The following is a 72,089-nucleotide window of genomic DNA, read 5'->3' as shown; positions in this document are numbered from 1 at the left end:
AACCAGCTAGACCAGACTTATTACTTCTAGCCAGGCTCTTGCAATGTTCTCCTAAGGCATCTTCTTCTCAGCATCTCTGTGATCTAAACCACCTTGCTTGTCACTGCCAAGTAGTCTTAAGTAGTCTTTGTCTTCCCTCCTCCAAGTCCCCAGTGCCTACTTGTTACCTACTAATGATGTCTAGTCTCTTTGCCGGGGATTCAAGGCCCTCTATGACCTGGATCTAGCAGATGTCGTCAGGTTCATCTTCTGTCCTATGTTATCCAGCTCTCTGAATGCCAGGCACTGGGCTAGATCTCTCAGGTCCCTCAGGTCGTGGAGGGAAAAGCAGCGTTCATTGAGAACACATGGTGAGGGCCTTTAACCTGACTCATGGTTCTCAGTACGCTGAGCCTTAAAGAACTTTTAGCAATTAGCCAGGAAGAGGAAACAACACATGCTAAGGCCTAGATATGAGAAAGAATGTGATTAATTCCAGGGCCTAACAGAAAAGTACGTGGCCGAACCCACAGACGGCAAGGGCAAGCTCAAAATGATGCCGGAGGGGCATAAGGCAACTATCTTAAGAACGTGGGATTTAATTCTAAGGGCAGTGAGAAACTATGGAGGGATTTTAAGTAAGGATGTGAAATGATCAGATTTGCCTTTTAAAAATTTCACTCTAACTTCTACAGATTTTAACTGTTGCTCACCTCTTTTTTCCCTAAAACTTTCTCTAATTTTTTTTTTTGAAGAAGAGGATTATCCCTGAGCTAACATTTACTGCCAATCCTCCTCTTTTTGCTGAGGAAGACTGGCCCTGAGCTAACATCCGTGCCCATCTTCCTCTACTATATATGTGGGACGCCTACCACAGCATGGTGTGCCAAGCAGTTCCGTGTCTACACCTGGGATCCAAACCAGCGAACCCCAGGCTGCTGAAGCAGAATGTGCACACTTAACTGCTGCACCACCTGGCTGGCTCTTTCTTTAACATTTTTAACCCTTTGTTAATTTTTACCTCCATGTTTAAGTTAAGAATTCCAAAACTTAATTTCTTTCAAAGAATCAATTTCACATAACATCTCTCTTGCACACCCTGTGTTCTTTGGAACACAATTTGAGAAACACTGACTTAAATAATTTCCTCTGCCTGGGAGCCTCCTGGCCCTATTGAAATCCAGCGCATCTCACCAGACCCAGATCCAAGTCATCTTTCCAGTCCTGGCACAAATGTCTGGAGCCTCTCCCAGATCCCACTGTCAGCTCTAAGCCGAGGCCCCTTCCAGAGCTTAAAAGGCTACAATTCTAGGGTATTGGAGACCTCTGTCTTTTCTGACCTCCTGTGCTGGGGAGTTGACACATCTCCTGGGCACTCATCAGTGGAGCTTGCTTTAGAGCAGAATGTGTGTGTCTCAATCCCCCCTTGAAGGCATGGGTCGCGGTTATTAGTTTCTGCATCTCTCTCACTCTCCCACTACCTTGTCCAGAGGAGGAACTTCATTGCTATTTAATTAATTCTCACCCTGTGAGAAGCCACCCTCCCACTACTCTAGGCCACATATAAACACAGCTCCTGCGTAGCTTTGACAGAACTGCTGTCCTCCCAACCTTGCCTGGGTGTCTGTCAGCACCTGTGCCTGCAGGCATGCCAGAGGGGAGAGCTCTACAGAGCTCAGTCCGCTGGGATCTTTAAAGCCCTGGCAAACTCCTGTCACCCACCCGATATTTTTAGCCCCCAGATTAAGGCTCTGGAATGCTTTCCAGAGATCCCCAAGGATCTCTGGAATGCACAGACCCAGATGAGTACGTGAAGGGCAAATTCATCTCTCCACTTAATGCTTTCTCAGTTTCCCAGTCGGTGAACCAGGGAAGAGAAGGTCTGCTTCCTGTTGCGTCTTGGGTGTTTCTCAGCCTGCTCCTAAGAACAGGCTCCCTTTGGTCCAAAGGCTATCACAGCTGCGCTTCCCCTTTTGTGATAGCGTGTGTGTGGTGAAGGCAAGTGGGGAGTAATGGCTTTTGTCAAGGAGTCTGTCCTCTCCCGCGTCAGTGTCGGCTCCCCTTGCAGGGGCTTGTTCCTCCGGCTCCTTGTGGGAAGGACTGTCAAAGGATGTCAGGATAAATTCTCTGCTCTTACTTGTGCCTTTTCTCTCACTCTCTCTCCTCTCCCTCCTCTCTTTTGATTCTGTCTTGATGTCATCTCTTCAAAGTATACTACCTGTAAAATATTGATTCACAGCAGGCTGCATCTGCCAGGATCAGATTTCTCTTCTGCTGGCAGCAGTAATAAACTAGCACAGACACCGCAGACCTGGTGCCAGCTTCATCGCCGCTTCACACACATCCGTCTGTCTGTTCCCTGACTCTACATAATGAACCAGCGTCCGGAGACATTTCAGAGATAGAAAAACCAAGTAACGACCAGTGGGGACATAAAAGCGCCAGGGCGGCCAGCAAACAGAGGGGGGTAACAAGTATCACCCCAAGCAGTAGATGAAACTGAAGCTCCCTGGTTTTCTTATAACAGCTGGAAAAATAGTGGTGGGAGACAAGGCCGCCCAGCTAACCGCCCATGGGAGCATCATGGCGATGGTCCCCCACCTCCTTTCCATCCTTCCTGGGTCATCTTTGGAAGCTTTGTGGAATTGCACCTTGGAGCACTGATAACTTATGCACCTGCTGGGAATATCAAACCTAGAGGAAGATCTTGTCTAACAAAGACGTGAATTTTATTTGTGTAGGAAAAAGAGAATTAATGGCTGGGCAGCAGGGCAGGGTAGTGAAGAGCTGGGACTCTGGAGCCTGAACGTGGGTTGGGTACTTGGCTCTGCTACTTACCGTCCATGTGATTTGGGGCAAGTTACTAAATATATGTCCCCATTTCCTTGTTGGTGTAATGGGATTGTTGTTACGATTAAGCGAATTAACAGTTGTAATGCGTTGAGCATAGTGCCTGGCATGTAGCACTATTGAAATGTTTCTTAAATACGTACATACAATTCCTCTTCCCTTTAGAGGTTATAACTCATCCTCCTGGAAGGTTTCCAGCGCAGCTAGGCGGCTGGCACGACCAAACCCCCAAGGGGAGCCTGAACATTCTCCTCTTGCTTTGTCTGCAGATGTGCACTGGTTCAAAGGTGTCCCACTCTCCGGGAAGGTGACTCTTGATTCAGAAGCCAACAGATGTGGGAAGGGTTTCCTGAACCTCAGTGGCACTTGTCTGTGTCATTCGCATCCTGGCTGGGGGAGGAAAGTATTAAAAAGAGAAGCGGCCATCCGAAGTCAGTAAATCCGTCATCAGACATGACAGCTGTGGGTTTGCATTCTTGTTTTACTGCGACTTTGAGCAAGTTGGTGAAGGTGGCCGTGGCATCCGGCTCCAGCCTGTGAAGAGTTATGATTTTCCACTGTATGAAGCTACTGAAGGGACCCTAGCACTTAGCACCCTCCAGGGAGCCTTCCCTTTTGCAGTGCAGGGAAATTTACCCCTTGTGACCAACTGTTAAGCTTCCTTTGAAGCCCCTTTTAATTCAGATTTGGTTCCAGTCACGATGGCTTCAGAGTCAGTGGGGAAAACGTTTACGATATGACAAACTAGCAACCTGTATTTTTTACGTACTGTTAGAGAAATCATGGGTCTTTTATACTGGCGTTCTTTTACTTTTTGTTAGGAGAGGTGTCCTTTGAGACCCTCAGTTCCTCACTTTATACTCTTTCTCCTCTTCAAGCCTCAAAGCTCTCTGCACAGCAGCAGGTTTCCCTTTGATGAGGTAGGCTGGAGAAAGTTCCACCTGAAGCCTGCCAGAGTCAATGGCTGTGGTCAAAAGGGAGTCTGCCGGGTCCAGAGAAGCAGCCATCCCACAGTGAGGGGTCTACTTCCTTCAGAACGAGGAGGCTTATTTCCATTCCCCAAAGGGTCTTGAAGGGCACTATAATCTCATGGGCTTTGTGTGGGCCCAATGTGCCCACCCTGTCACCCTCACCATGGCATGCTCACAGAACGATCTAGTTCTTAAATTATTGTTTGTGGCCTTTTTCAGATATAGAGCAGAAGATTGGCACTGTGCAAAGCATCCAAAGGTGGGGCTGTGGGAGACAGAATGTCTGAGCATAAAGAGTGGTAAGGGAAGTGCCAGCAGAAAGGCTCGAGGGCTAAATCTTGACCTGAGCCAGGTTTTGTCAAAGATGTGATATGGGGAGTGAATGTCCCGTATAAAAAAGGGAGGTGAAGGGAGGGCTACTCGGAAAGCACAGGAAGGGTTAGCTGCCTGGGTTTGGAGAGCAGTTCTGCAGTTGTATGGCCTTGGGGACAAATGACTTCACCTCTCTGTCTCTAGTTCCTCATCTTAAAAATGGGTTGTTATGAGGCTTGAACGTGGTAATCCACGTAAAGTGCTTAGCGCAGAGACTGGTGCATAGTAAAACTCAGATTAATGTTAACATGTTAGTATAAAGAAGTGTTAAGAGTAAGGAATTCCTCAGGATAAAACCCCTTGGGAACACAATGGGGAAAACCATGGAAAATAGATTTTTTAAAGGCCAGTTAATAAGGAACTTAAAAGTCACCGTGTATTTTATCCACCAGCAAAATTGTTCACACTCTTCCTCCTATTTACCTGCTTACTTCCCTGGTAAGCAGTAGGCACTCAATAAATATTTGTTCAATAAGTGAACAGATGTTCAGTCTTATATTTATATCTGTGAGCTCAGTGGTTAGCAGTAGCCTAAAAAATTTCACCATTGGCTCCACTGATCTGATTATAGTTTTATTGTTCTTTTCAACTAAAAGGAAATCTTTCTGTTGTTTGCTTTGTTCTGGGATCTGAAGCTTAAGAGTCCGTGTTAACTTGCATGACTGAGTTAACCTAAACCATGTTAAGTGTTTCTTATGCATTCATTTAACCAAATTACCAAAGAACAAAATAGACTAAACAATATTCCTTGGTAAATATTAAGACAGAGGTAGATGGAAGATCCTATGGAAACACAAAGAAAGAGAGTTTTACCCACCTTGTGAGTGTGTGCCTGTGGGGAAGGAGGAGCTCAGAAAAGTTTTCAAGAGGTGTTGGCATCTAACATTCTGGTGGTGATGTGTTCCATTTCAGTGAATAGGTGGATACTATGGCAAGAAAAATGTTTGTAGACTAACTAAACATTTGGCGAAATATTCTCTGGTATAAGGGGATGAAAATCCTAGGACGTGGAAGTGTGACTCAACATCTAGCCTTGCAAAGTATAAAACAAAGAAATATCCTGGCTGAACTTCCCTAGTGTGAGTCTCTTTAACTTTTCTTTCTTCTCTTTCTTTTTTTCCCTCCCTCCTTCCTTCCCTCTCCCACTCCCTTTCCTCCTTCATTCCTTCCTTCTTTCCTTGCTTCCTTCCTTCCTTCATCCCCGTTTTCTCTCTCTCTCTTTCTTTATTTTCCAGCTTTATTGAGATATATACTTGACATCTTTAACTTTCAAAAGCAATTTGGTTCTGTGATTATTCTATGGAAGGTCAATGAGAATTTGGAGAGCAGATTGATGGGGAAGATAAGTCATTTATGACTAGCTAAACTACAATTACAGATTCTGGTGGCAGGAATTAACCAAAGACGGCAATGGTGTCACGTAGGGCATTTCTCTCATAGTTTCTGTAAGAGAGAGAATGAGCAAGCTTTATTTTATATTGACTGACTAATATCTGTCATAGAAGAACAATGCCAAGAGTTAAATAGAAATATCAGGAGATCGCTTTTATTAATAACATTGAGACGGGACACACAGTGCCTGCCATATTACTTAAGAAATTGCTTGGATAACAAAAACCCTTTTACTTCATGAGTAAACACAGACAAGGGTATATGAGTCACAGGGAAGCTAGTTCAGGTAATGGCTTGGCATCTGCAATGGTAAAAAGAAATGATGAAGGGTTGGAAAGCAAAGGGAAAACTCATTTGAAGAGGGAGAATCAATAATATTAGCTAGCATGTTTGCTCATCTGTAAAATGAGGAGTTTGGGGCTGGAGTGAGTCCAAACTTCTTGCCGTCCATGACACATCATGGAGCTATGGATCCAATAAGAAGCGGACAGGCAGTAGAGGGAATCGACTGTCTCATTTATTAAAACTTATTATGCTTTTCTTCTCAAGAATGGAAAGTTTTGCAAACAATGTTTAAATCCAGGGCATTATTAAAGATAAAAATGAAAATATAACAAATTACAGGCAAAAATAACAGAGCACAAATAAAAGTAGTGTCACACTGTCAAACTGATGCTTTAATGCATATGCTATTTTCTCTGGGAGTGAGATATTTGCAAAGTTCACTAAATCTTTGGGATATCAAATAACATTTAGTACACCATCTCTTTGTTGTACTAAAAAGTATGCCCAAAGCTCCAAAGAGTGGGGAATTTCAGAAAACTTCAGCAACTTATAGTCATGGTGTAGCTTCATTGAGAGAATCTGCTTCAAAATGAAAAAATGAGATCAGTGCATGTTACAGGTTACTAAAGATTTATATGTTCAGTTGAACACTTTGGAAGAGAGAGATGTTCACCAAAATGTGTGCTCCCCAATCACAGAGTTGTAACTGGAAAGTGGTTGCCCAGTCACGGACATCTTTGCCAAGCTCCTTGCCTCTTGGTGGGATTATGTGACTATTCTTGTCAGTGGGCTATTAGTGGAAGTGATGTACATCATTTTTTGGGCCAGGATGTGAAGAATAGAGCGTGCCTGCATCACAGTCTCTGTTTACCCTTATGATTGGAGGTAGAAGATTCCCCAGTCCTAGGGGATGGCAGAACCCTAGGATGGAAAAAGCCTAGATCCCTGATGCACTGCATGGAAGAAATCTGCCCATCTAGAAACCCCACATAGTGCTGTTAAATGAACAAGAAATAAACTTCTATTGAACTTTTGGGGTTTACTTGTTATAGCAATTACCTGGTTGATATAGGCACCAAATCCCTTGTTCAGTACAGGATGGCAAATTAGTTCATTGGAGAGATACACACATACTCTAATTTATGGGTGATGGAGCCTGGTGGAAATCCTGACATGTCCTGTGGTCTAAAGTCATAAGGAAATAGAAATTAGTATTCCTTTTTTTGTGGTGTTAAGCTCTTGTAAAATAACTGGAATGCTCTGGCTTTCTTCTTGTCTAAGTCAAGGCGGGACATTTTGTTTCACCCATTCAGAAGCATCAAAGAGTTGCTTCTTGATAATTGCCAGCTTGATTTCAGAGAAAAAAACCAAATTTCTGATATTTCCTTGGTCATAATTGATGAAAGGGGACAAGTATGACTGGTATGAAGTGGGCAAAAAAATATGATTAAGACTATAGCAGAAAATGCCATTCATTTTTACCCTTACTCCATGAGTTTAGAAAATGAACCACAGAATCTTCAATAGCCGCATTATATTTCTGCTATTGCTCACATTATAAAAACACAATGGACCGAATAACATGTGCAATAGATACATCTGCTGGTCAAAGGAATTTCCTGTTAAAACCCAAACTTCCCGCTTTTAATGGGCACTCACAGTTTTTGTAGCTGCTTGTGTTCAGTACACTCTTTAAGCCCTGAGCTAAAATAAACCCAAGAGTTAGATAAACAGTCTGATGTAGTCTTAAAGGCAGAACTCTACATACTTGTAAAGTTACAGAAATAGCACAATTGTAGAAATTGATAGAAACTGATCATAACCAAAACCTGGGCAAGGGAAAATTGATCACTATAAAAAAAGTGTGATAAAACAGTTTAATTAGTATGATGACAAGATGAAGGAAACAAGCACAATTATGGCCAGGACTGCTATAGTTATGTCAATATATTAAATACACAAGCTAGTTTGGGCAAAACTAATAAGAACCTCTCTGCTAGGGCAAAGCCGGATGTTTCAAGATACCTTTGTGTTTTGAACACCTTGAAGAGTCCTGCTTTCTCTCTTGCATGTCTTTTTGTGTGTAATTCACGGAAAGGCTTTATCAGTTTATGCTTACCTCACTTAACACCTTTTGTGTGAAGATTAAATGTTAAATCGTTGTTCTTTGAAACTCTCCAAAGCAGCTCAGTTAACATTTTAGTAGACTCCTAAAAATTTTTCATTTTCTTTTTTAATGATTGGGGATTACTTAGAAATAACAAGTTCCACCAGGGCCAGGACTAGGGTGAGGGAGTGAGACGGCTAGGGTGTAAAATTTAAGAAGGCATTCATGTTCACCCTGCACCTGTGTGACCCTGAGAGTGAGTTCCTCCTTAAATTTTGTGCTCTAGGCACTTCACTCACCTCGCCCTAGTCCCATCACTATATGCCACAGATTAACTAGTGTGAAAAGTGTACATCTAATGTGTGTGGATCAAGCTGAGATTGCTTAAACATAGTTTCTATCTGAGTTTGGATATCTGGTAGTAACTTAATGAAAATTGCAGGGAAATCAGCTCCAATGCCAAGGTGAGTTCCTGCTGAGCAAATGACACCAGGAAAGAAAAGCTCCTCTTTTGGTCTTTGCTTGAATAATAATAATAATAAAAAGACCTGTAATTGGATTTCCGTAAAGACTTGGAGAACTCACATCTTTATAACTTTTCAGATTGAAAGGTAGTCCTTTTGAATTCTATTAAATTTGCAGCCTACATTTTTCAGAAAGCAAGATTATGAAGCTTCTGAAGGAAACCAGGAACAATGAAGTGAGCAATATTTGCATTCACAAGTTATTCTGTGTTGGCAGATTGTCATCTTTTGTAGAAATATCACAATTTTTCAAAAAGGCCACTTTGAAGATAAAGAATTATAATTAATCTTTTTTTGTTGTTAATAAAAAAGTCATTTTGAATTCTCACTTTGACAATCAAAGATCCCATTGCCCTTTGCATGGGGCAGCCCGCTCACTTCAGGTAACCACGTTGCAATCAAGGGCACCAGCCCCCTCTCATCTTCAACTCTGCTGGAATAACAGCCCACATTCACACCCCTGCCACTGAAGTGTCTAAAGGTTCCTGTTAGCAGAGGAATGAGAACCCTATTATCTAGGAAATTTTAGTAGCCCAAGAGCTAAAGAAATGGGAGCTAATAGCTTTAGTAAAAAAGAGTAAGTAGCAAATTTCATGGATGGATCAGAAAATCGCATATTTATATTCTTACCCTAGTTTAAAATCCTAAGCCTCAGTGACATGTGAGAGGAAATTGGCTACATTAAGTTCACTGAGGAGAAAACAAGACCTCTGAAAAGGATGCCTTTCTCCCTTGATTACTTACAAGAGTTTCAAGGGATCAAGATTGGTAGATTGAATCTTCTGTCTTAGAAAATTGTAGATTTTCACATCACATGAAAGATGGTGGCAGTTTTTGTACATATGCAACTAGACATAGTGATGTCATAGTTAGAGCTCAGAAGGTGGCCATCAATGTAACTCCTATGTGGAACGCATGGCTTCTAGGATACCATAAAACACTACTCTGGGTTTGCTTCTACTGCCCCGTTAAAATTTAGGCAGTGGGGAGAATCTTCTCTGTCCCTGGATGGAAGATCACATGACTTTCACGCTTATTCTTAGGTGAAAGATTTGTATATGATCCCTTTAAGCCAAAAGCAAAGTCCTAATTCAGAAATTAGATTTTTTTTGGCCCAAATGTTAAACGATTGTTTACATCATCTTTTAAAGGTAAGACTTCTGCCCTGAACGCCTACTGCCATTCTGACACCTGTAGCTGACACTTCATTTTCTGCTTGCTAGCTGCTTTTCATCTCCACCAGCGTCAAAATTGGGGGAAGGAGAAGTGAGGGCATAGGATTCTTCCTTTAGGGTGCTTTCCTCATTCTTTTTTTTTTTTCCCCCCAAAGATTGGCACCTGGGCTAACAACTGTTGCCAATCTTTTTTTTTTTTCCTGCTTTTATCTCCCCAAATCCCCCCTGTACACAGTTGTATATCTTAGTTGCATGTCCTTCTAGCTGTGGGATGTGGAACGCTGCCTCAAGGTGGCCTGACGAGCAGTGCCATGTCCGTGCCCAGGATCAGAACCCTGGGCCGTCGCATTGGAGTGCGCAAGCTTAACCACTAGGCCATGGAGCCGGCCCCTTTCCTCATTCTTAAGAGAGTGCCATCACCAGGGCTTCTCACCTGTAGTTCCCTCAGTGTAGGTGGCGTTGCATGTGACCCATTCCTGGGCTCCAGGGCAGCGGTGGGTCATCTCCTGCCTCCTCCTGTTGGAGTCTAAGACCCAAGATAATCTTGCTCACTTGTGGACTCCTTCTGGTGCAAGAGAAACACTGGTGCTCTAGGTACTGACTGACCCAGGGAGCTGGTCACTCTGCCACCACGGTTCTCAGGTGTGTTGGGCATGACTCTCAATGGCTGTTGCAGAGAATGCTGTCACTAGGCTTGAGCTGAAGGAGTTGCACCCCCACTGAGGATCCTCAAACTGCTAGTAGGTCACAGATAATAACTCCCTCCAAATAAATCTCTTCACAAAGTCCCCTCGCCCTTCTTTCCAGCCTTCACCCTTTTCTATCCTTGTATATAGCGGCTCTCTCATGCTCACGTTAGGGCCTCCTGCATTAGTCAAAATTGAGTCAAAATGTGCTACCTCAATAAAACAGAATAATCAAGAGATTTTCTATTAAACAAACATAACTTAATAAAATGTCTAATGATTTAATGATTTGTGTCTGCTTAATGTGATCTATGTGGTAAAAGTCCTTTGCTGAAGCCCGCTTAGTCCCGGCTGTGGTACAGCTCACACTCAGCTAAATTGTGTGGAGTGTGTCAATCCTCACCAAGTACTTTCACCCAAACCCCTACCTGCTTGGCCTCTCAAGTGCAGAGATGCATGCTCCCTACTCACCTGGGCCCAGCCAGGACATGGGTATCCCCCACCTGTCGTTCATTCCCTGGCTGATTTTAGGCAACTCTGCTTAGTCCCTCAAAAGATGGAGGTGCTTTCTAAATGTCTATTTCTTTTAAAGGGCAATAAATATTTCCCCCTGTTATATACTATATTAAATCTATAACTCACAAAAAAAAATTTCATAACCTATTGACCTAATACCCTTTACACATAATTTAACCTCCTCAAGAAGGTGTCTTGTCGAGCATCAGGGGCATGAATACGATTGCTAGTTCTTCCAAAGCAGCCATACGCATGTTCAGAAAAGTAAACTGGATTCCACCCTGGCCACCTGGGGGGCAGGAGCCAAAAGCTGCTCCCTCTTGAGAACCCAGAATGTCTAGAAGGAACTCAGGTGAGTGACACAAGAGGATTATAATCTAGGGAACTTGGAGGAGCTATATTAATTAGTACCCAACACCTAAAGATCTTTCTTCCTTTGTACTTTCCTTCTTCTTTTTTTCTTAGTTTTAGAACCCTACATTGGCAGGTAGGCCTCAGGAAGTATGTTGAGGCTGAGAGAAGAAGCTGGAAGCTGACTGTTTCAGGAGTGTTCCTGGCTGGAGGACTTTAGGAGGCGGTTGGTGTTTCTTACTAAGTTGTTCCCCTCAGCTCACCAGGGTGGGAAGTTGACATATACTGAAATAACACAGGGAGAGAAGGGAGCCTAGCATAGAATAAAATTTTACAGACAATTGTAATTCACTGCATCAGTATTCAAGCCACATACTTTTTGCTCGTGAAAGCTTTAATGTGGGCAAAATCTTACCTAAGCAAAATATTTTCCTCCAAAGAAAAGTGTGAATGACCAAAATGAAGTAATTCTCTATAATTTTCTGTTCTTTACCATAGATGATTCAATTCAATACATCTTATTGAATATCTTCTCTATGCTTGCAATGGAGACATAAATTTAAAGAGGATGCAGCCCTGCCTTCCAGGAGCTTACCTTGAGGAGGATATCGACTGGTGTTTGATAGTTAACCATCCACTGCTTTAAACCAGAATTGGTTTTCAGAGCAGCAATGAAACTACTAGTTTTCTACTATGTGATGATCATGACGAAGGAGGATGTTTCTAATGTCAAAAATTTCTCCTCCACAGAACCCAGAGGATGTTAATAGCGCAATGACATCTACAACCAAAAGCCATATACTCTATTCTTTTATTCATGAGAGAAGACTGAAAATTTACCTGAGATATCCATGTCCCCTCTTGCCAGCACTCTTTTTTATTATTATTATTTTTTATATGACTGTCTTTTTTTTTTTTAAGATCGGCACCTGAGCTAACAACTGTTGCCAAACTTATTATTTTTTCTGCATTATCTCCCCCAATCCCCTTGGTACATAGTTGTATATCTTAGTTGCAGGTCCTTCTAGTTGTGGTATGTGGGACGCTGCCTCAATGTGGCCTGACGAGTGGTGCCATGTCCGCACCCAGGATCCGAACCAGTGAAACCCGGGGCCACAGCAGTGGAGCGCGCAGACTTAACCACTCAGCCACGGGGCCGGCCCCAACTTTTTTATTATTATCTTTTAATTCCAATAGGATACCTCCTGTTTCGGTGATTTAAGCAAAAATTTATTTCTTAAGTCTCATCCCCAGGGTTTATTCTTTCCTTTACTAGGGAACCCAGTTTCATGGCCTATCGTGCAACCCCACTATCCATTCTATAACTCAGCATATCGTTTTACTTTCAAGCTTATCAATCTTACATGTTTGGTGTAAAGCAAATTCACCTTTTTCTCCAGCATAAAGTTTTTTTAGAATGAACCAGCATCTTGTGTGCCAGTTAAGTGAGATTCTCCTCTATAATATTGCCTAGTGCTTTCCTACCTTCATGCTTTTTTCTTTCTTCCCTCTTTTCTCTCCATCTCCATTCATTAAATCCTTCCTACGTTCTATGGATAATGCAAAGCTGCCTTTCCTGGTTACCCCAAGTAAGTCTCCTCTGATCTCCCAACCAAAAGCAAACTTTTTTGTTGTGAATGCCCATTGTGTTAGTCATTAGTGCTATTCACTGTATTGGGTTCTCTCTCTCATTTGGGGCATGCTGTAAAATTGCTCCTCCCTGGCCCCGAACTCACGCATGGTCGTGGCACATTTTTAGCCAAGAAAATGTGAATGGAAGTAATATGTGTCACCTCTGTGTGGAAGCTTGAAGAGTCACTATATGCTTTGCCATATTCTCTTTTCCTTCTGCCATGGTGATGAGTGATACTCCAGGTAGTGACGGCTCCATCAGCCTGGATGTAGAGTGAGAATGATGATGATGTAGAATTGAGCCCCTAGTCAGTCTGCAATAGACGTGTAATATGAGGAAGAAATAAACCTTTGTTGTTTAGGCCATTGAGATTGTGAGGTTGTTTGTTATTGCAGCAAAACCTAGTTTATTGTGACTGACAATATGGATACAAAATGCTGATATCTTTTTTTACCCAATTCACTTAGAAAATGTGTATTGCTATTCAGTCTCATTGAGCCTTCTGATAGCTAGCTAATACCCCAGCTAATGCCTGACTGTAACCACAAGAGGGACTCCAAGGAAGAACTAAGAAGGAAAGCAGAGTTTTTGGTCACGAATTTTCTCAGTGGCTATAGAGATTCTTTTCAAAGGAGTCTTTTATACATAAGGACTGTGTGCAAGTTAGACGTGAATAAGGCAGACCTTCCTTGGCTGACCCTATAAGGCTGGTGTTTCCAAGCTTCTGCCCTTGGCCCTCTCCTTTTCTATGCATATTTCCCTTGAAAAATCCCATACTCCACCATGATTTCAACAACAAACTTTATGTCTATGACTCCAATGTCTGTTTTTCTAGTTCTAGGAAGACTTGCCTAGCTGAGCCCTTCCTAATTTTCTGACCTACAATGTCATGAGCAAAATAAAATGGTTATTTTAAGCCACTAAGTTATGGAGTAATTTGTTATACAGCAATAGTAATCAGAACTGTGAATTACTTTCAGTGCTCCTTCCCTCACTACTGCTGGTCCTGTAGGGGACCTAGGGTCTGGCAGCCTACTTTGTCCTTATCCCACAGCCCCTTACACAGGACCCATCCTGACCTTGACCCATCCTCACATCCCCACACTTCATCACTTCTGAGATCCTAATTCAGAATAGTCTGGATGGCATGTCAAGTGTGGATGAATCTAACCAGTCCTTTTTGTTCTCAAAGGTGTGTCCAGTAGTAATGTGCAATCTTGCTTTCCCTTTCAGGGTATTGGGATGAAAAGAGAAGAGTGTTGGCATAGGGAAGATTCTATTTATTCTTTGTCTGATTTTCCCTTGATTGTGATGGTAAAAAACTTTTAAAAAGTTTCTAAGAATCCATGTACTGGCTTCTGATGTAGGAACATGGCGGTACACCATTGCTCTGGATAGATTAGCTGGACTTTGCAGAGTATCAATGCTGATGAATAGTGGGAATGATGCTGTCAGGATAGGCTGTGGCCAGGATGTGAAGGACCTTGAAGGCCAGGCTAAAACATTTCAGCTTCCTCCTCTGGGTGCTTGGGAGATATCAACATTTTTTAAGCATAGGAAGGCATGATTATAAGAAAGCAGAATTGGAGTTGGTGTGCAGGGGTGGATTCTAAAGGTATCAAGACGGAGTTCGGGAGACTATAGCAATAGTCCAAGTAGGTATCCAGAGAAAGGAGAAGGGAACTGCAGTAAGACCTGGCAAGAGGATGGAGAAGAAGGCATAGATATGAGAGACATTGAGAAGGAGAATTGAGAGGAACTGGTGGCCACCTAGATTAATATATGCAACAGGCAGTGGTGGAGAAGGAGACAGCATTACATCTCATCAATATATATAGCTATTCCTATAACTAAGCATTTGTACAGTGTATACTATGTGCTCAGAGCTTTATATAGATACTTTTATTAATCTTCACATTAACCTTGTGAACAGGTGTTCTCAATATTACCATTTTACAGAAGAAATATTGGAGGCACAGAAGTTACTGCCTAAAGTTATGCAGCTAATAAGTGGTAGAGCCAGGATTTGAACCCAGGAACTTCACCTTCAAAGCTGATGCTCTTCACCATTGTTCTTTATCCCCTTTATTTATTTTTGGAACTCCCAGCCTTCTTTCTTTTAGTCTGATCACACTTGGAGGGCTTAATAAAACATTATTTGATGCCGAACCTCATTTTTCAATTGCTAATAAATGACCATCCTTCCCTGACCGAGGAAATAAATTAATTATACTCTGGGTCTGTGGATGCATTTTCTGAAATCGGGTTTGTGTGGGTCAGCCAAGAACATATTAAGTGGTATAACAACATCATTACCATTGTTTCACTGCTGTGGTTCTGTGTTGCCAAATATTTGCAGCAATTATTGCTCTACAAATCCATGTGTAAAATCTGCTTTTTTAAAAAAAGAAAGAGATAGAACCTCAAGAAATGTGACTTCCCTAGGGTTCTCCACGGGCAGTGCAAACTTACATTTCAAGGTGACCTACACTGATTATAGAAATATCACTCATGGAAAAGATGATCAAAAGTACGACTACACACAGAAACAACCTGAAAACTACATTGTTAAGTGTCATCTAAAGAAATATATTTCTATTGTTCCCTGAAATTTGTGAGATGTAATCCAATAAACTAAAGCACCTGTGTGATTAAAATGTCTGTTTTTTGGAGGTGGAAACAAGTAAGCAGTGAATTTTGAAAATGATTATAACTACTTTACATATGCATGGTGCCTTTGCTGCAAGGATCTTCACACACCGTAAGAATGACTTGCCACACATGCATTAATCCTCCCAATGTCCTCAGAGAATATACAAGAAGTAAACAGTGTTTATCAATAAGTTTCGTTCTCTTGCAAAAAGAAACCCAACTTTGGCAACCGAAAGGTGACAGAAATTGCTGTGACAATCTCTGTAAGCTCACTGACTGTGGACACAGTTGGAACAGCTGGACTGAACTGCCAGGTTCAGATGGACATTTGAATGAAAAGGACACGGAGGTCTGCTTCCTTCTTCCGTCCTTCCTCCCTCCCCACCCCCCTCTTTTCTTCCCTCTTTTGAAATGGTTTAAATTCTGACTAAGCACTGGAAAGAAATCTAATTCTTGCTTTATGTCTTTTTTCTTCCTTTATACTTAATATGAAAGAGCAATTTCATCATGGTAGTTCCTGATTTACATTTCTGCTCCATTGGTGGATTTCTCCCTTGGTGTTCAGCAACATCTCACTCCTAATGACTATTTATAGCCTCCCAGGGTGTCTGTGGCCCTAAGTATCACCGTTGAATTTATCAGAGTTCTTGCCTGTCCTGATTGCCTAGGCGCACCTGCTGTGGGATTTATAGTCTTGAAAATAAGTACCAAACACCTAGTGGCTTCTAAACTTTTTTTTAAAAAAATCAGTATTTCAAGATAGGTTGCTTCCCACCCTTCCCCTCCTTAGGAGCTCCACAGTAGCTGTTTCTACATGATGTTGAAGCAACTAGATGAAAAGTGAAAATTCTGTCAATCTCCTGTTCTCAGCTGTAGTTGAATGTAAGAGGCATTTTTGTGGTTTTTGCGATACACAGAAGGATGGGAGGGGGAAGGAGCTGTATCTCTGCCTCCTGGGCCTTCACATCTCTCCTCCTGAATTACTGGGCCCCTTTCTTCCACCACTGTCACCTTGAGACCAAAAGAGCTGCTGTCTGCTTTCAAGACCAAATTCTGGGTACCAATGTCTTCTGTCCCAGATCTGCCCCTCCTCACCCTGCCCTGTGTACTTGGTCCTACCACACACCCCCTCTGTAGTCTTTTGCACAAAGCCTGGATATTTGTTACACGAATTTGCTCCTTTTCCTTTCACAGAGAACAAGGATCATTTTCAGCTAAAGATCGTCTGCCTGTATGTGCTCTGCTGCATCTGTCAGTTCAGGGTGGGCAAACGTGAAGGATGAGAGACTTCTGCTGAGAGGTGGATAAAGTGTCTAACCTAGGATTGTCTGCTCCATTTCTAACGTGAAGAAATGGGAGACTGAATGCATAAACCCCCCAGACCAAGCCAGTGAGTGGCCCCGAAGTGGTAACTGGATGGTTTAAGAGACACCAATGAGAGCAACTCTGCTTTTCCCACACAGCCCCCAGGACCAATAACTCTGAGCATGGGCAAGGGGTGTGGCCAGAATGGTCTGAGAAGAACTCACTTCCGTGCATCATCTGTGTTCCCTTTCAAAGCAGCCACAAGCTTGTGATCTTATTGCTAGGACTGAGAGGAAGGCTCTTCCATTTAACTATTGAGCTGATGTATCCCAATAATGGGGCCTCTTTATTATGAGCTGAGGTCTCAAGAATGCTTGATTTGATAGCCCTGCTGTTGGAAGGGGACCCTAAAACAGTGTGACTGTTGAAATCTGAAGGCCCTCTCCTTCTGTAACTCAGACCTTATAGGACCTGCTGTTGCACTCAATTTGACATGACTGTCACCCAGTTTATCTTTGTTTAACTCACCTAGTTTGTCTTAAATAGCTAAATTTTGAGATTCTTTCTGTCCTCATTGGCCTCCCAGTCCTGTAGCTGCAATCATGTTTCTCTGGACAAGTTCTTGCCATCTTGGGTGTGGGCTCATCTATTTGGCTTCAGGTCACCACGTAGTCCAGTGGAGGTCCAGCCTGGTTCCTGGCACCTGGAAAAGAAGACTTGTCAATGCCTCCTGGCTCAACAGTGGCAATGCCCTAACTTCACAGTCCGGGATTTCTTTGTCTCTAGTATCTAGGAAAACTTTGTTCTCTCCACTGTCTACCCTCTCCTGGCCCAATATAGGCTCTGCAGTCTCCCTTAATGTTTCCTGTGAGTTGTGCTTTGCTTTCTGTCATTTGAGCTTTTCTACAACACTCAGTGGAACCGATGTCTGACTCTTGAGAATCCCTTTCACCACCCCAAAACTCTTACCTTCTTCCCCTTTCTCTGCCTGAGCAGTCCTGGCTCATTGCGTGACCCCATGTTCTGCATATAAACCCTTTTGTCCTATTTTGGGAGTCCACACACTTTGATGCTGGTGTACTCTTTGCCATTGGCAGCGACCTGCATAGTATCTGTATCATTTGTTAGTCATCATCAACAAATGGAAATGTAGTAAGCAAAGAAACAGACAGACAAATGTAGCTTGTGATAACTGCTTGCTCTTGTTTCTCAGATCTTTCAGGGAAAGTGTGAAAGACAAAGCCAGGTGGGAGGGGTTTGCAATCTAAAAAAATAAACCGCAGGAATCAATAATTTCAGAAATATAATTAAAACCAAAATAAGAAGCAAAATCACAGTAAATGACTTTTTAATGTGTCCAAAGCATAGCATTTCCTTTTTGTTTGATGATGACTAACAAATTTGTTGTGAGTTGTGCTCACAACAGGAAGGGAAATTTGAAGTGTTTAAGGAAAAAAATATCTAGAAATTTCACTGGATACTCCAAGTGAATATGCACACCCACTTCTGTTCCCTCTGCCTGGAATGAGCTTCCCTCTCCCTGTTACCCTCCAGCTCTCATCTCGATGTCACTTTCTCAAGGAAGCGTCCCTCATGCAGGCCCAATCTCCTGACTTCAGGGTCCATGGCACCACACACCTCTCCTTACTATCACTAGCCACAGCTGCAATCGTACATTTGTCTGTCTGTTTCTTTGCTTACTACATCCTCCTCCCCGCCTCCCCATCACCTACCCCCCGCCAGTAGACTGTAAGCTTCATGAGGCCAGGAATAGAGTAAAACTATCATGGCATCCCCAACCCCTAGCACAGTGCCTGGCACATGGTAGTACTCAGTACATATTTGTTGACAGATTTAATGCAATTGGTTGGGTGTATCTTACCCAAAGAAACCAGACTAGAAACCCTTCTACTGGGCCTTTGTTGGGAATGTTACTGATAAGCAAAATGTGCAGACTATATGGTGGGGTCTGGCTCCATGCAAGACCAACAGACCTTGGATTTTGGGATCTCTTTGTGGAGCTGCTCAGTCCACATGTGACTAAATTGCTAATTTGGGTGATTTGATTGGTTATTTGGGTGAATTGACCAAATGACCATTTTGGCTTCAGATAACCATAGCAAACTTTAACCAGTTCCACATACCAACTAATATACTGTCCAACATTTAAACTTCTGACGTCCCAGTTTTACAGCAAAGTGGTGGAAGTTCTTGACACATGAGGAAAGCTTTGGGTCTCCTGGGATATTTCAACATAATGATTTGGCTGTTTGGAATTACTATCCCACTCTTCACCTTGATTTTGTTTTATAAAGTCAGGCAGGTGGAAATGTTGGGACACTTTTTGATTTGTGTTGAAGACAGATAACATGACACTTTGAACTTTCTGCTCTCCCCAGCAGTTCATTCTTTCTGCTGTTTCTCCCTTTCACTAAACTTTTCTGCCAAACACGTCATACCTTCCTTTGCAAAGCCCGATTCCTGCTCTGTCCTTGAAAGCATTCTTTGATCTTTCTTCTTTTTGTCAGCATTTCATTCTGGTAGAGTTGCTCAATGAATGACTGCATAAATGCTCTTATCAGACTCTAAAATTACATCCCTGGAGATCTTTGTAGTTTTCTGGTTTCAATGAATATTCAAGTACTTGTCCAAGAAGTCTCTTTCCTACTGCTGAGTAGTTTACATTCTTGCCGTATATAACTCAGTTCCAATTATGCACACACATACACACACAGTGTAATTATTAGTGAGAAGAATGCTATTCAGCGGTTAGCTATTGGCTTCATTCACTTATTGACAGAGTCTTAATCCATATGGTCATAATCCAATATAGTGGATGAGCTACTCAAAAGGTAGTTTTAGCATCGTAATCATTCAGTAAATATTTATTGACCAGTCCTTATGTGTCAGGCTCTCATTATTCACTGAGGGTGTAATGTTGATCATACATGACAAATGCCCATACCAAGCTCATAGTATAATAGGAGAGATAGAATTTAATCCAGTAATTACACTGATAAATATAAAGTTGCACTGATCGTAAGAGCTAGAAAGTCGAGGTCAGTGTGATGCTTTGCAAGCCCATGAGAGAAGATTTAATCTAGACAAGGATGTAGGAGAAAGCCTCACTGTAAAATTGATGGTAGAGGCAGTATCTGAAAGAAAAGTAGTTACTAAACAGGTGGACGAGGTGGGATTACGTTGTAAGAGGGGAGAAGAGCATGTGCAAAGGCCCTGGGTTAGGAGGAAGTGTGGCACATTTGAAGCCTGAAAAACTGGATAAAATAAAAGTATTTGAATGTATCAGAGAGCCATCAAGGAAGCCAGAATTTGCAGGACCAAGGTCCAACAGAGAAGGAAAGCATCCTCAGATGAGCCTCACTCTTGCACCTATTCTTATCCTCAGGCATTTACCAATACAAGAAATGGAGAAAATAAACTAGGCAGAAAGTGGTGGACTGAAGCGTTCTGCAGTTTCACTGGACTGAAAGATGAAAAGTGGAGTTTAGAGTGGCCAAGGTAGCCAAGACTGGAGGGGCTAGGAGAGAAGGCCCTAGAGTGACGTGATTCAGAAATTCTCTATACAGTTTCTCATTGAGGCATTTGCTGAATTGTAAGCTGTGAAGATGTAAAGAGAGATGATAAGACACTAGACAAAAAGTGGCATCTAGGAAGATAAAGAGCTGAGGAGAGACGTAAGCAGTCCCCTGAGTCTGGGGAAGCAGAGGGTGAGGCTCAGAGCCCACCAAAATGGAGAGACACCGGTAAACAATCCAAGTTTTCAGTTGAGATCCTAGCAAGGCTATACCCTAAGGGTAAATATATCCTAAGAGCAAGCCTAAACCAGAAACATATCAGCACTAACAAACCTTGAAGCTCCACTTTGGATCAAGGTGGTCTGTCTATACTCTGCCTGCCAGAAGAAAATTAAATAATTTCTGGAAAAAAGATATCATCTAGAAGGTCTGTGATTTTAAAAACATATTGCTCAGGATTTTTACTAGGCATGCCAAGAAACTAGACCAAATGCCCAGAAACAAACAAACAAAAAAACATTAGAAAAAGACTTATTGGTGATCCAGATACTAGAATTATCAGATAAGGACTTTAAAAGAGCTGTGGTTAATATATTCAAGGAAGAAGAGATAGATAATTTCACAAGAGAACTGAAATATGTTTTTAAAACTCAAATGGAAATTTACAACTGAAAAATAAAAGAAGTCAAGAACTCAGTAGATGGGTGTATTAGTTTAGGTCCTCTTAGAGGACGACAAGAAGACTAATAGATGTGCAGGAGGTTTGTTGGAAGAAACACTTGTGCAGGAGGAAAGAGGGAGCAGGAGAAGGTAGAAAGGGGCTTCAAATCACAATGCAGGGTGGATTACTATGGAAGGAGAGAGGAGAATTGAGATAGATAAAGTCACAGAATTCAGAACAGTTCCAAGGTTCATCCAGGCTGATGGGGAGCCCTCAGTCAAAGTTCTCTTTAAAGGAGTCCTGCATTTTGCTGGAATGGGCCTCTTTTAGTGCCCCTCTGCATTCAGTCACTGGGTAAGAGTTCCTTGGGAAAACTTGAAATGGGAATTGGTGGGATAAACTACAGACCTTGTTGCTACAGTTGGTCTGGGGTGTAACTAGTATTTACACTAACCCTTCCACACTATCCATTCTAAATTACCCTCACCCTCAGCTATCACCTCAGTAAGTCCTGGTGGCTAGGTAGCCTCCACCTCTGTCACTTAGTTCACTTCATTTATGCTCACGATGACAGTTTTGGGTTGGCTGATGATGCAGGCTGACTACGGTCATTTTCTCTACTTGGTTGTTCCATGCCTCTTGTGTGGTAGATACTGTCTGGTGGGCATTAATGTGTGATACAACAATTCTCATACTTCATGCCCAGGCCCCTACCTCCACCCACTGCCCTCTGCCCCAGACCTCTCTGTCTCTAAACTTTCAGTCATTCTCCTTCCAGGATCCTACCTGGACATCCAGGCCACCATTCACTGCCCAGATATCTGTGTATATTCTCACCTGGGGCTGCTTCTCCTTTCACACACAGTGAATGACTAGGTACACTGGTCATATCTCCCATTTTGAAGACTTTCTCTCTCCACTGTCTTTCCAAATTACTTCTGAATGTAGCTGTAATGTAGTTGCTATGCACATGTAGCTTGTGTCCACACACAGAGGAGACCCACCCACCAACCAAGTTTGGGCCTTCTCCTCTGTCTTCATCTGGTCACACAGGAACTCTCATATGGCTATGTGTGTGAGCTGGGGGATGGGCTCTGGGGCAACTGTGGTGGGTGACATAAGGGTCTGAGCCATTTGTTCTTGGAGCTCACTCTACTCCTGGGCTTGATCCTGGATGTTCCATTTCCATCTTATGATAGTCTGGTGGTGGGCCCATCCAAAGTTGTGATTTGGTGAGTCTGTCAGAACCCAGCTTATAATTAGCAGTTTAGATACATGGTCATTTGGTGCCTGAATGTTAATCATTCTGTCTCTACAAGACAGGACAAGAGCTACATTCCTAGGTGTGGAGTGTGTTGCCTCCAGAACTCAAAAAGACCCACCGGGTGCTGTGTTTTCTTCTTTGTGGTAGGGAATGCAAGATTCAGCAATTTGTCTTTTATTTTGTAGGGATATTCCAACTTACCCCTGAACCCTTATAAACTTCACCAAAGTGTCAGTTCCCTGAATCTTCATAGAGTTTACTTTCCTACTCTGTGGAGCGCAGGTAACTTACCAAGGCTTCAAGCATACTGGCCATCTCTTTTTCATCCTGTCCCATCAGCATGATGTCATTGATGTAACGGATCAGTGTGGTATTCTATGAGATGTCCAGGCAGTTCAGATCTCCTCAGACAACATGATGCTAGAGAGCAGGAGAATTAACATAGTCCTCAGGCAAAATTGTAAACAAATATTGTCCATCCAATGTTAATGTGAACTGTTTCTGTTCTTCCTTTCTAATTGGCATGCAAAAAGAATACATTTGTCAGATCAGTGGCAGCATTCCATCTCTCTGATACTTTGTTAATCTGCACTACCAAAAGCACTATGGCACAGCAGATAAAGCCAGGAAAACTATTTGGTTGAGCTAGCAGTAGTCTACAGTCATTCTCCAGGATACACTTGGTTTCTGCATCGGCCATACTGGTGAATTAAATGAACATATGATGGGACCATCAGCCTTTCATCCTTTAGGTCTTTAATGGTGACTTTCATCTCCTGCCAACCCTCCTAAGAAGAAAGATTGTTTTTGGCTTCCCATCTTGGCTGGCACGGCTAGCAGTCTCAGATGTTTCTGTGAGAGCTCTTACTACACAAGTCAAAGACCCAGTGTGTGAGGTTACTTCAACTACCAAGTATGTCAATTCCAAGTATACACTTGGGCACTGGGAAATAACCACTGAGTGGGCCTTCAGACTCAATGGGCCCACTGGGAACTGGGTTCAGGCAGGACTTCCTTTATTATCTGGTCCCTATTTTTCCCCAAACTAGCAAGAGGACCATGATAACACTTTAGGTCTCTGGATATCAACATCAATTATGTCTAATAATCCTCAAGATGCCTAGGACAAAACAATAATTTACTACTTAATAATTTACTACTTAACAGTGATACTTTTAATCTATGGACATAGAAGAGTGTAGAAAAGAATGGAGAGTAACAATAGCAAGATGGTCAAATAAGACCTCTTCCACTTGTATCCTCCATCTCAACAACAATACTTTGACATCCATCCACAGAAAAAAGTGCCTTTGTGGGAGTTTTTGGTTCCAGGTAGGAAATCGTGAAACTCTACTGCAGTCCAAGGGTAAGGAGAGCTGTTTCACGAAGGCAGGTTTGCACTCAGGCAACTGATTCACTGACTATAGTCCTGGCTACAAACTCAGAAACAGCTCTGTGCCCCTGAGGACTTGGCTACAGCCTCATTTGGCTCTGGTCCTGCCACCAGCACCATACTCCAAGGGATCTGAGAGGAGTCGCGCCCACCTATGTGTTAGGTAATAGGCATTCAGACCTTGGACCTGGCTGTGGATCCTGAAGTGGACCAGGAACCAGCTCCAGCTCCTCTTGGCTGCAGTCTTGGAGCACCTGGAGGTAAGCATGCTGAACTCATTAAGACTGTGGATTCTGAAAGTGTTCTGTTACTGGGCTTGAGCCTGTCCCAGCCTCAGTCCACGAGCAGACCTGCTGACACAGGGACCTAGCAGGAGACACATCCATCTGCATCACTGAAGATCCTGAAAGGGTCCTCCAGCTCCTTCCTGGTCACAGTCTTCCAGCAGTCCTGAGGGTCCAGAGACCCAGCAGGAGGTAGTCCCGTCGGCAACCTCAGAGATTCTGAAAGAGCCCTATGCTGGGCTCCAGACTCTCCAGCCACAGTCAGGGAGCAGTCCAGTGCACCCAAGGACCTTGCAGAAGATACACACATTCATGCCCCCAGAGACAGGTCTGCAAACCTCAGTCTTGGCTGTGGAACCTGAAAAAGCTCAGGGGTTTGTTCCAGTCGCCTCAGCCATGATCCAGGGCTGGTCTGGCCCACCCAGGAACCATCCAGTGACCAGGCAGAAGCCTTCGTAGGGAACAGTCTTTATAGACTGCTTTCTGTAGGTAAAGACCTTCTCCTGCTGGTTTTCTGGGCTTACCTCTAGAATTGCAGTTATGCTGAGTTGAAGCCAGTTATGAGGTTGTCCCTGGGTCTATAATTGGTAGGCTTGTCACCAGGGGCTTGGGTGGATGTAGAGCCTGTCTGGCCCCTGGTGGATGGGATTGCCTCTAGTACCATATTCAGTATGGTGGTGCTAGGACAAGTTTCCACTTCAGGTTCCACAGCTGGGTCCTCAAACAATGGGCCTTTTACCAGGTCCCTGAGAATGTTCCTGCCTGGCCACTAGATGGTCAAAGTAGAAATCAAAAGGAAAATCAGAAAGTATCTTGAGACAAAGGGGAATGAAAACACATCACACTAAAACTAATGGGATGTAGCAAAAGCAGTTCTAAGAGGGAAGTTTATAGCAATGAATGCCTCTGTTAAGAAAAAAGAATCTCAAATAAACAACCTCACTTTACACCCCAAGGAATTAGGAAAAGAGGAACAAAGCCCAAAGTTAGGAGAAAGAAGGAAATAATAAAAATTAGGGAAGAAATAGAGACTAGAAAGACAACAGAAAAACGAAGAGTTGTTTTTGTTGTTGTTGTTATTGTTGAGGAAGATTCACCCTGAGCTAACATCTGTGCCAGTCTTCCTCTATTTTTTGTATATGGGTCACTGCCACAGCATAGCTGATGATTGGTGTAGGTCCGGGCCCAGGATCCAAACCAATGAACCTGGGCCATAGAAGCAGAGTGCCCTGAACCTGTAACTACTCAGCCACGGGGTTAGCTCCAGAGTTGGCTTTTGAAAAGATAAAAGTGACAAACCTTTAGCTAGACTAACAAGGAAAAAAAGAAAGGGGACTCAAATAACAATATTATAAATGATAGGGAGACATTATAATTGACTCCATAGAAACAAATGATCAAAAGAGGCTACTATGAGCAATTATACATGAACAAGTTGGATAACCCAGAAGAAATGGATAAATTCCTAGAAACATACCACCTACCAAGACTGAGTCATGAATAAATAGAAAATCTGAACCAATAACGACCAAGGAGATTGAAGCAATAATCAAAAACCTCTGAACAAAGAAAAGCCCAGGACCAGATGCTTTCACTGGTGAATTCTACCAAACATCTAAGGAAGAATTAATGCTAATCCTTCTCAAACTATTTCAAAAAAATTGAAGAGTAGGGAACACTCCCAAACTTACTTTATGAGGCCAGTATTACTCTGATAACAAAGCCAAGTAAGAACATTACAAGAAAAGAAAACTACAGACCAATATCTCTGATGAATATAGATGCAAATATTCTCAACAAAATGCTAGGAAACCAAGTTTGACAGCACATTGAAAGGCTCATACGTCATGATCAAGTGAGATTTACCCCTGGGATGCAAGGATGGTTCAATATATGCAAATCAATAAATGTGATACATCACATTAATATAATGAAGGATAAAAATCATATGATCCTCTTAATATATGCAGAAGAAATTTGACAAAATTCAGTATCCTGTCATGATAATAACTCTCAACAAGTTGGGTAGAGAAGGAATATACCTCAACATAATAAAGGCCATAAATGATAAATCCACAGCTAACATCATACTCAATGTTGAAAAGCTGAAAGCTTTTCCTCTAAAATCAGAAACAAGACAAGGATGGCCACTCTCACTACTCATATTCAATATAATACTGAAAGTCCTAACCAGAGCAATTAGGCAAGAAAAAGAAATAAAAGACATTTGAATTGGAAACAGAAATAAAAGCACCTCGGTTTGCAGATGCCATGATCTTATATATAGAAAACCCTGAGGACCCCATCAAAAAACTGTTAGACCTAGAAAACAAATTCAGTAAAGTCACAGGATAAGAAAAATCAACATATAAAAATCAGTTGCATTTCCATACACTACAATGAAATATCGGAAAGAGAAATTTTTTAAAATCTCATTTACAATAGTATCAAAAACAATAAAATGCTTAAGAATAAATTTAACCAAGGAGGTGAAAGATCTGTATACTGAAAACTGTAGGATATTGATGAAAGGAATTGAAAAAGACAAAAATATATGAAAAGATATCCAGTGTTCATTAATCAGAATTAATATTGTGAAAATGTCCATACTATGCAAACCCATGTATAGATTCAATGCAATCCGATAAAAATCCTAATGGCATTTTTTTCACAGAAATAGAAAAAACAATCCTAAAATTCGTATGGAACCACAAAAGATCCCAAATAGCCAAAGTAACCTTGAGAAAGAAAAACAAAGTTGGGGGGATCATACCTCCTGATTTCAAACTATACTATAAAGCTGTAGTAATCAAAATAGAGTTGGCATAAAACAAACATATTGACCTATGGAACAGAATTGAGAGCTCAGAAATAAATCCATGTATACAAGGTCAACTAATAGTTGACAAGGGAGCCAAGAATACTCAATGGGGAAAAGATAGTCTTTTTAATAAATGGTATAGGGAAAACTAGATTGTCACATGCAAAATAATAAAATTGGACCCCTATCTTACACCAGTCAAACATTATCTCAAAAGGGATTAAAGACTTAAATGTAAAACCTGAAACCATACAATTCCTAGAAGAAAATGTAGGGAAAAAGCCCCTTGACATTGGTCTTGGCAATGATTTTGTTTAAGGATGACATCAAAAAACACAAGCAACAAAAGCAAAAATAAACAAAGGGACTACATCAAACTAAAAATTTCTGTACAGCAAAAGAAAAAATCAACAAAAGGAAGAGGCAACCTACAGAATAGGAAGAAATATTTGCAAACTATATATCAGATAAGGGGTTAATATCCAAAATATATAAGGAACTCATAGAACTCAATAGCAAAACCCAAATAATCTGATTAATAAATGGACAGAGGACCTGAATAGACATTTGCCCAAAGAAGACACACAAAAGACAAACAGGTGCATTAAAAGATCCTCAGCATCACTCATCATCAAGGAAATGCAAACCAAAACCACAGTGTGATAGTACCCCACACTAGAATGGCTAATACAAAAAGACAAAAAATAACAAGTGTTGTTGATGATATAAAGGAAAGGGACCCCTTGTGCACTGTTGGTGGGGAAGTAAATTGATAAAACCACTTTGGAAAACACTATAGAGGTTCTTCAAAAATTAAAAAATAGAACTATCGTGTGATTGAGCAATTCTACTGGGTATATATCCAAAGGAAATGGAATCACTATCTCTAAGACATATCTGCACCCTCATGTTCTCTGCAGCATTATTCATAATAGCCAAGACATGGAAATACTCTGTGTCCACTGACAGATAAACCATAAAAAAGAAGGAAATCTTGCCATTCGTGACAACATGGATGGACCTTGAGGGCGTTATGCTAAATGAATTAAGTCAGACAGAGAAAGACAAATACTGTATGATCTCACTTATATGTGGAACCTAAAAAAGCCAAACTCATAGAAACAAACTAAAATGGTGGTTGTCAGGGGATGCCAGGGGAGGGGGTTTGGGGATGGGGAGATATTATATACTTGAAAGTTGCCAAGAGAGTAGATCTTAATGTTCTGATCACACACAAAAAATTGTAATTATGTGAAGTGACGGATGTGTTAATCAACCTTACTGTGGTAATCTTTTCACAATATATACATGTATCAAATCATCATGTTGTACACCTTAAACTTACACAATGTCATATGTCAATTATATCTCAATAAAGCTGGAAAAAAATTAAAAAATTGAAAATAAATAAGAAAAAGAAAAAAAATGGAAAGGATACATCATGCAAAGCTAAACCAAAAGAAAGCTGGTAATAGCTTTTCTAGTGTCAAAGATGGAATTTGACCTATCTTATGCTGAATTCGACACTCAGACAAAACTGTTTTCTCACACCGAACTGCCAAAATACATAAATATATGTTTCAAAAATATCTTGAAGATTATTTTTGACAGATTGTCTAAACACAAGGTCATGATTTGAGGTATATTAACTACTTGAAATGCTCTTTGAGTAAACATTGATAATGGTCATGATGTTCAACTTTGAATGGAATGTTTTAAGTCTGGAAGACTTGTGAAAGTTTGATGATTTAATGTCCAAGTGTGCAAATAAAGGTAAAATTATAAAGCATGCTACGTAATTGTTTCCCAAAGCACTTTCTAAATTTTAGTGATAATGCTGTATATAGTGAAACCTCGCATTAATTTGGAAAACAGCAAGAAGCTTTGGAAAGCTCTGAATAAACTAGATTTAGACTATTTGTACTTCAGTAAAGAACAATAGTCCATTTAATTGGATAGGAAATAGCAATTGCTTCAAATTACCCTGTGTTTTAACAAACTGTTATCAGGCTAACAAGGTGTAACTTACCTTATGTGGTGATTAAGCAATCAGTGCTAGTATTTCAGAATCAGTTTCAAAAGGGATAGAAGGTTAATGAATATGACAAAGGAGGTCAGGTCAGTGTTAGCTTGAGATGACCCTCACCCCTAAAGTGTTTTGCCAGGCACAAGGATATTGGCACATTTTACACATTTATTAACCTTGTGCAAAGGTTATTTTCTGTCATAAAATACTCTTCATTTGAGTCAAATGGGCAAGAGGCACAAATGCTTATGTCAGGTCTTCATTTGCAAAGAGAAACACAAATAAGTCAGAAATGGAACTTTGTCACTAACGCTTTAGAGTTTGTTAATTAGATGAGACCACATATACACAGTGGCGAGAGTATGGGCTCTGGAGTCAGACTGCCTGCCTTCAAATCTCTGTTCTGCTACTTGCTGAGTGGCCTTGGGCGACCTCTGCCTTGGTTTTCCTAATAAAAAGCTGGGATAATAGTACTCAAGAAAGCCTTCCCTGACCAAGCCCTAGGATAGGATTTTAAAGCACAGTGCCTGGCGTTTACTAAGTGTTCAGTAAGTATTAGTTCATTGTTATTAGAAATACCTGGCACATGGCAGACCATTAAATATACATCTATACGCACACACATACACTCATATATATATATCAGTATATTAATATATGCATTACACGCATAATATATGCATAAAACAATATGCAATATATGCATTAATATATTAATGTATCAAGTCATATATTATACAATATCTAATATCACATTAGATATGTTATATTTTACATGTATTAGATTATATATCCAGATGTCTTTAATTCACAGCAAAAATATCAATAGTCCAAGGGTATCCACATCTGACAGCCTCTTAACTTGCCAAACTTTGCGTGCCCAATTTGAGGAAAGATTTATTCAAATAGTTTCTTATACTGGAAATCTCTGCTAAGAGAAACGCAATTTTCCTAGGAAACTCAGGAATCTAGATGTGCAAATGCTACCTTTCATGTTAACTATTCATGTTGGTTAAAGCTTCTCTATATTGGGAAAAGAAAACTAAGCAAACTCTGCTCATATTGAAGTGAAGCCACAGGCTATGTTGACCCTCACGGAAATCTCTGTGTAGTTCAAGGGAAAAAAAGAGGTAGTCTCAAGTACACATCACGAAATTACATAGGTAACTCCTTCAATTTTCTACCAAATGTTTACTAAAGGCACTTTCTAAAGCCTTCCATTATTCCTTAATAGATGGCCATTTGAATAGTGCTTTTGCTGGAGAGATTCGCCTGCAATGGAGTTTCTAACTGTAATATGACGTCACTCCCCAGTTAATAGGACAATAGCACATTTTATTAAGCTATTCTTCGGATGTTCCCTTGGAGAATCTTCTCATTCAATTTAATCTCCAACTCTTGATGATGCGGCAGGGCAAAGAAGAAAAAAGATTATCCAATTCTATGGGTAATTAAGAATTTATTTAAAAACTTAAATTAGTAATGCGTCTTTTGTGGCATACACATGTGGAAAAGAGGGTTTTCCCTGGCGGAAAATGAAACTGGCCTGATAGAGACAGACCCATAGAGCTGTCTTTCTGGAATTAGAACTTCACAAAATGCTTGCACACAGTAAGTGCTGGATAAATGAGTCACAGCCCTGGGATTGGAATTTTCAAAAGCATTCTTCTCATCAAACTTTTTAATTCTCTCTTTTCAGGGTCCAGCTTAGTGCCTGGCTAATTTACCTGAGGAATCAATTCAAACAAATATGCTAAGGATTGACAATTCTTTTTCTTTTTTTCTTTCTTAAATGATATGTGTATTGTTGCAGGCTTTTAGTAACAGTGCAGGAGGTAGGATAACTTGGGGCTGAAAAATCCAAGCTCTGGAGTGAGTTCAGATCCTTACCAGAGATGTAAACTTGAGGAAGTCACTTAGTCTGCGGTTCATCAACTGTACAACGGGGATAGTATAGCCCTAAATGAGACAACCCACATAAAGCACTTAGTTTCATCATCCTGACCAAGGGAAAACATGTGAATTGTGGAGATGCAGAAATTCAGATATTTTAGAGCAATGGGACGTTTTTAGATACCACAAATCATGCCTCTTTAGAAGTTACCTGGGAAGCCACAGTTAATACTGGCCTCAAAAATACTGTAATACCTCACTTCCCACCTGGTTCCCTATTATGATTACATTGGAGATTAAAAACTCGGACATTCATTCACCAATGTTTATTTAGCACTTACTGCGTGTCAAGCATTTTGTAAGGTACTAACTAGAGATATAAAAATGAATAAGACAAGGAACAGATAATTTGCAGTTCAGTGCAAATAATGCTTTGGGATCCTACTTCCTCTTTTCCTGCTCAACCAGCTTTATTCACTGAGAGTCACCTGGAATAATTTACTTGGTCTAACGTAGACAATTTTTCTGTAGTTCCTTTAGGGCTGACTTTACCTTTAAAAAAAAAAAATTTAGATGCATTTCTTTTCATCCTTCCAAAGTGGCAGAAGCTTTTTCTCATCTATTTCCAGGTTGCTGCCAGGGTATGACCTCTCACCGCCTGGCAGAAATCCCTAACGAGGGCTGAATTGGCCATGTCTCATTCTGATGAATAATGGGTCTCGTCACCCCTCAGTGCCCTCCAGATTTACTCACAGGTCCCCGGGGACGTCGCCAGCAAATAAATCCCCTGACCTGCTGCAGGATCCTTTCCCCCCCGCCGAGGCCCTTCCCGGGGCTCCCCGCCAACTCCTTAGCTGGGCTGCCTCAGCCTCAACCAATCTGGATGCCAAACCCAAAATACCCTCAGTCCACCAGATGCGTGTCTCCACCAGCCAGATTTCTAGATGCCTTGGTCTATCGTTGGCAGAGCTGCTATCCCGTGAGTCTCCCCTTTAAACATCAGTGTGTCCTTAATGTGTGATATATTTATTTGTTAACCTGCAAAAAACAGGTTCAATTCCCACCTGGACTCTCTTTTTTCTTTAACCTATGCCCAATGGAGTCAACTGTGTCTCCATACACACTGTGTGATCAGCTGAGTCCTCTTGGCTCCTCTGAAGGCATAGCTGGTCAGTTTTGACCCTGAGCTGATACTCTGCTTCCAGACATGGCCTTGGGTTGGATGTGAAATGGGAAGAAAACCGAGTAAATAATGGCAGCTGGGCTGATAAATGATTTTTCCCCTTGCTTCTGGTTGTCTCAGTAGCTCCATAAAGATCTGTTGGTACCAAACTCTGCCAGTGCTACTGTCAGGCCCTTTGCAAGTGAGTATTTTATCCTGTTACTTTGGAAGAATACTTTTGCATTCAGAGAAGAGGTCTACTGAATAAACCAGAGGTATTCAAAAGAAATCATATCAGGTTCCTTGTTAGGTTTGTTAGTTGTTCTGTGACATATCATCCCATGCCCCTTACAGATGATCCGAGAGTGATTTTTGGCTTTCACTGCAGTAAGATCAAAGAAACACCCATCAAAGGTTGCCTCTAATCGCTTTAGACAGTTCAAGCTTCTGTAATGCCCCAGTGTTTCAATTTAACATTTACTGTTGTGTGCTGTGTGTAAATTGATGCATTCGAAATTTAAGCCTGTTACAATAGGGGGCTGACAGCGTGGAGAAGGGGGAGAAGGATTTTCACCAAAATTTTAGGTGGCCAAATGCCAGCTCCGTATTTCACACTTCTCCTGGGTAACCTCAGGGCACCATTTTACATTCATTTCCTTCCACCCCAAGCCCAGAAGCCCATGTTAGCAGTGACTACAGACTGGATATTATCTAAACTCTCAGGGAATCACAGCTGACAGTGCTGCTATTTCTAAGCCACAGAATCACTCTTTGAACAAAATGCAAGTGCTGTGTCTTTTCAACCTGTTCCTCAACAGCGGAAGCAGCAGGATTCCAGCACTGTATAATAACTGTCAGAAACAATTTCTGCTCTGTAAGTGAGGTGAAGCAAAATGTCAAAATATTTGAATACATTTCATTGAGGATATCTTCTTTTAAATTAGTGAAGGCTAGAGAAGGAGAATCCCATTCTCTCACATAATAAATATGCATGGAACCGAGGAGCCACGTGCATTCTAATAAAGCGGAGTCCTGGCTTGTTAATGCGTTATTGGTTCACAACAATAAAACACAATAATTACTAGTTAAAGAGATGCCAGTGCTGGCCTTTTACCAACATCCCTGAACGTATAATTCATAATAAATTTAGTAAGGCTGAAGCCGGCCTGTTAATTAACCTATTTTCTGCGATGACTGAGATGGAGGAAGCAATCCTGTAATCCTGCAAGGCACCCTCCCAAATACACACATCTCACTGTTGCATGGACTCTGCCGTTTGGACTCATGAGCCTCACCACAGGATCCTTGCTTGTGTTAATACAGGTGAGAAAGTTTCAGGAGAAATGGCAAGGGAATATCCTACTGTGCAACTACCATATTTAAGAAAAGAAATTGCAGGACAATGTACACATTGACTGATGGGTTTAGGGGATTTTTTTAAGCCAACAGTTTAGGCAAGGAAGGCTGAGGAGAGGGCTTACAGTCAGGATCAGGATGATGGACTAAAGACATGTGCTTTTCCTCTCTTTTGACTCAAAACCCATTAAAATGACAGAAAAAATACAAACTTGTCACAGTGCTGGTAAACAAGAAAGGGTGTCATTGTCTGCCAGAAATTAAGAAATTTCTGGACTATGGAAAATAGAAGGGATAGAACTGACCAGAGCAGAGAGTGCCACAGTCTAACACAAACCAAGAAGAAAACCCCCCTGAATTTATATTTTTCTGAATTTGCTATTAACAGCCAGTAAACTAATAGAAAGAGGAGAAAGAGGTCTTGGGAAGTTATCAGGACTTTTTTATCTTTTTTAAAAACCTACTTTAGAACATTTAGGCTAGCCCTCCCCCTCCTAGCTCTCTCACACTGAACAACAGGAGGGAAAGGTGCTTGTCACCAAGCTCAGAGTTAGCAACTGCAGTCTAAGGAAAGTGAAGATGCCCCCCAGAGAGTGCTCGAAGTTGGGTGTAGGACCTGAGGGAACACTAATCTCCATGATGGATGTAGGGTGGAAGGGAAATACCTTAATGTCCTCAACTAACTAATATACTTCTTGCTTCACCAATGGAGAGGCTGGGTTTGGAGCATGTGGGCATAAAGCAGGCGGGCTGATGGAGACTCCTCTTCCCCTTCCAAGTGGGAGGCAGGGATGATGGAAAAATAGAGGAAACCCATTTCAGTTCTCTACATTGATCAAGCTCACTCATTATTCATAAAATGAATGGGCAACCAGGGATCATCAGACATTGGACAAAAATTAACAGCATAATAGAGAAGAACCAAGTGAACTAGCAGAATGGTTGGAAACAGACATAATTTGGAGAACTGAAGAAAACATTAAATCAGCCCTGATTAGTATCCTCAATGACATTGAAAAGACTATTGATCCATAAAAGAACACACTGCTATGAAAAAGGAGCAATCAGAAAATGAAGAATTCTTGGAAATTAAAATTTTGATCAATGGATTTTAAAAATTAATAGGAGAGCTAAATAATAGAAAGGACATAGATAAAAACATATTAATAATCTGGAAAATAAAGTTGAGGGTCTCTCTTAGAACACAAGGGGCGTTAGAGACAAAAATATTATAAGAACTGAGTTTAGGCCCGTGAAGAATCAATACCCAAGGTCCAACATCCATTTAATTGGTTTCTTTGTAGGAAAGGGTCAGAGAAAAGTGAAGAAGTAATAGAAATCATAGGAAAAAAATGCCCCCAATGTAGGGCACAAACTTCGGATTGAAAGAGTCTATTGAATAGTAAGGGAATTGAATGGAAAAAGACCCATCAATCACATCCAAATGAAATATCTGAGTAAGGATATTTCAACATTAAGACACTTGCTAGTGAAATTCACTGCTTTAATAGTTTGAAAGCGAAAAGCTGTGCTAATAGTCAGAACAATATGTTTGTACACGCTCACCATTACTATTCACATTATATTGGGTGGCTAAGACAAGAAAAGCAATTGCTAGATATAACTATCAGTAAATAAACTTAAGAAGGGTTCAGCCTTGCTGTCAATAGGAAGATGCAAATTAAAACAATTCAGTAAGAATGTGTGTTCTTCCAACCAGCATTTAACACTTTGAGAAGGAGGAAATAGGCAAACATTGGGAGTATAAAATGGAAAAGCTTTTAGAAAAGGGAACTTGGTGTATTTATCCAAACTTAAAATTCAGAAATTTTTAGAGATAAAATATCTTTCTAGGTATCTATTGCAGAGAAATACTTGTGGGTGAACATGAATCTTCACTTGGAGGATGTTCATTGCCATATTACTTATCAAAAGAAGAAAAGGATAGCAACCCAGATGTTAAAAATACAGAAATAGGTAAAAGAAATGATGAAGAATATCTACTGAGAAATAGCATATAGTTGTTAAAAAAATTGAAATGCAGTTCTTGGAAATCCTCAGAAGGAAAACAGTGTGATGTTTGGAAGGGAGGTAGAGGGACACTGGGCTGGTGGGTTTTAGAGCTTGTCTTCCTTCTTGGATATTTGCCTGCAGCTCCTGCGCTGACCTGCAGGGCCCTAGCCCCATGCCAAGCCAGAATCATACTCTACTCCCCTGAGCCTGCTTGTTCCTCTAAAGTCGGGGCACAGACGGAGCCCCCACAGCATTCCTAACAGCACCCTTTTCCTGGTGCCATTTTTCTTTTTAATTCGTTCTCCCTCTAACCCAAGACTATGCAGAAAGCAGCATTTCTTTTTCATAATTTCTGTTTCTCAGAGAAACTAAAGCTAAAAGAATTGAGCTTCATTGAAATTTTCTGTAGAAAATCTACATTTTAAGGATTTATATGCTAAATCAATCCAGGGCCTTAGAATTTTCTATGAAGGTCCTGCTGGCAGTGATGAGAGAGTCTAACAGGTATTATTGGGCAGTTGCAAATAAGATTGTATAAGAATAAAATTCTCTATTTTTCTGTTTACAGAACCTAAACTTCTTTTATCTACTTCCTTTTCTACTTGGTTTCAGAAAACTTAATCTTATTATAGCTGGACATTTCTGTATTAAAATTTAGCATCTTTTGGATAGTTAGTCTCGTCCAGAAAATCTTTCCATTCTAGTACAAGTATTATTACAGTGTTATTTCACTCTCCATCAAATTCAGAGCTGAATTACTGAGTTTCTTCTTCCTTAGAGATCCAATGGGGCTGGGCCCGTATCCCAAAGTGGTGGGTAGAGAAGGAGCCTGGGTGTGAACAGGTGGTTCACTTTCCCAGCCTTGTCTTGTTCTGTCCAGTTGCTGCTGCCTGCAGTGCGCGATCATGACCAGGACTGTGGCTGATGTTGACTCACTGGGTAGCACATGAGATGTCCTATAGGTACCCTGCCCAGCATCCTAGGGCAAGTAATCCCAGGGAGACATAGCCACTTCTTTCTGCCTCCCTGACCAAGGTCCACTCATAACCTCTGCTGATAGGGTCTCCACATCCCACTGGATGATTTTGGAGTGGAGCCTGGCAGGTTGTCTGTGCTTCAGGCTAATTTCTGTGCTATATTCCAACACAAGATGACCTGTCACGGGGCCAGCCCCATGGCTGAGTCATTACATTCCCACGGTCTGTTTCAGAGGCCCAGGGTTTCGCCTGTTCAGATACTGGGCATGGACCTGGCACCGCTCATCAAGTCATGCTGAGGTGGCATCCCACCCAGCACAACCAGAAGGTCCTACAAATAGAATAACGACTATGCACTAGGGAGCTTTGGGGAAGAGGAGGAGAGGGTGAAAGAGAGGGAGGAGAAAGAGAAAAAAGAAGATTGGCACCAGATGTTAGCTTAGGCGCTAATCTTAAAAAAAAAGAAAACAAAAGATGACCTGTCAGGGAGAATTCAGGAGCCCAGGTCTTTGAAGGTAGGCCACTTCGTGTCCCCTCTGTCTTTTAGTCTTACTCTGGCAACAGGAGATATGTTGTGGGTTTTGCCTGAAAGCAAACACCAAATGAGATGCAGAATCCATTTTCTTTTTTCAGAATCACCCCAAATTCAGAATTTGAGGAGAAATTCTCTTGAGTACTTCCCCGTTCAGCCATCAGCCCCACCTCCCCAACTATAAAGCTCCCTTGAAGAAGGGGCAACACAAGTTGTTCTTACCTTCCTTCTTAAACTGCGTCCCCAGTATTTTTCTGCCCCCCTGCAGTTCTCTCACGCCAACGTGACAGCCCGGGTGCTGTGAATGATACTTGAGAGTGTGTTCTTCCTTGAGCTTAGAATTTAAAGAATTCTAAGTTTTCATCTGTTTTTTTTTTCTTCTAACTATGAACTGTCTACGCAGTAATCTATACTCTTTCTGTTTAAAAATCAGATGGGAGAAGGTCCTGTTGGCAGTCTAGAACAACAGAACAGGGCATCTTTAGTTAATTATTTATATCATCTTTGCGAGTAAGCAGTACTAAGAAAAATTCAGAGAATGAGAAATTCAGAAAAAAATTGAGAAATATAATGAGCAGCTTGACTTGTTAATGGGTTGTTCCTAAATAAAAATCAACAAGAATCTGTATTTTGCAAGTTTCCTAGGTGAGTCCCTTGACCAGCCAGGTTTGGGACAACCCTCCTGTTGATATTGTTCTCCTTGCTAGCAGAGCAATAAGAGATGGAACAATGAGATGTACACTAAAGATTTCAGAGCGTTTGTGAACATCTGGCATTTGGGTGGCTGCCTGCTCAGAGCAAGAGAAGCAGAAAGGAAAAGATGCCTAGAGAATGCTCGGATAAGAGATGATGAAGCCAGCTGCTGTGGGAACTGCTTGACAGTTCTTTGGAAGCCTGGCTATGCTTACTGCAACCGGGCTGTGGGAGGGTCTCTGAGATCTTTATGATAAGCCCACTTTCCTCATTTTCCTCTAGTTGAATGCGTATCTGAGCCTTAATCTCCCCTCCCCAAAGGAAGGAAAGTTGGTCCTCAGGAGGGGAGTGAAGAGAATCTTAGATTTCACAGTGGTTTGTGGTCCTCCAAAACTCAACTCTGCTCAACAAAGTCTTATTCTTTAGTATTTAGTTCCTCTCATTAGGGAGAAATTTAATTTAACAAACTTTAATTAATTGAAATGATTTAATTTAAGTTCATTGATTAAGATAAGATTTTCTCTTTAGGGAAATGGTAGAGAAAAGAAAGGTTGAGAAACCTGACTGAGGCATATACACTTTTCCCCAAATGCTTCCAAACAAAACAAAACAAAAACAAAAAACCACAAAACACAAAAAAGAAAAGCAAAGAGATTCTTTCTCTCAAAGATTCTGTCATCATATCCATAAAAGTGAATACTAAATTCTGTGAACCCAGTCCATTCTTAGAGCAGCAGGAAGTAATCCACATTCTTATCATCCTGTCAGAGAAAGAGAACTTAGAACAGTCTTATGTCCAATAATCAATGAGACATCTTGCATAGATGCTACCCAAACATTCATCTCCACTTCTCTGTTTTACACTTAATATATCAGAAGATAAGTAAGCTGATACGACAAGAAATAAAATTTGGCCCTAGAAGTAATAAGCCTATCACACAACTGTTTTATAGCTCTTTTTAAAAATTTTTTTAGTTAGGAAAATAATATTCTTACTCTCAACACTGATAAAGCTTTAGAAAAGCAGCCTTATTTCTCCTTGTGTTATCATCATTTTCCATGTCACTCTCCTCTGAAATCTGAAAAAATTATCTGCAGGAGTTTGGAAATTCTGTTAATATGTTGTGTTGCTTTAAGCTAATATAGACTTTTATAAACCCAAACCAAATATAAGCTACCTATAAAAGAAGACAAAAGAAAACTCATACAGTTGGAAAACTCTCTTCTGTATGTGGCAATACTACCGACAAGAATCATTTGAATTGGAAAATAAACCAGGTAATGAAAGCCATTCTTTTGCCTCATTAAAAATCTCCACCACTTGAAGGCATATTGGCCCTACCTACTTCTACATAATCTTAATCATTTGATTGTTGTATCATTAAAACTGTTACCCTCTTATTCATTTCAATAGCTGCAGAAACCTCTTTGATGATATAAATGAGACTCCACTTGGATCCTCACACATATCTGGGTAATTTTAATTCTAAAGTATAGTGTGGCCTCTTAGTTAATTGGTTAAGAGGCTCTTTTCCCTTGCACTCATCTTTTTAAAAATTACCTTGAGATCTGGAAGCAGTATAAGTGATCTTTCAAGCTGCCTTGTTCACTCCTCTTGAAATAAACTATAAATGTTTACTTAAAAGAAACCTGGACCATGGGATATTTTGAAGTTTGCAGGAGAAACAGTAGGAGCACTAGTAGAGGATAGATTTCTCAATTCATTGGCTCATCCCATTTATCCAAAATAAAAATATCTGACTAACTTCTCTTTAAACCTTTCCCTTTGTCATAGCGTAAAGTCTGAGTCCTATGTGTACTCATCTGTATTAGGTAGCATAAACGTCACAGATATTTCTTTATAAATCAATAGGAAATGTTTCCAAGAGACCAAAAAAAAAAAAAAAAAAAGGAAAGTGTGACTCGATAATAGAAGAAATAAGAATATTGAATATTTAGGGTCTTTCTCTAATATTATAGATCAGCAGTTGCAATTATTATTGATCACCTATGCCATGGGTAGGCATCGTGTTTGTTCATAATAAGATTCCTTTCTCAACAATAACACAAGATAATGATGGAGATCCTAACCCATACTCATCTGACTGATAAGGGTCTCTTTCAGATGCAAGTAACAGAAAATCCCAAAGTGTGAGGAGGATTTATTGGCTCCTGTAAAGCCCAGGTGTGGAACTGGATTTCAGGTACAGTGTTTATAGAAGAAAGTTTGTCTTTGACTCTCGGCTACGCTCTACTCTCTTCTGTGAGTTGGCCTCTTTTTCAGGCTCTACTCTGTGGCAAGACTAGGGAAAAGATTTTGAACAATGGCTGCCTGAACCTATAGGAGTTGTTCCCTGATCCTCCTTGACCTACCTTGATCCCAAGCAATGTGACTTAGCACTATGCCTGTTCAGACTGGTGGTACTTTCCAGTCCTGCTTAGCTGGGATCCTAGACTATTTCTTATTGACTAACTTATCTTGCTGTTTTCTAGACATCAATGTAATGTGCTGTGAACACCAAACAAAGGGTTGTTTCAATCTTTAAGGATCCATGGTTCTTGATCTTGGCTGCATAATCGAATACCTAGGGAGCATTTAAAAAATACCATTACCCAGGGCACACCCCAGAACAAACAAATTAGAACATCTAGGAATGGGACCCAAGCCCCGGTATATTTAAAAGCTCCTTGATAATTCTAATATATAGCCTTAGTTGGTGGTGTGTTGGTAAATGTTTAACAACCAGGTCTCTGGAAGGGAGGGGTGGGAAGGAAGAAGCCTTGATTTGTAGTGTTTCTGATTTCCATAGTGTAAATACCCCCACCATGGCCAATTCAAGCTACAAACATGACACCACAGAACTTGGAGATGTGAAGAGACATGCACAACTGGGTCTGGTGAGCTGGTGTGACCCATCTCTACCACACAATACATAGGTTTGGTAGAATCATAGGTTTGGATTAGTAGCTTCTTCTCTGCAGCACTTAACACTGTTGACTGATCCTTCTTCCCCAAAAAGCTGTCTCCCCTTGGTTTCTGTGACTCATTTTCCTAGTTCTCCTCCTATCTCCTGGATGCTCTTTCTACAATCCCCTTTTCAGAACTACCTTCTTTTAACCAAGCTTTACATGTTGGAGCTCCACAATACTTGGTCTATTCTCCTTATATGAAGTTCTCTTTTATCCTTAAGGTCTGATTCCTGTCCTTGCTCCAACTATTATCTGTATAATTAATGATTCTGAATATTATTCCTTCAACAATGACCTCTCTCCTGGGCAGACTCCAATGTCCAACTGCCTTCGTCTTATCTCCACATGTATGTCTCCCAAAGACCTCAAATTCAACATTATAAAAATGGTACCCGTGGCTCTCCCTTCATTCTCCTAAACCCCTTGCCCTCTGGTGTTCTATAGCTCAGTGAATGGCACCACCATTCACACTATTGGACAAGCCTGAATCCAGGGAGTCACTATTGACACCTGCTCACCCTCAGATCAAACATCCTGTGGATCTTTACTTCCTGAAATTGCTCTTGAAGTCATCCACTTCTGCCCATGATCAGTGCGGAAATAAACTCTAGAGGAGAGAGATGCTATCTTCCCAGAGAGCTGTGTTTGAACTGAGACTTGAAGGGTGAGGAAGAAATTGCAGAAGAAGGGGAAGAATGTATGCTGGGCAGAGAAAGCAGCATATTTACCTTAATCCTGACAGAGTCATAGATGCCATTTGACATCTCTACCTGCCTGTCTACTGGGCATCTCAAGTTTAATACGGCTAAAACAGAGACTTGATTCTGCTCACCTCTCTGTATTTTGAATTATTCTTCCCTATCTCAGGAAATGACCCAACTATCCATTCACTAGTTGCTAAATGCAAACATCTAGGAATCATCATTTTTTCCCTCGCACATCCAGCTCCTCAGCAAGTTTTATATGCTCTACCTATATGGCCTGAATCTGTCTTCTTTTCACTATCTCTTTTCGCTACTACCCTTGTCCAGCAATCTGAGTATCCTGCTTGAATCATAGAAATACCCTCCTAAGCAGCCTTCCTAAAATCTTTTTTCAACACACCCAAATGATTTTTATAAAAATAATCAGATCAAAGTTCTCCCCTGCTTAAAGTCTTCCAATTGCTTCCCGTGACACTTAGAATAAATTCCAACTCCTGGCCCTGGCCCGTAAGTCTCAACAGGACCTGTGCCCTGGCCACGTTTCTCACTGCATTTAGTGTCAAGCTCACTCCAATCTGCACTGTCACTGCCTTTCTTTCTGGTTTACAAACACACGAAGCTCTCTTCCCCCTCAACATTTCCCCCCGTCCCAAGTCTTAGAAACCTTCATACTTGCTGTTCCTTTTCTGTAATGATCTGACACCAAATCTTCATGACTTCAAGAAGTCTTACCAGTTGAAATAGACTTAATCAGCCACCAGCCCACCCACTGTCTTACAGGCCATCATATCATCTATTCCATTTCCTTTATAGCACCTCTCATTATCTGAAAACATATTCATTTATCTGTTTACTCCCCACCCCATACTAGAATATATTCCCCCCTCCACCCATGATAAGAGTTGCCATGAGTGCAGGGATCTTGTTTGTCTTATTCATGTGTATTTTCCCAGCATGTAGTATTATGCCTAGAACATAGTAAGTGCTCAGTAAATACTTACTATCGACAAATGCTTACTGTTGAAAATGTTTTCAAAGACTAGACAACAATAAAGGAATTATTTACTCTATGTATGTCTTATTCAAATGACTTATGGAACATCAGGTAATCAATCATCTCCCTTCTTTATTTCGTTCTTTACTCCGTAAAATACAAAAAAATAATATTTTCTATATATTTGCCAATATGAAGAGTTTAAAACGTCTGAGAACACAAAGTATTTTTGTAGCACAAATATCTGGTAAATAAATATGCCACAGGGACATCAACTATTAAAGCATGATTGTCTACACCCCCCTCCCCACCAGCTTCTCAGGAGCCCAAGTCTTGGCCTGATCATGTAAATCGGAGCAAGGAGCAAGGAGGAAATTGAAGAGAAAGGAAGGTTAATGGGATTCATATTGCAGAGGGAGAGGATTACTCACTGAAGAGAAAAAAAGAAGGCCAGAAAAAGAAGGTGAAAAGCAGAATTTGAGTTAGAAAGATTGTTCTGGGCGAGTTGGAGGGTGGATTTTAGAGAGCTGGGCATAAAGAAAGAGCTTTAGGATGAGCTCTGGCACAGGGAGCTGTGCGTGGGCAGGCTGGGGTAGGGCTGTGGAGAGGGAAAGAGGATTTCAAAAAGATTCGCTGTGGTTGATGAGCCCTCTTTTGGCATTTCCAAGAGATGACAGTAAAGACTTAATTTGTTTTTCAATTAATTTTTTGGCTGCCAGTTTGTTTTCTTTACTGCAAACCCGTTGCCCCTTTCTGGGGCTGGCCTTGGGGAGAGAGCAAGCAGGCCCGGCTTTGTGAAGGCTACAAAGGGAAATGAAAGTGTCCTCAGCCAGCCCCTGACTATCTTCCACATTATGCTGCCCATAGACTTAAATGGGAAATTGTGTCTCAAATGCAGCAACTTGCATGCTGGGAGAATGGGAAGACAGAGACAAAGAAAAGTAAATGAAGTTCTCCAATGTGGAAGGCACAGGGCTAGGAGCTTGGGGAAGTTTATTAACTTGGCTAAGACTATACAGCTGAGCCAGGATTTTACTCGGCTCTATCTGGCTCCAGAAAAGCCTTATGACACAGTGCCTTCCAGCAGCTGATGAAGTGAAAACCTTGGTCTGGCAAGGTGGGTGATAGATCTGGCTGTGGCTCTTACCAGCCATGCAACTTTGGGAACAACATAGAACCACGCCCTCACTTCTAAAATGAAGTGTTGAAACCAGGTCAGTGTCTTCCAGACACCAGTCCAGGAGCCAGCGTCAGTCTGAGAGGACGTTTTTGTTGGTCAGTGGCAAATTAAAAAAAAAAAAAGATAATGTTACATCAACATAATCATATATTTGTTACTGGAAGATTGCTAAGTGGCTTTTCTTGGAAATGGCTGTTCTATTTTTTCTTGTAAAAATAACTTTTATGATATCATGGTGATATAGATAGTAGTTACTTTTGAGGGAAAAAAATTGTCTTGGCTTATCGATATAAAAAGTTCGCAACTCTTTCTTGGCCCACCAACATCTGTGAATTCATTGAATTAGATTATTTCTAATGTTCCTCTAGCTTTGAAAATTTCTATGAGGGAGGAGATTTGCAAACTCAAATGCTTGAAAGGTCTGGTCAAGTAGTTAAATACTGAATCAGGCCAGTGTAGGACAGCAGGTACAAGCCGTTTATAACAATGCAACTGTAATATTTACTGTTGCACTGCCTTTTAAAAAATATTGCCTGATGGCCTAGTGGTTAAAGTTTCTTGTGCTCCACTTTGGTGGCCCAGGTTTGGTTCCCAGGTGTGGAACTATGCCACTTATCTGTGAGTAGCTGTGCTGTGGTGGCGGCTCACATAGAAGAACCAGAAAAACTTACAACTACACACAACTATGTACTGGGGCTTTAGGGGTAAAAAGGAAGAAAAAAGGAGGAAGATTGGCAACAGATGTTAGCTTAGGGCAAATCTTCCCCTGCAAAAAAAACAAAAGAAACAAAAACATTGCTTATCTCAAAGAGCCAAATAAAGGTGTCTGTGGCTGGTATGTGACTGCTGGCCACCACTTTGCAAGCCCTGCTCAGGTAATTTCTAACAGTTTTCTTGCAGTCCTAATAGTCTGAGTTTCTGTTTTGCATCCCCCACCAAAATATTTAAGCACATAATTATTTTTACAATTTCATTCATTAGCTAGCATGGCAGTGAAATTATAATATGTTGTGGCCTACAAGTGCTTCACGTCATTGTGGAGATTGTTTGACAACAAGAGCATGTCTTTTTATGCTATTCTATGCAGGCTTGTCACTTGGGTAAAAATGTGGAGTCAGGGCCTGTTCAGAGTGTTTGAAAAAACATGCTGAACTTATGTATTGATGACATCACAGCATATGATCGAACAGAACTACTACGGCTCATTCTTTACACTTTTACTTTATTGTTTCTTCATGAATATGTTAACAGCATTCCCACAAAATTAATAAAATAAACCGTTGGGCTATCGTCTGTATTATAAAATCTCAAATGCAAGAATTGAAGCTACTCCAACAATTTTGTAATTTCAGGAATAGCAATGCAGGCTTTTTAACATTTTCCAAAAGTTCCAGTTTTGTGGATTTTCAACTTTATGAACCATTGGAAAGTATCCTTTTCTATAATGTTACTTTAATCCATCTTCCTTTCTCAGGGGGAAAGGAAAGAATCAGCTACAAAAGAAATTATCTCCTGGAGGTATGTAGAATGAGAAGACACACCATCAATCTCCCTAAATCTTTGTTTTGATACATGACTGAAGATGGGGCTGCAAAGGAGAGCTTGCAGACGTGATAAGCATCCAGACCCTTTGGTGTTGGTTCCCACAAAAGTCCAATAAGGAAAAAAAATAAAAGCATGATGGGTTTGAGCATGATTTGAAGTAACACTGAGAATTGAGAACAGGAAACTCTGTGAGATAAATGACCCTGAGTCTCTTGTTTAGAGGTGAGGCCCTCCTTGGATAGAGTACCATTGGAGACCCGACAGGGGGCTACAGGCAGAGCGAGTATGAGGGTACATGTCTCCCTAGCATGTTATCACTTTTTCTACTTCTCCAGATTAATTACTAAACAGTAGTTGTCTTTAACTATTTTTTGCAAGTCTCAGCCTCTAGTCTTTAGTCTCCATTGTGATAAGATTATCCGTAAAATTGTATCTTCAGTTGTACGTCCTTTGATCCATTTTTTAAATTTGAGCTTCTAAGAGAAGCCCTCTGCAGCCATGTCCATCTCCCCCTCCGTCCCTGTGCATCGATACATTTGCAGTAGGATCCAGTGATTTATGGATATTTGGGGATTCTCTGTTCTGAACCAACTTTCCATTTGAAGTCTTGAGACATGGGGATCCTTCCTGATTTTCTCTGACCTTTCAGAAGCCAAGTGTACTGACACCTGCGGTCACATTTTCCGAAGTGAGGTCCACATAAAAACAAAGTTCCATGGGATAATTCTGCAAGCTTCTGTTATTGCAGGAGGTGAGTAGAAAAACGATTCCAGGCTCAAATACATCTAAGAAACACTGACCCAAATAATTTCAGACACTTTTTCTTGAGTAACTTCTCAGAACATGAATTTCCAAGAGGTTGATATAGTAGGGCTTCTGGTACCTATTTTACTTTGGGATCCTTTTTTATTCTAGGAATTTCCTGAGGGAAATTCTAGTCTTATGACAACGATAGTCAAGTACTACTGCACAGAAAATAACCTGGAGAGCTTAACAAATATTAACGAATACTCTAGGCCTCATCTTCACAGTGAGTGATTCAATCATTCTAGGAAACTCAGAAAACCGCATTTCAAAAAGCATCCTAGAGCAGTGCTTCTCAAACTTTAACTTGAATTACTTAGGATTTGGTTAAAATGCAGATTCTGATTCCATAGGCAGGCGCAGGGGTTCTAGATTCTGCATGTCCAATAGTCCTCAGGGGAAGCTGTTGCTGCTGGTCTGAAGCCCACACTTGGAACAGCAAGACCTCAATGATTCTGATCATCCTGTGTTCTCCACTTCTGTTATTATCACAGTTGTCACTGTCTTCCGAGGTTTCTCTCACTTTCCATTCATGAACCTGTGTTGCCTTATTGGTCATAGTTAAGTTCAGAGTCATAATTTCCTTCATTGCTTATTCTACCATCTGAGAGGTAGAATAGTTAGCAAATATGTCAAGATTTATTAGATGCTATTGTTCTAACCTAACACGATGTCCAGAGAGTACCAGTCTTCATAATTCACTATTCTATCACTGTGCTGTGCCAGGCTTTCCATCTGACTCAGATACCGCCATCAGGCCTCCAGTCTTACTGAGCATATCTGCTACTTCCTTTTTTGCTATTCTTGTCATACGTCTGACTTCTACATATGTTATAAAGCCCAGAGACATTATTAATGTTTTTGCTTGCAACAGTAAATTGTTTATTGAAGACATTAAGAAAAGAAAAAAATAATATTTTACATGTGCTCATGTGTTTACTATTTATGGTGCTCTTATTTCTGTTGTGTAGATTCATATTTCCATGGGGTATCATTTCCTTTCGCCCAGAAGAACTTTCTTTAGCATTTTTTGTAGTGTGGATCTGCTGCTGTAGAATTCTCTTGGCTTTCATTTATCTGAAAATATCTTTATTTCACCTTCATTTCTTCCCTTTTCTTCTTTTTCTTTTGATATAATTATAGATTCACAGGAAGTTCCAAAATATATATACAAAGCATTCCTGTGAACCCTGCCCCAAAATTCATCTTCATTTTTGAATGTTATGTATATGGATGCATCTGGAACTTGAAGTTCACATATGTTAGTCCATTTGATATCCTAGAAGTGACTGGGGCTCTGTTTATTTTTAAATCTTTTTCTTTTTCGGACTCCCTTTGAATAATTTTTATTAACCTTGCTTCAAGATCACAGGTTTTTTCTTCTGCAGTGTCTAATCTGCTGTTAAGCCTACCCAATGATTTTTTTTTGATTTCAGATATTGCATTTTTCATTTTGAGTGTTTTAAAAATAGTTTTATTATTCTTCTGCAATAACTCTTAAATTTCTCCATTATACCCATCTTTTCCTGTAAATTCCTTAGTACATTTATAAAAGTTTTTTTAAAAAGTCTTCTCTAATTTGAATATCTGTTTTTATTGAACGTATTTCCCTTTTAATATAGTTCATGTTTTCCTATTTATCCTCAAGTCTCGTGTGTTTGTACTGCACTCTGAACATGGTGCGTAATAAATAGTGGGAACCAAGGAGAAGTTTTTTCTTTGGTTTTGTGATTTCCCAACACATTCAAACCCTTTCCTCCATCTGATGGTTAGGCTGAGGCCAGTTAATTCAGATTTCTCCTGGAGTGGAGATGAGCTGGAGCCAGGCCGTGGCTGTAATAGATAGATATCACCTGGGATTGGCCCAACCCCCAAACTCCTGTGCCACCATGTGGTTTAGAGCTTGTCAGTATGTAAGCAGGGAGGGAGGTGAGCTGTGGTTTCAGATCTTTTGGTTGACCGTTGGATTTATCTCTGGCAGGGCCCAAGAATCCAAAGGCAAGACCATGGGATTTCTCTCTGATTTCCAGGCCCACCTTCACTGAATTTCTTTGCACGGTTCAGGGTAGGGCTAGGTAGGGATGGGAAGAAAAGAATTGTCAAGCAGTTTGCATTTGCGTCTCTTCCAGATTCTAAGCCATTTTGCCAGCTCAGACTGTCAGAATGTCCCTGCAAAGTCTCTTCATCTATGATGAGTCTGTGACAATTTCCCCCTCTATCCTCCACAGATGAAGCATCTGCCTCTGGAGATGGAAGCTTCTACCGTTCTCGTCTCACTATGAAGCGTTCATTTCTCTCTGACATTCAGTCCATCAAGGCTTCCTTGCATCCTCTATTCTTTGCCAGTCCCATTGACAAGTGTAATTCTTAATTTTTCCAGGTTTTATTGTTGTTGTTGTTGTTACAGTGGGAACAAAGGTCTTTGCTTTCTTCTTCAGCCTAACCATTTTAAATAATCACAAAACAAGCAAATACTTCCCACTTTTTATTTGAAATAGGTAAACCCAGAGCATATTTAAGTAAAGAATTATTACTTGTAAGCTTTTTGAATAAACTCCTGTGACTATGCCCTGGATGATGGTTACCATCTGATTTTTCTTGATTCCCAGCTGACAGCTGAAGTCCTTGAGGCCTATGAAGTCCTCTCTGGCTACACTGAGTGTCTGGGGCCATTGTTGATTTTGTGTGTGCTAGATGGTACTCCAGCTGAGATAATTTTTGTTAATACCCTCTTAACACCTTTCCAAGGAAAGAATTCCCTCGAGTATTTTCCTCCTTTATCATTCTTCCTTTGCTTTTTCTATATAACCAAAGGAAAAAGAGAAATTATACTTGAGATAGGATCTCACCCCAACTCCAACTCCACCTCCTGTGACTATCAAAAGCCTTTAATTTCTTCTTGACTTTTGGAGAAAAAGGTAAACATCTCTCTTCTCTTAAGTTTCCCAGCTGGAAATGACTACCATTAACATCATTAAAATTCATTTATAATTGCTTTCATGGCAGATCTTTAGCAATAATTCAGGTAGCCTTAAATTCAAAACTTCCGGGGTTGTTTTCTGAAAGAATTTGTAACTCTTTTAAAGTATACATTGAATGAAATTTAAACCTACTTTTTAAAAGTTAATTTAAAATGGGTTTATGACATTGCTCTTTGAATTATATTCATCATTGTTGTCTTACATTTAAATTGACTATTTATGTTAATATAATTCAATTTATACATAATAGGAAAAAGATTTAAAATGGAAATCAAGGGATATATATTAGTGACTGTTGCTGTAAAGAGCAAACTCGGGGCCAGCCTGGTGGTGCAGCAGTTAAGTTTGCAGTTCTGCTTCAGCGGCCCGGGCTTCACCAGTTTGGATCCCAGGTGCGGACATGGCACCGCTTGGCATAGCCATGCTGTGGTAGGTGCCTTACATATAAAGTAGAGGAAGATGGGCACGAATGTTAGCTCAAGGTCAGTCTTCCTCAGCAAAAAGAGGAAGATTGGCAGCAGTTAGCTCAGGGCTAATCTTCCTCAAAAGAAAAAAAAAAAGAGCAAACTCTACAAGATCACTATGACCGTGAGGAGATTAGGGCCCCTCTTCCTTTCCTTCTAGCTTGAATCCCCTGCTGATTGTTGAACAATACTTGCAATCATCACCTCATATGTTTTTCTACAGTCCACGTCTCGTTGTGGGCCAAGGAGAAGGCAAAAAGGGAGAAGGACCAAGACAAGGGAACAAAGGTTTTGTAGCTTCCTAGTACTTGGAGTCAGGGAATAATTAGCATGATTCTCTCTCTCTCTTTTGTTTTCTCCTCCATACTTTCTCCTTCCAAATCTTTTTTTCTCATGTACCTTTCATACTCATCGCCTTCTAAGAAATAGTCACACATGTACGTAAGAACAATGAGATGGTGAACATCACCTCATTTATTCTCTCAGCTTATCTCTTTGACATTCACTTCAACCCCTGTCACTCTTACAACTGAACCATCCAGCTTATGACAGTTCTAAAAGGAATTTGAGTTACTGAAAATGTAGCCGCAGACTCCAGTTTCCAAGCAGACTACCAAATGTATGATAAGCTCTGTGAGTGTTTAGTATATTCCAGGCTAGGACATTAGTTGTATACAAGGTTGTAAGGATTATCACACAAATCAAGAAATTTCTCTCCAAAACAATTAATTATGTATACTTTGATTACATGTACTTTATATGGCTTTCTTCATTGACAAGGTCATTCTTTTTGTCTGCTATGAGTTTGCCATATACTGAGGCAAGATTCTGGTAGGGCAAGGAGTAACTAATAGTTATTCTCTATTAGCACTAGTGGATATGACCCCTGTATGTCAGGCATTGCATGACGTGATTAGTAATAACTAATTAGTATAACTAATAGTTTTTAGTAAAACTGTTAGAAGAAACCAGAAAAACAGTGACTTAAATAAATTAGAAATTTATTTCTCTCACACCTAAAAGAGGTCTGGAAGCTAGTTAGCTGAGCCCAGGTCTGGAAGGTCCGTGGTGGTTATTAAACAGCTTTCTGTTCTGCTATCCGAGGGCATGACTTCCAAATGCAAGATTTCCTCACAGGCCAAGAGGACTGGTGAGGCCTCAGCCACTATGTATTGAAAATAAGAAAAAGAAAGAATAGAAGGGATATTCATGCCAGCTGAGTCAACTTCCATTAAGCTTCCACAGAACACTTCCAGTTACTCCCTATTGGCCAGAATGGAGGTATATGCCCACAGCTAGCAGCCAAGAAGGTTGGGAAATATAGTTTTCTATCTGGTCATAATGCTGTCTTATGTCACTAAGGGGGGAGAGCATGGAGAGTGGGGAAAAACTAGCAATCTCTGCCAAATCCACCCAAGCCTAAAAATAGAAGATGGTCATTTGGGTCACTTGAGACATCAGTTGAAATTATGCTACATTTGAAACATATAAAAATATGCAACATCTATGTAACTCCACCTTCCACTTTAAAATGTCTAAAGACAGAAGAAACTATCAGGGAATGCCCAGAGAAGTGTCAACAGGAAGTGAGGAACGTAGAAAGCATATTTTTTGAGTAATAGTGACTTTTAGCTCCTATCAAGTACGTAAAAAGCTCTAGCCCAAAAGGAGAATTAGACTTGTTCTATGAGAATCAGAAGCAGCTTTTATTTGAATTGAGCCTGTCCAACAATGAAAAAGTTTGTCTTGGGAGGTACAAAATTTCCCATCACCAGAAAAATTCAAAAAGAAACTGAGCTTCTAGAAATTTTCTTCAAAGAAATAACTGGAGAAGTTTGAAAAGATATGTGATCATAATTCCACTGTTTTAAATATCAGGAATATGGAATAACATATTTACTTAACAATAAAGGGTTGGTTAAATAACTTATGGTAAATCCACACACTGCAGGCTTTAAAGTGACTACAAAAATATTTATTGCCGGAGAAAGAGGTTCATGGTATATTGTAGACTGAACAATGAGTTATGGAACAAACCTTGTAGTATGATTTTATATGTGTCTATAAATAGATAGCATTGAACCAGAGGTTAATCTAGATAGTGAGATTGTGGGGACACTTTTTTCTTCTTTAAGAACAGATATCTATATCTATATATGGATTGAATAAATATTTGGCAATGAATATGGATAGTAATAGCTAATGTATTTAAGGAGAATAAAAGCTAGTTAATCATTAGTCAGGCACAAGGCAGAAGAGATTGAGTAGAAGGTTAGGCTGGCTGACCTTTATAGTTTCTTCCAACTCTAAGATTAGATGACATCAAAATCCTTGTTTATAACCCAAGTGCATGGGATGGTTGCCAGAATGAGTAATCCACATACCCACAGATAATCAAGGAGAGATCCTGTGGGTGTTGCTGGTGGAGCACAGGAGGGCTCAGTACCTGATTTCTGAGCCCATTACAGCCTATGATCTTGGTTGTATGCCTTTCTGCATTTTCTTTTTTTCACCCTAAATTCTTCAACACAGTGAATTCTTTAAGAACTGACAGCTGTTGTTTTCTAAGAAAACAATCTACCTTTATTTGTGCATTGTTCACTTTCTTCCTTCAAAAGCTACAACCCTGCACCTAAAAACATACTGGCTGGAGGGGCTGGCCCCGTGGCCGAGTGGTTAAGTTCGCGCGCTCTGCTGCAGGCGGCCCAGTGTTTCGTCGGTTCGAATCCTGGGCGCGAACATGGCACTGCTCGTCAGACCACGCTGAGGCAGCGTCCCATATGCCACAACTAGAGGAACCCACAACGAAGAATACACAACTATGTACCGGGGGGCTTTGGGGAGAAAAAGGAAAAAATAAAATCTTTAAAAAAAAAAAAAAAAAAACATACTGGCTGGAAACTGACATCTTAAAACAGCTCCTTAGCCATGGCTGAAGGGAGCCTGGCAGGAGAGATGGCTATGTAAAACCCTGTTGCTTTGCAAGGGCCAAAAGAACACTAAACAGCCCAAAAACCTGAAAAACTTCTGGAGGATGGACCAAAAGGGTAATTTTGGAAAACTTAATACTATCTTTAGAAAATTTAGTAGTTTGTGATGATAAAGAATGTACTACTTGTTTCCTTCTTAAAATCGTGAATGAGTGAATATGCCCATCCTTATGCACCCTGAAGTCCTTTCCTGAGGAGTGTCGATGTGTTTCTGCAGTCAATTCATCCATACTTTCTGACCTAGTTCTGCTCTTGACACGTGAACAAAATTACTCACTGGACTTACACGTGTATACATATGTAGTTACGGAAAAGATTCATGCTAATTCCGCCTCAGCATCTCATCCACAATCTTGGCTACTAAATCAGATTCTTGATAGCAAATAAGACTGTGCTTTGAATCAACACACATGCACAAAATAGTTAAAACTGGTAAATATCTAAGAAAATATAGGAAATGGCTAATGAGAATATTTTAGCAAGGATTTTTTTTAAAATGTAAGCTTACAAGCGTAAGTTACTCGTAAGTCAAAACATAGATATCACATGGGACTATTGTGAGATGGGGGACAGTTGTTATATTATTGAGGAATTTTAATGAATACTGAGTCCATTTGTTATTTATTTTCTTCCAAATGTTAATAAACAGCTCCAGTTATAATTGCTGATTTTCTATATTTATGGAAAACTGGCATTTCATAAATATCAAATTGTGATATCATCTACTTGTATGCTGGTTTTCTATGAATACATAAACTTAGTAATTACCTCCAGAAGTGTGAGTTAATTTTTTTGTGTGGATAAATCGAGAAGGAGAATGACAAATCTGTTAAAATGGTAGAATCTTATACATCCTTTTCATTGTCCTTTATAAAAATTTATCTGAATGATGTCATGGAACAGCAGAGAAAAATCTAGGATACAAGATTTTCTATTAAAGCCACCAAGATGTTCATCAAAACTAAATCAACATGCAGACATTTGACAAGGACAGTACATAGAGTTTTCTCAAAAGACCAAAAGGTTAGGAAGACTTTCTAGGTCCCAAATAATCAATGTTTAAAGGAAAACAATTGTACAGAGGTTATATGAATTCAAACTCGTATAGGATTTCTTCTTAAAAGGCAGTTTTAGCTTATTTTTATTCCAAGGAAAAGAAATTCTCACTTGATATGTTTACTATTATAATGTATTCTCTTGGATAGTATTGGCAGAAACTCTCCATTAATATTTATCTTTAGAACTTTGCTCCATTTCATGGCTCAGTAGAGAATTAATATTTAGCAAATGTGTGATTAGCCTTTTTTTGTCTTATGGCTCAAATTCACCCAAGTCCTTCATATGTGGATTTATTTTTATTATGAGTTTTATAATGAGTATGGGTTTTACTTCATATTGAGGTAAGATTCTTTGCTATGGGCTGCAAGCTTTCTTTCGAAGTTAAGTCACATCAGAATGGAATGTTTTAGTAGCTAAGAGGAAAAGATGAGTCTTTGGCTAGAAGAAAACTGATTTCCTATTTATTAGGTTTGATGTCCTAAAATACACAAGACTGGCAAATACTGAAATAATAACTGTAAATCATGATAATACATTTAAAAAGGCTTAAAAGAAACTAGACCCTAATTCGAGCAGTATCAAAATTTTCTATAATAGGTAGACCATTTGTCTCATCAGATCACAATTTTAAAGCGGTCTTTAAATCCAACTGGACATTGACATCTGTGCTACAAATGAGAGGGACCGCCTATGGTAAATAAATTCTGTCTGTTAATCGAGAGACCACTAATCTGACAAAAATCCTGCAGTCACGAATCCAGGAAGCAACTTCAAGGTCAAGGTCTCCCTTAATCAGAGAAATGTGTCCTTCTTGCAAATAGTTCATGAGTAACCTGGATGAAGGCTATTTACAATCCAGGTAATGATGACAATATTACCTCCCATAAGCATCTTAATCATGAGGTGGGAGCGCAAACGTGTTTAATAACTTCCTCAGGTTTGAGCCCCACCCAAACAGCTGCCCAGGAGTCCAACATGGCTAATCTAGTCACAATCAGAGAATGTCATGCTTTTTCTTATTAGGGAATTAAAAATAGTTATTTGTGAGTTTAAATAAAATCATATATGACCCCAGTGAAACTTGGAATGCTACAGAAGATAAGGTCTTTGAGTCCAGTTTCCTGTGGCAAGAAACTGATCAAAACATTGATTGTGGCTTTGGGCTTCAGAGATTTTAAAAACAAGTCAATTGAGTGGTTTCCTGAGATATAGATATGAACATAAGGTGAACATTGATCATGCCTCTGAGGACCCCTGCATAATACTTTATCATCTCCGTGTTTTCAGTAACAATCAAGCTCAAGTTCTAGAATGTATATTGAACACAACTGAGGGACACCTTTGATGCTCAAAGTGTGTTTGTGCTCAAGACAGGAATAAAATTTTCCTTAAGTGGGTTCCTGAATCATAACCCATGTGTTGTCACAACAGAGATTTCTTCTCTTTTCTGGTGGTTTCCATTTGCTTAAAATCTTTTAAGTTGCAACTGGCCTTTTAAATTCCTTTTTTGTTTTAGAACTCCTATCTTTTATTTTCTCCATATTTTGGCTTTGATTTTGTTTATGGTATTTTTTGGAGCTTCAGAATTACATAAAATGGTTATCGACAAACTTGTTCATTATTGGCAGAGGTGGCTTCTCCACCTGGAAACTCCACAAGAAGTCCAAACTCCTAAAAATTCATAGAAACTATTCATCATAATTTTACAGGAATTCTCCTTCTATAGACAAAAATTATAGCAAATACTTTTCCATAGTATGTAAAATGATCCAATAATTATTTTAATCATCCTACTTCTGTGGGCATCTCCATGATTCCACACAAGTGGGCTTGGTTTGTTAAAAATAATCACGGCCTCCAATAAACATTTTCTTTGTTGACCATTGTCTTCACGGCCAATAAATAACTGACGCGGATAACTGCCTCACCTAGCCCTCTGGGCACTCCGTAGGGGCCACTTTTTCAGGCTTCACTTTTACTAAAACATTGATTCCCTAGTTGGCATTCTGATGTGAATCCACAAAATTTCTTGAAGGTAATGATGCTGGTTTTTTAATCCTGAAAATTCATGAGGCTGCACGTAAGTGAGATATCAACTTTTGGACCTATATTCATATATGGATTTTTAGCTCAGCTTGCCCTTAAAACTGAATATCACTAGATAACCCAGAGTATTGACTGCATCTAAATGACAAGTTTTCAGGAAGAGATATAAGGCTCATTTCTCTTCATGGACTGTGAATCGATACGGGGACCAGGAGTATGCAGGACCCTGAATAACAATAACAATAATAATAGCTACTAACACTTATCAAGGACTCATTATAGATTAGCTCTTAATCCTCAAATAACCATTATTATTCTCAATTTAGAGATGAGAAAATATTACTCGTGGAGGTAAAGAATCTTGTCCAGGTCTAAAGAACTAGTCAGGGGCAGACCTAGCATTTAAACCCAGGCCCTTAACTCCTCTGTCTTCTTAACAGCTAACCCTGTCTGTGACATGGGTTCTGTCTGGTCTAGACGCTCTGTCTGGTCTAGACGCTCTCAAACAGCAACTCACCCACTTAACTAAAGGAGCTTTTAGTTTGTGTCCTTCATGCCCATACAGGAGTCTAGGCTGAGCTTTGTTACAGGAAGTGGAGTCAGCAGACCCTTCTCTTTGGGTCAGGAGGAGGGTTGAGAGTTATTGAGTTCCACTTTCAAAAACCAAAACAGGACAGTGGGGTTTCCAGCTGTCATCTCAGTTTGGCCAGGATATTAGTAATTATAGTGTGAGGCTCTATTTTCTGAACTAAGATTTCTGAAATTCTATAATTCTATAATTCCATGTTTCTTGTTTTTAGCATTTCCTGTTTTCCCATGCTGATTGGTGGTAAAATCCTTAAAATTAAGAGGGCCTGTGTATTGTTATTTGGAGGCACCAGGAAACTAGGGCTCTGGGGAGGCAGGATTCTGTTCCTCAACTTCTCTTCTCTTCCTACAAAGAGAATAATCCCAGAGGATAGTGTGGGTGATGGGCAGCTTTAAAGAAAAAAGAGGATGTATATGAAAAGATTAAAAAACATAGTATTGATTGAAAAAAGCAAGATGCAGAATGATACATACAGAATGATCCCATTTATTCAAATATAAATCTATAAAATAGCACTAGAGAGTATTTACGGATTCATTTATATATAGAAGGAACAAAAGATGGAATGGAAAGATATACAACAGTCTCCTGATAGAGAGTGCTTCTGGGAGGTGGAAAGGGGACTTCTGGTTGCAATATTGAATTTTTTGTCACAGAAGAAGATGTGATACATGTTATTTTGGGTGTGGAATGTGATGTTATATTTTTTGAACTTTTCCATAATTTAAAAAATTTTCAAAGTAAACTAACTTTTAAAAATAAAAAGAAACAAAAATAGAGGAAAAGAAGAACAAAGTCACTGGAAACTTCGAAAGAAAAGATAGAATATGGAGCACGAATCTGGGTTTGACAATTTGTCCTGCTGTTCTCCGGAGCTGACTCTAACCCAGGCGTAAATAAGTATGAAAATTCCTAGGCGTGTGTTATATGATGTTAGAGGCTAAAAATGTAGGACTCTTGTTGGCGTGAGGGGGTTGTTTTTGATGAGGAAGGATATTTTTTGGAGGAGGGGCTGGGTCCCATGCACACACAACATTACTAACATTCCAAGTCTTCACTCTTGAAGTAGAAAAGTCAAAAACGCTAGTCTGATCAATGTTTGACTTTAATATATGAACATTCTTGTTTCCTTTGATTCTTTACAGCCCTTTTTCCTTCCCTAAATGATAATGAACGTGTACCCCAAGGGCTCACTGTGTGGTGTAGGATAGTAAGTTCCCTGAGAGCAAGTGGATTCAATGAATCTCGTGAATTGCCCCGAGTTTCTTTTGCTTCAGTGGATTTATACAATTCCTACTCTGTTTCTATATTCATGCAAAATGCTTTGCCCTTTCCTTTAAATCCCGATGAAAGAGCCAGCGGAATCTGAGGAAAGGTCAGGCTGGAAAAATTAGATATGGCAGCGGAGAACTGTGTGATCAAACAAACTATGCAGAATACTGCATTTTCATACTAGGGCCTAATTCGGTAGCATGTGGCAGACAGTAAAGGGATTTTCTCTTTTATCTTTTTTTCAGCATCTCCTAAAAATATACAACAAATACTTCCCCCAAACCAAGTAAACAAACAAACAAAAACAAGAAATCCCAACATCTGATGAATGCAATGGGAGAATGTTCCCTAATCCTCAGCATGTTATGTATACAGAGGCCTGCCCAGGAGGAAGAAGCCATCTTGGGTATAAACTAGGATTTTCATTCTGAATATAATAATCCAAGTGAGATGGCCTTAAAAACTTTCAGAGCACCGCAAGAAACCAGCAGGCAACCTTCTCTAGCTTTTTGATGTCAATGGCACCAACAAAGGTAAGGCAGAGAATCCAGTGGTAATTTGACTCTCAAAGGAATATAAAGAGAGCTTTGTACTGGCTTCCTCCTGCTTCCTTCCAAGCTGGTCATTTTCACATCTAGGTTGAGCCAGTGTCCCCCAAGGGGCCAAACTAGGCCAGAGTGTTACAACCGAGAACCAGCAGCGCCCCTCGCTAATCTTCTCTCTGGAGTGACTCTCTAGTGAGGGGCCTAAAGCAGGGCTCGGCAAAATATTTCCTGTAGGCCAAATCAACCCACCTTCTGTCTTTGTATTTGGCCCCCCATCAAGTTAAGAATGGGTTTCTAGGGGCTGGCCCCGTGGCCAAGTGGTTAAGTTCGCGTGCTCTGCTGCAGGCAGCCCAGTGTTTCGTCGGTTCGAATCCTGGGCGCGGACATGGCACTGCTCGTCAAACCACGCTGAGGCAGTGTCCCACATGCCACAACTGGAGGGACCCACAACTAAGAATATGCAACTATGTACCGGGGGGCTTTGGGGAGAAAAAGGAAAAAAATAAAATCTTTAAAAAAAAAAAAAAAAAGAATGGGTTTCTACATTTTTAACTGGTTGAAAAAAGAATCAAAATATTTTTGTGACGTGTAAACATTATACAAAATTCAAATTTTAGTGACCATAAATAGTCTTATTGAAACTCAGCCAGGTCCGTTCCCATTACATATGATCTCTGACTGCTTTCACCCTACAATGCGGGAGCTGAGTGTAGTTGTGATAGGGACTTGATGTGGCCTGCAAAGCCAAAAATATTTCCTATATGGCCCTTTACAGAAAACAGCTTGCAGATTTATGCCCTAGAACACTATTCGCCAGCCCTGGAAAGGCTTTGAAAAAATTACAGCCAATTAGACTGCCATTTTGAGAACCACCTAGTTTGCTTTGGTACTGTAGGTACAGCCCTGTTTGGAATGCTCCAGAAACTCTCAAGCAGCATACTGTTCTTACTTAGGGAGATACTCATGCTTATTAAAGCTACTTTCTTAAATATACTCTCCCTTCCCAAAACAGGGCTGCTGTGGAAGGCTGTGAGAGTATGTACGGCACAACTTCAGAGTACAGCATTCATGCAGACCATGATGTGAATGGCGCCCCCTTGAGTTGTGCACTACAATGGCTTTCCTCCTAAAATTTGTGAGAAGAAATACCTATAAATTAGGAGTAAGGCAGTGAGTGAATGTGTTAGTTTGGGTCTTCAGAAAAGCAGATATCAAGACATACTTAGATGTGCACTAGATTTAGTGGGGAGAACACCTGTGCAGCACAAAGTTGGGAGGGAGCAGGAGTTGGCGGGGAGACCTTCAGGTTGAGATGAAGGCCTGACACCTGTAATGGAGAAAGGGAAGGAAAGAGGATTGGAAGGGAAGGGCCTCAGACTGCAGTGCAGCTAAGAACCCTTGACCAGGCTGATGGGGAGCCCCAGAGCAAAGGTTTCCTGTTAGAGGAGTCCCTAACTTATAAGGCCCCAGACTTATTTGCCCTGCTGTGCTCTGTTATCAGCTGAGAGCAGCCCAGGAAGAAAATAACCTTGGCACAAGCAACACAGTGGATCCAAATGGATCCAAAGTGTTGCAGCTGGACGCTGTCACACTCCTCAGGGGAGGTTCTCTCTTGAAGGGAGATCTCGCAGCACAATCCATGGCTGCCACCATGACTGTGAATGAGAGGAGTGTGTCTATGTGAATTGGAGAGGGGAGAGTTCATTGTAGGATAGAGACGTGAAGACAATGTTTGGAGTTACTCTGGTTCTGTTACTCTGCAAGTAATTTACATCATCTGCAGTTACAATATAGTGCCTTCCTACTACTCTAACACTGCAGAAGATCTACCAGCTATAGTCATTGCTAATCGGGAGATATTGATCAGGTCAGCCATACTTCCCATAAAATCCCTAATTATACTAATATTGTTCCTCATTTTCCAAAGGCAATCCTTGATTTCCGAGGTAGATTTCTTTCCCCACAACTCCTGAGGTCTCTTCAAGGCAATCAAGAGGTACCTCCCTTTGTTGGGTCAAGGATGCCTGACCCTGACACCGTCCACATCACTCCATACTTCGGAGAGTGTTACTGCTTTCTTAAAGCACAGGCATTTCTATAATAGGATTTTAGCCTTATACAATTTTGATAGAAAAATGGCAGGCATTATTTTACTCATTCTACGAATGAAAACTCTAAGGCTCAAAGATGAAATAATTTTTCCAGAGTCAGAACTCAGGTATTTGACTCCTGGTCTTTTGCTCTTCTCCTGGGATCAAGCAGCCACCTGTTGAAATAAGCCCCTCATCAGGCGATGAAGGCAATGTGTGAAGGTTTGTGCTGAACTATGGTGTCTAATTTGAAAGAGATCCCAATGGAATGCTCTCTGCCTCTCTGAGGAAATCTCATTATATTGATCTTCAAAGTGACCCCAAACTGTAGCAATATGTGTATCAGTTAAGAGTTACACAGATAGAATTCCAAGAAAAGTATTCAGACCACCGAAGAGCAAATATGGTGCCAAAGTATGCCCCCACTCCTAGAAATTTATCCTTCGAAAGAGAAAATAGAGAAAATTATATAATGAAATGGGATGACTGAATAACCATTTAAGGAAAAAATAAAGCTGACTCCTTAAGCAACATGTATTTTAAAGGGAGGAGAGATTTACGTGTGAAAAATAAAACCATAAAATACCAGATTAAAATATAGGAGAGTAATTTTACAGCCTGGGTGAAGGGGGTTCTGTCCATGCATGACAAGTAGCCCAGAAGCAAATACTGAAGAGTAAGATTCTCCATCAGACCAGTATTTCTCTGATTCCCTGGTCACCAGATAATCTGATCACGATTCATCTTTCCACAGAGCAATAGTAGTAGATACTCATTCAGCATTTACTTATCGGTGTGACGAACATTTTACATGAATTTCTTCATTTAATTCTCACAGCAGCCTCAAGGAAAACACCCTATTACTGTGCCAACTGCATCTCTTTGGACACTATAGCAGAGAGAGAGTTTAATTGATGGGGATCACGCAGCCAATGAGCGGCAGATAAGATGCGAAGGCCAGATCCACCTGAGGCCAGGTCTCCTGCTCTTCTCCACCACTTGGATTTTCCTACGGGAAAATGTGCTGAAGAGTTGGGCCGAATTCCGGATCCACTGTGAAGCTGGGCTCCTCGCGGCAAATTAATGGACTGGCATTTCCTTTATCATCTTCTCTAACTCAATGTGAGCTCAACTCTTAAACCCAATCAACACTGGGTGCACAGACCAAGATAAAGTCCTGAGGCACAAGACTCAGGATGGTGAGAACAGTTGAAGGAAATGACTGTGGCCCAGAGTGGCTATCTTGCCTCTCCTGCTGACAACCATATGCCCTCTTTTCTGTAATTTCACTGTAGATTAGTACTTCTAAAAGGGCAAAACACATGATAGATAAAACATAACATAGATAGCAGAGGATAAGGATGCCAATCTGATGTGTAACAGCTTTTTTCGTGGAGTAAATTTCTGCCTTCAGAGGGGGCATAATATCAACTGAATGGTCCCCAAGCTTACTGTAACATGGCATTGCACAGAGCGCATGCATAAAATTGGTTATTTATATAGAATACAATTAACATGAGATTAAGCTTGAAGTTTGGTGAGCTTCCAAAGAATCAAGTGAAGGCAGACTTGGTGTACCCTAAAATCACCTCTTTTGGGTGATTTCACAGCATTGACTTAAGTCAATTGAGAGCTTTAGGTGACACACTATATTCTGACAATTTACTACACATAGTATCATGGTTGTTTGTCACAGCTCTCTGAAATCAATAAATAGCGCTGGCAAATTTTCCTGGCAGGGGAATTGTTTTCAGTAAATTCTAGAAGGGCAGCTGCTGAGTGGCAAGGAGAAAGCCAGAACCACAGTGCTGCCATTGACCTTAGCAAAGGGTCGATTTCCAAGCCCTGATCCTGACCACAAAGAATAATTGCTGCACAGTGAATTGATTAATTTGGTGGGAGAAAGGGTGATTTTGAAATAAATAGCTAGGAAGTTCCTAAGATGTCTTAAACAAAACAAGTGTACCTTTATTTTACTACATATGCAACAATTGGGATTCCTGGTTAGTGAGTCTGTTACAAACACGGTTTGTGCTCCCCTGAAGTTTTTCCAGAACATCTGACTTTCTGAAAGAGAAGTCTTCATGCCCCATCTTCTTCAATAGCCATTCACTTTCTAATCACTTAAAATCTGGCTTCTGCCCACTGTTCTAGTCAGTATTCTGTTATCTTGCCACTGTCATATTCTGCATCCCTTCTTTCTGCTGTTATCCTTGACCTCTCAGCAGCATTTGATAATACTTAACAGTCCGTTTTTGAGTGTCTTTTGCCTCAGGCTTCATGATGTGATACCATACCATTTCTATCTCTCAGTTACCCCTCAGTCTCCCTTACTAATTTATTTTACACTTCAGATCTCCTAAATGTGGCTGTCCACCCAGCAGATCTATACTTGGTCCTCTTCTTTTCTCTCTTACACATTCTGCCTCTTGCATCTCATTGTCTCCTGTGGCTGTAATAACATACCAGTGAATGTCTCTCTGGTCTGGGTCTCTAGCCTCCAAAAGTCCTGCCACCCTCTCTAGACACCTTCACCAGGACAGTCCACTCTACTCTGTTGTTGGTTTCCCATCTTAGTTTAACTTCCTACGTCCCATGTTAAATGTCTTATTAGTTTATCAACATAACAGCATTTTTATCATTATTCTTTTCCCCAGTCACCTTCCCTATACTATACTTCCCCACGGTGTTTTACTAGTGGTACTGCTTAACCTGTTCTGTCAGTTCGCATGCTGTGGTGACTGTGTGTTGCTGTGATGCTGAAATCTCTTCCACTGGGATTTCAAACACCAGCCAGGTCACCCATGGTGGACAGGTTTCAGTGGAGCTTCCAGACTAAGACAGACTAGGAAGAAGGACCTGGCCACTTACTTCCTAAAAATTGGTCATGAAAACCCCATGATTAGCAGTGGTGCATTGTCTGATATGGCACTGGAAGGTGAGAGGATGGTGTAAAACACCGGGCAGGGTTCCTCTCTGCTGTACACAGGGTCGCTAGGACTCAGAATGGACTTGACAGCACTAACAGCAAACTGCTTCAGCAGCTTGTGGTAAAATCAGAGTAACAAATGCCTTGTTTGCCTTTTCAAGTATCATGTGAACAGATGAAATAGCCAAATAAATGTAGAAACAGCTATATAAAGCCTGGGGGCTGTCAGTTTGCATCCTCTGATTAAATCAAGGGAGTTTTTCTTTATTTTACTTTAATATTTTATTTTATTTTACGGTGCAGGTACTTGGCCAACCCTAATCTGATCTTTGGGCATAACACCATCCTCTACAAAGTCTCCCCCGTACCAAGGAAGATCCAGAAGTTATGATTGAGATGTATGTTCCCAGGGCCCGGATATTTTAAGTCATCTTCCTTATTTGAAGACTCCTTCACCGGCTCTTCCCATACATAGCTTCTCTGTCAGTTCTTTTTAGTCCTTACGTCATTTGCTTTATTTCTAGTTATCAAATGCCTCTGGAAAGACTCAATCAAAATACTGAGGAGAAGGTAGGCTTGGAGGGGGATTGGTTATCAATGGTAATGACAAAGTGAGAATTGCTCCTTTTTAGCCTGGAGTGGGGCAAGTTTGGGCCAGAGCAGGGGTCTGCCACTGCCCAGAACCCCAGAGGAGGAGCAAAGAGTCTAGACTCTACAGAGAAGATCCTGTGTGCTGGGGAAAGCAGAGGCTGACCAGCTTCAGACATGGCTGCGAGGGCGCTTTCTGCTTCGCGTCTTTCATGTATCTCAAAATAGCCCTGGAAGTAGTTATCAGAAAGGAAGTTTGGGGAAACATGGGGGTTTAGATTAGGTAAATTACCATGGAAATAGTATATTTCCTTAAAATGAAGAAAGAAGAAATGCTGTTAATTAGACTAAGATATCTCACATTTTATGACACAAATTTCAGAGATGTTCAATTGTTCAGAAAAGGTAAGTCTAAGAATCGATGAAATATGGTAAAAGCATTCCATCAAGCAAGGAAAAAAAAGACTACACTAAAGAGAAAAAATTTTTTTAAACTCCCTGCCACTTCAGGTGGGCAGCGAAGATGAAACAGTCCTGGAGAAAATCTATAATTCATTAAAGGTTCTTTGGTTGACACTGTGAGTTAATGGAATCATTTCTTTGCCTGTGATTTTTTAGGCAACTTCTAATCTTAAAACATAAGATACATTTTTTTCATAGGGAGCACAAAAATGGAATTATATCAAAATACAACTATGTTTTTTGGTTTTTGAAGGAATTTAGATTTTTTTAAAAATTAAGGGGTTGGCCTGGTATGTAGTGGTTAAGTGTGCACACTGCTTGGGCAGCCAGGGTTTGCAGGTTTGGATCCCTGGTGTGGACCTACACACTCCTCATCAAGCCATGCTGTGGCAGTGTCCCACATACAAAATAAAGAACGATTGGCACAGATGTTAGCTCAGGGCCAATCTTCCTCACCAAAAACAACAACAACAACAACAACAAAATTAAGATAGGAGACCTTTTAAAAAACGCAGGCCATATCCCACTGGCTAGCAGCTTGCTTCTTTCTCCAGCTGTTCCCCAACAGATCCTGCTCCATCAGTGGGAAGTGTGATCTCTCCATGGCTCCTGACAAACCTGGATTCACACCAGATGGTGATTTCCATGGTTTTGACTGATTTCAAGCCTAAACGATAGAAATTTCCCACTGGGCCAGGTGAAAGTGAGTGCTGCCACAGACCAGGGGAACACACAAGCAGTCAATAGGCAAAGTCTGCTTCTAAATTGAAAACTGCCAAACACACAAGAGTTTTCCAAGCTGTTTTCCTGACTGGTGTGTCTGCAACTGATTTTCATGGTCTTTGATTATAGCAGCTCTCAGAAAATTCCTTCCACACGCTGCCAATGCAAAGTTGCAGATTATCTGCCCGACTCTTGGTGTTGGTGGCCCGAGTTGAGAACGAGTGCTAAGGAGATCAGAGGCTCACCTTCATTGGGCCACTCTCAGACCCAGCACAGCCCAGGAGTCTCATTTTGAACCATTCCTGGAGTAATCACTGATTCTTTTTTTTTTCTTTATTTTATTGAGGTCACATTCGTTTATAATGTGTAAATTTCAGGTGTACGTTATTATATTTTGGCTTCTGGGTAGATTGCCTCATGTTCACCACCAATTGTCTAGTTTTTAATCCATCACCATACATATGTGCCCCTCTACCCTTTTTCCCCTTCCCCCAACCCCCAAACAAACAAACACGTAGTTAAAGAGAGTAGATTGGTGGTTATCATTAGATTCTTTAAAAGAGAAGTTTGGGGAACTTTCTACCCAGAGAGCAGTGAGGAATTTGTTATAACTCATATCTTTTCTTCTAACTGCCAGTAAAATTTGGAGGACCCTCGCTGGGTGCAGGCGCATCTTTCCCCATCAAATCTCTCACCTCACAAGGGAGAGAAGAGCAGAAAATAGGGCTGTGAATTGTTTTGACAAGATCAAAGTAAGTGAAGAAAAAAGTTTCTTTTTTTCTCTAAGTGGCACACATCATAAAATTATAATCTCGTACCTCTTCTTGTTTTGGTGCTATAAGCCCAAGAGAGATGCTTTTATTGAAAATGTATTTCCTGAATACCTGATGTCAGATTGAGATATTTTGTTTGATGGCATTTTGCTGAGCTATGACTTCCGGAATCACTTAAGTATATCTTTTCCCGAAATTCAACTGAATAAAATAGAAGGTTACAATGCAACATTCAATTCCATTTTTTCACAAGTGTCCTTAATGTCCCTGATACATACCATCGCCATATTTATGTTTGGGGACTGAAAATATGAATGAAACGGAATTCTTAAGAAGCTGCTTTGATCGAATTTTCATACTAAACCAGTAGTGATAAAGCAATACAGCAATTGCAAGACTGTTTCAACCTTCTCCTGTTTACTAATAAAAGCAGTATTTTTATGCAATCAAGCTTTTGTGTTCTGAGGTGAACATGATATAATGATTGCATTTGCATTTTCAAGTATTGATCATGGGAGCATCTTTTGCAGCACACCTGTGAAATTTATACTTGGGAGAAATTGCTTTGCAACGTGAGGAGACTCCATTCTGACTGCATTGTCTGGGGGAAGCATTAGAGAGCGATGGTTTAGAACACAGCCAGGTTTTGGGGTCAGGCAGAACTGGGCTGGAATCCCAGCTTTGCCACACAAGCTGTGTGACCCTGGACACAGAAATTAACCTTTCTTAAAATCAGTTTTCCCATCTGTGGCATGGGGTTGATAGTAATATCTATTTATAGGTCTGTTTTGTGATTAAATGTGATAATGCACACAAAGCACTTAGCACAGAAATGTTCTCATAATGCTAACTGCCAATGGTTTGTGATATTGGTGCTGTTGAAGGGATTGTCATAACATGACTAGTAAAAAAGTCAGACTAGTTGTCTCTGAGCAGTGGATGGGAGGTTATGACACCTAACCCCGTGGAGGGAAACTGTCTACAGTTCAGGAGAGGAGAGAGAGTTGGGAAGGAGGTATTTTGCATATGTATACTTGGATTTCTTTGTTCTGCACCATCAGAATAAAAGTTTGTTTCTTGTAAAGGATGGAAAATGGAAAGAATGAGACTGACGCAGGATGCCGCACTGCAAACAAGACTGAGGGTTACGTGGTTTCCAGTCTCAACACACATCTGAGGACGCTGCGCGTGGAAGTCACCTGGGGACTCGTGAAGTTTGATGAAGTTTAAGTGCTCTTTGCCCAGAAAAATGCAAATATACAACCATAAATACGATTTTGTGTGTAATTATAGGAGTCCCAAGTCCTGCTAAAACCCACACATGGGACTTCAGGTTAAGGGCTCTTGATATGGTTATTTCCTAACCTCAGGAATCAAGAAGGAAATGGTTCTGAGAATCCATGACTTTGAGTCTCTTGGCTTCTGGAAACCATTGTAGCTTTCAAATTAGAGCAGGCATCCTGCTCAAAGGTGATACATCAGAACTGTGGTTTTTGACGAGAATTGAAATGACACTGAAGGGGAGACAGTCAGCAAATAATAGACAATTGTGATTGATCAGAGCCTGGAAGAGGGTAAGATGGATAAGGGAGAATAAGTGGACCACAGACATGGGGTAGGAATAAGAAAAGAGATTGTATCTTCTTCAAAGGGTGGATGGCTGATGCCTGAATTCACGAGTGAGTCCCATGTTGGTGTCTCAGTTGAGGAGCTCATTACCCTTTAAAGTAGAGGCCCATCCAGGCCTGGGTTGTTTTGCTTAGGTATCCTGGAGCCCTGAGGGTGACTAAGCTGTATGTCTGAGGTTACAGAATGGAAGAAACAAATAAAAACAGCAGAGTATTTATATATATTCCTTTCAATATGTGCCCGCTTAGGAAAGAAGGCAGTTCTAATAATGGCTGGGTTGATTTCTCAAGATTGCTCTCCTTCATTTTTTGAGAAATAAGGGAAACCGTTCAAAGGATAGTTTTGTGAGAAACGTAGAAATAAGTTTCTGGAGTCTGCTGAGTAAGAGGGATTCTTTTTCTCTGAGGACTTGGAGATATTACCTCCTAATTTATATTTTTGAATTTAAAAATTATTTCTTCCTCATCATAAAATATTTCTTAATCATTTCTCTTAGGGTACTTTTATAGTCTCATTTCAGATCTTCAGAGTTGGGGTGAGCAGAATGTGTTATCATTGTGAATACATTATTTTTTTCTGCCTAAAATTGGTCTAGTCTTGACTAAGGAGACAAGCACATGGATTTTGCCAGGAAAGGTGAAGATACATTCTGACTGGGCTACAGTGTCAGGTCGTGTGTTCCTGGTGCACACCCTGCCAAGTTCTTCACTTAGTCAGCCTGGGGGAGGCCTGAGATCACCACACAAGAAATATGTGCCCTCAGGACTGGTCTCAGCCACTTACCACTAGGCCCAATGAGCCTCTTTTATTTTTTTTTGCCAGGTCGAGGTTCTAGTCTTCCCAATGGGTACCCAAGTTCAGACACATGCAGATTGTCCAGAAACAGATCTTTGTGGAATTTGTATACACTCCTACGTCCACCTACTTCGCTAAAATTCTTTTTTTTTCCAAACTGTACACCCAAATTCCACCTATGTCCTCCCATAGCCCTTTCAGAGAGAGAAAAGCAGTTGCTTGCAAGGATCCACTGTTTTCATGGTAATACTAAAGCTCACAGAACAATATCTCCTAGAGTTTCCACAGCAAACCTCTGGGTAGCACTTTAGAACGCCTGTGGGTTCCATATTTTAATTTTATCACAACGGATTTCTTAAAATTTATTTTATGTTTAGACCAAATAGAGATATTCTGTGTTGTTTCTGGTCCATGCTGATGTAGCATTTTTGAAAGCTCGAGAATCCAAATGCTATGGGAGACCTGGGATTCATTTCTCCTCCTTAGGGAAAAGCTTCATCACAGCTCGCGCCCAGGCTTCGCATGCCCCAACCCTTTATGACTACCAAAGCTGCATCTCTTCATCGTGTGTAGCTTGAAAGGGGGCAGGAGAAAGGGAGGGCAGACTAAAGAAAGGGAGAGGGGGAGCCTGCAATGCCAAGAAGATACACCACCTCAGACATGGAAAGATTTGTTTTATGGTGTTGTCCCCAGTAGAAAGCCATGTTATCCATGGGGAGAAAGAAACTATCAAAAGAAAGAAACTCTTTAAAGCAAAATTATTCCCCACACACCACACAGGGTGACTATGCATGGATTTAAGAAACTTTTTTTTTTAAGCATTAATATAAAGTGTAAATAATTCTAGACATTAATTAAAGTAAATAACAGCCTATGGGCAGGAGTTCTAGCTATGAAATTGGACAGGCTCCTTGTCTTCTTGGCCTTTTTTATTTTCCCCCGGCAGTGAGTTACACAGTAGCCCATATTTCAAAGTGTAAAGCGCTGTTGGGCTCCTCTTATCCACCACTTCTCTTCTCTCGGCCTGTCTCATAGTCCAGTCACTCATGCAGTGACCTCCTCCTCTTCCTAGTGGTCTGCACATCAGGTCTGTGCTATAGGCCTCTTGCTTCTCAGGAGGCCTTGGCAGGGGCCCCACAGGAAGCCACTCAGCGTACGTGCACGCACAACCCAGAAATGCCCTGTGGGTGAACCATTTACTAGGTCAAATCATAAATGCTGCCTTCTTTCCTCTCTGCTCAGCTGCTTCTGAGACACACTGCAGATGGCTCCTTAGACTGTCTCCAGGATCCAGCAACCAGGTGGCCCGAGCAGGAGGCAGCTCGAGAACAGTTGTTCTCTCTCCTGCCTTGGTTTGCTCCCCAGCCCCTCACTCTTACTCCCTGGACCACAATCCCCAATAAATAGGGTGACCCTAAATAAACAGGTTTGCCCATGGGGGTGCCTGTTTAAATTGTTTTCATGACATAATTGTTAATAGCTTATCCTTTTACTCTCAAAATTGTCCCTATCAGATGATCAACTGTGATCATCTCATTATGATCATGATAATGTAATTATCTGCTCTATATTTGAACTTTATAAAACTTTAGGCAGGTAAAATTAACCCAGGTGAAATGGACCCCGATTGTGACTGATTACAAAAATGGGCAATAGAGAGAAGGTGCTGAGTGCCAACCATGAGCCAGGTGGGCACCGCAGTAAGCACTTAGGATGAAGCAGCGAACAAAACAAAGATCCCTACCAGGTGCTGACATGCGAGTGAGAGGAAACAGGCAATGATGAATGTAATAAATAATCACATTGTAGAGAAGGTTTAAAAAGTATTATGGAGGGGGAGGAGAACAAAGACATCTAGAATAATGGAGGAGTTGGTTGCGATTTCAAACAAGATGGTCAGAGGAGGTTCCACTGAGAGGGTAATATGTGAGCAAAGGCTAGAAGGAGGTAAGGGAGTTACCGTTAGAGTGTGTGGGGAGGAGCACTCCACTGAGAGGGAAGAGCTCATTCAAAGACCCTGAGGGCATGTTCAGGAAACAAGGAGGTCAACATGGCTGGACCTGAGTGAGCAAAGGTGATGTAGCAGACAAGAGGTCCCAGAGGTTACATGGAAGAGTTAATCTCTGAACAAATCAATCCCCGCCAGTAGACTCAGGCTGGTGCTAATTGGCCCAAGCCTGGATTTCTAAGCCAGTTCCTGGAAAGAGAGATGAGAAAAACACTGCAATCCCACCCTTGGTTTATGTGTCTCAGAACCTGCCCTTGGAGTTAAACTCCCAAACCATGGTGCTGCCATACATCTGGGAAAAGTAGGATGGATGCTGGTACTCAACCACAGTTTCCTCCACTTTCTTAAGGAAAGATTCCCTGGGCAGCCTCTAAAGTTTGACTCCTATTCTTGGCCAAACAGCTTCTCTGTATTTGGCGATTATACCACTGGCTGTCATCAAATATTTTTCAACCACAGGAACTGGAAGGGGCATAGATAACATGGGTGTTTGAGGAGATAGATAAGGAAGAACTTACTGGTAGTAGAGAGCTGATTCTGAGCAGGATGTTGAAGACGCCCTCTGGCAGTCTACAGAGGAGGTGCTCACCTGCGTGGGTTAGGTGAGACCCTGCAGAGATGCCTCTGACAGTGGCTCGATGAGCTCTCCAACTTCTTCCCAGCTTTTATTTCTTTGTGACCTGGAACCTGGGGATGGGGATTCAGAGGAATTACAGAAGCCAGCTTTATTCTTACTGGCCTCCTGTCGCCTCTACATTCACAGCTTTCCTTTAGATCTCAGCCTGAACAAACAGACTCATAAAATGTGAGAGTTTAGAGATGATCTAATGCTAATCTAATGCCCTTGGATTTCGAATGTGAAAACTGAGCTCAGGGAAGGGCAGTGACTTGCCCAAATGTACACTCTTGGGGATTCATTTTCCACCCTCTTAATCCAGTTATGTGTCTATAATACCACTAAACTACCAGTTATTCAATTTCTTAAAGTTGTCTGTTACTACAGATTTTTTTGAATCCTAGTTATAAGTGTCAAGAATAATCTTAAAGTTATTTCACTGATGACAGATGACTCCTGTAGACAGAAGGGATTATCTAAGACTCAAGGTAGATTATGTGGTTATTACCTACTTAAAAGCCAGACAGAAGACACAAGAAAGTGTGTAGGATATACCCCATTATGAACATTTACTTCCAGGAATGAAAATAAATGAAGGTGAAATTCTACCTTAAGTAACATCGTAATAGTAATATACACTAGATTTAGATTTTGAGACAGAAAACTTGCATTTTAGGTGTCATGTCTGCCATTTCTGTATGACCTTAAGCCAAGGTACTTCATCTCTTGGAACTGCAATGTACTCATCTGTAAATAGGGACAGTGGGGATAAATTCACAGAGGTTTTGTGAAAAATTAAGTTAAAAATAGATATGGGAGCACTATGTAACTTTGAAAGTTCCTCAAAAATGAAAAATACTATTATTTCCAAGTGTAAACTGACAGCACGTTGCTCTGGTGGAGGTAGAAAGGCAATACAGTCCCCATTAACTTAGGTTGGAGACAAAATAAATTACTGTAAATACTTTATTATTGTAACCTATGAGTCTGATGACATGATAGTTTACCAAGTAATCCATCCACTTTAAATCCATTTAAAGACATTTGGCGTGATGTGCTTCTCTGCAAGGCTTGCAGCTCCCTCTCTGAGAGGTGTTGTGATATGGTCCCACCTGTCTTAACCTCAGGAGCCATTGGTGAGACCTCTATGTCTACTCTGATGCAAAAGCCTCAGGACCTGTGCCCATGAGACAAGACATATGGTGGAAGGTGGGAAATTGGAGGGTGATCGGGCAACAGAAAAAGCCCATTTAGTTGGGGAAGAGGAACTGATATCTCACGAGTCAAAGGCTTGCCCACCATTTTTATAGGAGCCTAGAAGCTGGTGCAGAGAAAACTGTCTTTATTCTTGGAAGGCAGTATGCATAATGGTTAAGAGTGTACGCTTAAATCAGATTGTTTAAATTCTAATCCTGATCCTACTTTTAGTGGTGCAACCTTGTGCAAATTATTACATACCTCTAAGATTTAGTTTTCCCATCTGTAATATAGGGATAATAAGAGTCCTAAGGCTTATTTTGAGGATTAACTGAAATAACTCACAAAAAGGTCAGTACCTGGCATGTAGCAAGTAAACTGTCAATGTCCCTATCAAAACCATTCAAGTAGGTTTCTTTCTCTCCCTGTAGCAAAAGAGAAGAGTACTATATATTTTAAAATCATAAGCATTATTCCTTCTTATATTTGAATATTTAGTGTTAAAAAAAAGATTGACCCTAGGGATAAATTTTTAAATCTCTCCTATAACAGAAGAAGAAGAAATGATAAGAAGAAGGCTACTTTTTTAAAAATGCGTTGTTAGCTCAGCGTGGCTTTTAGCTAGACTGACACTTGATCGTGTAATCATAAATATCTTTTGCTTCTGTTTTTCCTTCTGTTGACCTTAGTTGTGAAGTCCCATTTTGAAGAATGTAGACTCTATTTT

Source organism: Equus asinus, chromosome 24 (assembly GCF_041296235.1).
Source record: "Equus asinus isolate D_3611 breed Donkey chromosome 24, EquAss-T2T_v2, whole genome shotgun sequence".
In the NCBI taxonomy this organism is placed as follows: Eukaryota; Metazoa; Chordata; class Mammalia; order Perissodactyla; family Equidae; genus Equus; species Equus asinus.
Note: the sequence above shows the minus strand (reverse complement) of the source record.